This window comes from Scyliorhinus canicula, chromosome 3 (genome assembly GCF_902713615.1).
Source record: "Scyliorhinus canicula chromosome 3, sScyCan1.1, whole genome shotgun sequence".
Taxonomy (NCBI): Eukaryota; Metazoa; Chordata; class Chondrichthyes; order Carcharhiniformes; family Scyliorhinidae; genus Scyliorhinus; species Scyliorhinus canicula.
Genome location: NC_052148.1, coordinates 131,202,138 through 131,274,226, shown reverse-complemented (window position 1 = coordinate 131,274,226; position 72,089 = coordinate 131,202,138).

The window sequence follows — 72,089 nt, the reverse complement described above, 5'->3', positions numbered from 1 at the left end:
ACGGTCACACGCAGTACCATACGGACAGAGACCAAAAGCAGACTGTTAGATTTGACAAAAACATTGCAGTTAACAGTACCTGACAAAATGTGAAAAGATAAGGTAATTATGGTGGTGGCTAAGCATTTAAAGTTGCCTGAGATACAGTTTGACTCATTGGAAATAGCAAAAATTCAGTTGCAAATTAAACAAATGAAACATGAAAAAGAATTAAAGCAGCTTGAATATGAAAGAGAGAGAGAGAGGAAAAAGAAAGAGAAAGAGAGGAAAATGAGAGAGAAGAAAGGAAAACAGAAATAATATCCCGAGCAGAACAAAAAGAAAGAGAAAGGGAGATACGGATCAGGGAAAAAGATAAAGAGAGAAGGTTTGAACTTCAGAAAATGGCCATGAAACATGACAGTTAGTTAAAATTGGCAGGCGTAAAGGAAAATGTACAGTTGGATGACAGTGATGAGGATTGTGAGAAAGAGTGTCAAAGTCGAAGGCTTGGTGGGAATCTATTTAAATATGTCCAAGCATTGCCAAGGTTTGATGAGAAGGAGGTAGAAGCCTTTTTCATTTCATTTGAGAAGGTAGCTAAACAAATGAAATGGCCACAGGACATGTGGGTATTACTGATTCAAACAAAGCTAGTAGGTAGGGCTAGTGAAGTTTTGCATCACTACCGGAGGAGGTATCTGGGACGTATGAGGAGGTGAAAAAATCCATCTTAGATGCATATGAACTAGTGCTTGAAGCCCACAGATAAAGGTTTAGACATTTAAGGGAAAAACCTGGTCAAACATAAATGGAGTTTGAAAGGCTCAGACAGAGTAATTCTGATAGGTTAATAAGGGCTTTGAAAATAGACCAAACGTATGAAGCTCTCAGAGAAATTATACTTTTGGAGGAGTTTAAAAATTAAATTCCTGATGTAGTGAGAACTCATGTGGAAGAGCAGAGGGTTAAAACTGCGAGATTAGCAGCAGAAATGGCAGATGATTCTCCGCGCGCCCTTTTATCCTGTGGCTCCTCAGTTCTCCTCACGCTCTTGTATCCTGTGTCTCCTCCACTCTCCTCTTGTTCTTTTACCTTGTGACTCAGCCTCTCTCCTCGTGCTCTTTTATCCTGTTGTTATATATGTGGTATGAGTCTGAGTCTAACAGTGTTTCTTAGCATACTAGCTTGGCCAATGTTAAAGTAAAGTGTTATCATACCTTTCACTGTTATGTTCTCGATCCAACCAGGAAGGAGGCATTACTGGGTGCGATGCGAGGGAACGAAATCGGCCATGTGAACCAGGTTCCTAAGGAACATTTTGTTCAGAGTAATCAGTATATCATAAAATTGAGATTAATCTTTAATCTTTAATAATCTTTATTGTCACAAAGAGGCTTACATTAACACTGCAATGAAGTTACTGTGAAAAACTCCTCGTCGCCACATTCTGGTGCCTGTTCGGGTACACAGAGAGTAAATTTAAAATGTCCAATTCACCTAACAGCAGTCTTTCGGGACTTGTGGGAGGGAACCGGGGCACCCGGAGGAAATCCACGCAGACACAGGGAGAATGTGCAGACTCCGCACAGACAGTGACCCAAGCCGGGAATCGAACCTGGGACCCTGGAGCTGTGAAGCAACAGTGCTAACCATTGGGCTACCATGCCACCCATTAGTAATGGAGAAAGACAAGGAAAAATATCAAGTTGTACTTCTGAATTGGAAGAGGACCATTGTCAATTGGATAATAGTAGATCTAGCAAATGGGATAATAGTAGATCTAGCTGGTTTAGCTCACTTGGCTAGACAGCTGGTTTGTGCTGCAGAGTAAGGCCAGCAGTGCAGTTTCAATTCCTGTACGAGCTGAGGCTATTCATCAATGCCTCATCTTCTCAACCTCGCCTGAGGTGTGGGGATCTCTCCTTCAAAGGGGAAAGCAGCCTATGGTCACCTGGGTCTGAGGCGAGTTAACCTTTACCTCGTGGATCTAGCGCGGATCAAAACTGCAATGGGACAAATAAATCAGTGACAAATTTTTCTTAACAGTGGCCTTAACATTGAAACAAATCATGAATTGAAGAAGCCACCATGCTGCTGTGGGTCCTTGGGGATTTCAAAATGCATTTTGCATTTAAAAAAAAACTTAATATGAAAATTAAGTTATAAATGATAATTTTTTATCACAGAGATAAATCAAAGTTTTTTTTTAATGTAAGAATGATTAACTGCCTGGAAACCTGCTCTAAATCAACACTTTTGACATAATAGAGCTTCTTTTACTCAAAATGTGAAACAACTGAAATTGTTAGCATACTGGATTGTCCATTTTAGCATAATCTTGCTTTCTGTTAGGCAGAGATACAACAAATATATTTGGCAAATTTTATCACATATTGGGAAAATAATTTTGAAGTGAAATATTAAGGAAGCCAAAGAATAATCTGATTATTTGAAAAAAATATATATTTAAAACAAAATGTCTGCAAAGCTAACTGACACAGAAAATAAGGTAATCGGAAAACACACCAAGATTAATGGCTGCAAGTATAAAACAGGACAGATAGGAAACCACCGCCATATTTTATTTTATCATGATTGCTTTTATTTTTCCGTGTTATACTGGCAAGATTTTATCCAGTGAAATAAACATAGCAAACATTAATATTATTTGTTGCTTTATTTTGAATATTCTTGCAATATTTTTGTAGATATTTTGTGCCATATTCAGCTGCCAGTTGTGAACAAGCTAATATTTGTTTCTATTTTCTTCCAGTTGTAATGGGATTTGTTCAGTCCATCTGTAATAAGATGAAGATAGGTTTCAGAAAATTTAACCGACAGAAATTTTTGCATAAAAGTGCACCCTCGATTTTCTTCAGTGGAGACTGTCACTGTATCAAACTCTTCCTTACACTGAAATTCTTCTTGCATCTTTTTCCGAGCTTATGTGCTTACCTTTACGAAGGTAGTTATTTATCACTACCCGGTTCAGGGGCCGGCCGCGCAACAAAGTAGGCCCGGGGTGGGGGGGGTGAGGCTGGCCCGCCGATTGGTGGGCCCTGATTGCGGGCCAGACCCCATCGGAGCCCCCCCCCCCGAGAAGGAACGCTTTTCCCCACCCACAGGCCGCCCCCCGACCCTTCGCGCAGAGTTCCCGCCGGTAGTGACCAGGGTGAATGGTGCCGGCGGGACTCTCATTTCCGTGCGGCCGCTCGGCCCACCCGGGCCGGAGAATCGGCGGCTCGGCCGCAGACAGCGGCCCACGCCCAAATGTGCCGCCACAAATGGCGGCGATTCTCCGCACCTCGGAGAATCGCACGGCAGCGTCGGGGTGGTGCGGCGCGATTGCAGCGATTCACTGGCCACGTGGGGTTCGGAGAATCGCGCCCAAAGTCTCAGGCAAGTGATGACTCGGAAGTTAGATTTATTTCCTTATATATTTACACCTCCTACACCTCGAAGGGTCTCCCATGCCTGGTGCGCACTTGGACAGGGGCATTTATGTTGCAGCAGTCTCTGTTTTTTTTTCTTTTTTTTAAATTTAGAGAACCCAATTAATTTTTTCCAATTAGGGGGCAATTTAGCGTGGCCAATCCACCTAACCTGCACATCTTTGGGTTGTGGGGGCGAAACCCACGCAAACACGGGGAGAATGTGCAAACTCCACACGGACAGGGACCCAGAGCCGGGATCGAACCTGGGACCTCAGCGCCGTGAGGCAGCAGTGCTAACCCTCTGCCCCACCGTGCTGCCCTTGCAGTCTCTGTTTTAAGGGGGTGGCTCCGTCCTCCTCATCTGGGTAGATCATACTTTGTGAGGCCACAGGGACTCTGAGGGTTCAGATCCCTGGACCTCCTGGACGGTTATAATATCATCTTCCCCCGAATCCAATCGATCTTCCATTGGCAGAACGGGGGAAATCCTTTGCTTTCTTTGCCCGGAGTTGTCCATCTAGTGTCTGCTGTTCCAGGCCCGGAGGGGTATAACAGACATGGAAACGTTGTTTTTGGGCCAAAATTCTGGGTGGTTCAGCTGTGCTTTGCCAGAGGTCACCACCAGATCTGTTTTGACTTCTGTGGGTAAAGTCTCCATGTCTGACTCCAGATCAGATGAGCCAACCTCCTGTATCGAGGGGCTCAGCCGCCTCACTGTCTATCAACAGCGTTGTTCAGGAGGAAGAACGCTACTGGCCTTGGAGGCCTTGGCCGATCCTTGGGCACCTATACAGTCCAGCTTCGATGATGGCTGAGGTGTTGGTTACAGTTCTTTCCTTGGACCAGTAACGAATATGTGATTGGCTGGACTCTTTTATTCCAGTTCCGGGATTCACACTACTCAATCTGCAAAAGGTCGGACATAAACTTTGCCCGTGAAACATTCCCTAATGGCTCTGGTTCGTTTTGTTCTGACTTGTTCCTGTTGGACGTGGATCCTTTCTTCGATGTCCAGCGAAACGAGGCTCAATCGTGCGTGTAGCTAAAGTCCTATCAAAGGTTCTGCGGGCACTACCCTGGTGGTTGCGTGCGGTGTGATCCTATAGTAAAAAACAAAATGGGCGAGGTGGGTTTCTGGGGAACCCGAGGTCTGATTTTGCATCTCGAGTTTAAACGTCTGCACTGATTGTTCGGCCAACCCATTAGATGACAGGTGGTAAGCTGAGGTTTTGTTTTAGAAAATCGGTGGAACTCCAAACTTATAGAAGTGATAGCAATACCTTGAGAAGCCTGTGAAGGTTTGCTGGAGCCATTTGGCAGTGGCTCATGATGTCTTTCAGGTATCCATCCATTTTGAATGTGCCTCCACGATAATTAGATACATCGCTCCTTGAAAAGGCCCCATGAAATCCAAGTGGAGGTGGGATCATGGCCGGCCCGGTCATTCCAAGAGTGAAGTGGAGCTGCTGGGGGACCTATTGGTGTTCCTGGCACCGTGTACATTGCTTTGCTAACTTCTCGATATCTGAGTCTATTCCAGGCCACCACACATAGCTTTGGGTTAATATCTTCATTTTCGAGGCTCCCTTGTGTCTGCTGTGGAGGCCTTGCCAGATTGACCCTGGCCACACTCAGGAACGGCCACTCGGGAACCCCACAGTAGGATGTCATCCACCATGCTGCGTTTTACCACTTCTGTGGGAGGACGTGATGCTGGTTCCCGCACAGCACTATGTAACGGACCCTGTGTCGGGGAGGTACGGCATCTCTCGCGGGGAAAGTGTTGGCTTTGGCCCTGAATTCCTCGTGTGCATCTCCAACGGTGGGAGTCCGGAATACAGCACGGGAGAGGGGCAATGGGGCAAACTCCACACGGACAGTGACCCGGGGCCGGGATTCGAACCCGGGTCCTCGGCACCGTGAGGCAACAGTGATAACCACTGTGCCACCGTGATGTCCCCTGTTGGTTAAATGTCATAATGATTACGTTAACATTTATTTTAAAATTAAAATTAAAATTGCAGTTCCACGACAACCTGTCAGACAAACTGAAATTTTACAGTATTAGGATCTAAGGTTCAGACAGATCCATATCTTATTCAGAAATCAATACTTAAAATAGCAGTAGTGAATGATTTAAAAAAAAAACATGTAAAATTCCTATGCCTGCTTCATATCCCGTCAATACAATAATGTACCTTTGGTGCCGTGTATACTCTAATGAGCCTGAAGGTTACTTTGTGCACAACCTAGTGTACAAACCTTTGTGTGCTATCTAGTGCACAAACTTTGTATTCAATTGGCCATTACAATTTGGCTAAGGCCAGTTTTGGGGTACATAGCTAACAATGCCAGGCAATGCCCCAACCAGGAGGCCCAAGCCTCGCTCCAAGTCCTAATTTGGATAAGATACAGATTCTCATTGCCCCTTCAGAGGCAATCCTATGGGAAGGGTTTTAAATTTGGGCTGTTTGCCTTGCACATATAAGCCTTGAAATAAGTCCTGTGGGGCCAGGGAAGGACCGGGTTAGGAGGAACATGCGTTTTCTAATCAGATATAACTTTTTAATGGTTTGGAGTGCCTCAGCTGCAAAGACCACTGAAGAATCCTAAGCAGAGTAAGCCCAGAGGCTGCACCAATCACCACCAACTAATTGAGTGCAGGGCCCAGATTTTCATGTAGGTTCAGCAAAATATGACTTGTGCACTTTTGCAGCCTCCAAATTGCAAACCTTGGACGAAATTCTCCGACCCCCAGCAGGGTCGGAGAATCGCCTGGAGCCGCCAGAAATCCGGCCCCCACCGTGGCAGAGATTCTCCGCCACCCGGGAAGTGGCGGTGCCGGGAATCTCGCCACTCCGATCGACGAGGCTCCTGCGGTGATTCTCCGGCCCGGATGGGCCGAAGTCCCGCCGCTGGGAGGCCTCTCCCGCCGCCGAGGTTTAAACCACCTCTGGAACAGTGGGATCAGCGGCGCGAGCGGGCCCCGGGGTCCTGGGGGGTGCGGGGGGCGATTGGACCCCGGGGGGTGCCCCCACGGTGGCCAGGCCTGCGATTGGGGCCCCCCACTCAGACTCCGGGCCAGTGCCCTGGGTGCACTATTTCTCTTCCGCGGCCGCCACGGCCTCCGCCATGGCGGAAGCGGAAGAGAAACCCACACCGCGCGTGCGCCGGTGGTGACGTCAGCGGCAGCTGGCCGCTGACGTCACCGCCGGCGCATGCGCCGACCGGCAAAAGCCTTTCGGCCAGCCCCGCTGCCGGGGGCGCCGGTTTTTTGCGCTAGTCTTCTGGTGCCAACCGCTCCGGCGCGGGGCTGGCCCCCAAAGGTGGGGAATTCTCCCCACCTTTGGGGAGGCCCGACCCCTGAGTGGTTGGCGCCACTCCCCTATGCCGGGACCCTCCGTCACGCCGGGTAGGGGAGAATCCAGCCCCTTACCCATTAATGACTTTGCCTAGGATTGTTGTTTTATAATGCAGGATTCGAGTTCACGTTGCAGTTTGCAAGTGATGGAATGCAGGAATGTGGATACAGAGGTGAGCTTGTTAGAAGACCCATCTCTGTGCTCCAACACACCAGCCCAGCTCTCAAAATTATTTAAAGGTCCCTTACTCCCAATCCCAATACACCCCATGTTCCCATAGATCACCCATACCACCTTAACGCTCCCTCAGGCACCCATGCCACCTCCATGCCCTTCAGATACTCCATGCTACCACTATGCTCCCTTAGATCCTCTTTGCTACCCATGTATTGTCCATAACTACTTACCCAGCCTGCACTATGTATGTACAGTCATGAGGAGCCATGTAATAGCACTGAGAATTATTTTAAATGTGGGTGTAAAAAAAAATGAATCATGTGACAAGGTAATGAAATGCTGTCCAAAGCCTGTCATTGATATTGAAAGAAAACACTTCCCCATTGAAACAAAACTTTGTGTTTATTAACCTGTGTTAAACAAAAATCCATATTTTCTGAAACCACATCATAAGCTGAGTATTTCATTCCAGCCTCATAAAACTGCCTCAAAAGAACTGGGCACTCCAGCCATTTTTGCAACCTAACCAAACATTCATAATGGACACAGCTATAAAACATTATTCTAACTGCGAAATCCTAATATTTGAGGAAAAGGTGTCCTCTCCATTTCCAAGCAGATTGCCTGTCAATCAAAGGAGGGGAGTAGGAGATCAGATTTAGTTTACCTTTCAAAAGCAGTGTTTACTTTTCAAAGTCAGAGCTATCTGTACATTTAAATCTGAATGCCAAACATGACAAGGAGTGTTTATCAGCCGATTTTTCAATTTTTTTCAATGCATTATGGCAGGGTTTTTCTCAGTGCGGGTGGGTAGCAGGCAGATGTCAAGAGGGTCGCAAAGTGATTGGTCGCTGCATTCCCATGGTGGTGCTGATTGCGGGAGAAGCGCCCAACAGCTGCTGCCAGCATTTTGATTGAGAATGGTGACTGCTGCCGCCTTTTAAATGAAAAGCAAATGAGGCTGTATGCAATCTTCCAGCCTTAAGCAGCCACAGTGAGCAGGTCATATGCCCTGCACATACACTTGACATTAAGCCCCCTTCTATGCATGTGCTTTTAGCACCAAATCAGGGAGGAGAGTTCTTCCATTTTCTAATTGCTGGCAAACAAGACAAGAGAACTGTGAAGATTAATCATTTTCTTATAAGTAAGATATGGCCAGAGACTCAAATAGGTAGTGTATCTACTAGCCAGGATGGCACATCTAAATCTGTTGGAAAGAGCTGCTTAGGAGAGTCCTGGGCAGGACAAAGCAGTGCTAGTGTTAGCTCTGTACAAAGCCTCAAGGTCTCTGGTTAATAGCCGACAAAGAAGAAATTTAGTTCAGGAACAAAGCAGTATAAAAATGATTTCTGGAGGTATGGTTTTGTCAATTGTGCCAATGCAAATAGGATGCAAAACCCATGTGTGTTATATGCAGTGAAGCACTGAGACCGAGAAAAGTTTCAGATTTCAAAAGAGAATAGGTGAGTGCAAAATTCATTTTGAGGTTGAGATTCCCAGAGTCAGTTATTAATTTATAGCTGATACTAAATGAAAAAAACTACACTGCTGTAGCTGACCTGTGATAGTACATTATAACATGCCACAAGTCCATGAGGCTGTCAGCATTCTGGTGTAGCATCTCCCAGGAGTATCCAGCGCTGAGTAAAACAAGTGTTTTGTTCTTATTGACCTTCACAATGGCTTACATGTGTGAGACTTGATTTTACGTTATTACAAAGATAAAGACAGCACAAAGAAACTGGCTGAAATCTGCACCTGATGTGCGCATTGCAATCTCCTCCTGTGAACCTGATTAGAGTGAGATTGTGACGACCAAGCAGGCTCTCCTTTTGCATTAAAGGTAAATGGTGTGGTGTGTATCATGAAAGTCGGTCGGAGTGCATCCCAAAGGTTGGTCAGTTGGCAAAATTGGGTCCCGGGAAAAAAAAGTTTTAAAATACTGCATTATGGCATGTTCTCCAATGGAAAAAATAATGCAATGCATATCAATGCTTACACAATGGTGGTCAATGTAATGATTAACCTACCTTTGCAGGACAGAGTCCTAGGTTCAATCACTGCATGAAAAACATGGGATGAGAGAAGAACTAGCAAAGGTAGACTGGGAGCAAAGACTTTATGGTGGAACAATTGAGGAACAGTGGAGAACCTTCCAAGCGATTTTTCACAGTGCTAAGCAAAGGTTTATACCAACAAAAAGGAAGGACGGTAGAAAGAGGGAAAAAGCATACAAAGTGGCAAAATTAGTGGGAGACTAGAGGACTGGGAAATATTTAGGGGGCAACAGAAAGCTACTAAAAAAGCTATAAAGACGAGTAAGATTGTGGCCCAGATTGTGACTGGCAGGTATGATGTGGTAGGCATCACAGAGACGTGGTTGCAGGGGGTGCAGGACTGGCAGTTAAACATCCAGGGATTTACAACCTATCGAAAAGACAGAGAGGTGGGTAGAGGGGGCGGGGTTGCCTTGTTAATTAGAAATGAAATTAAATCAATAGCACTAAACGACATAGGGTCAGACGATGTGGAGTCTGTCTGGGTAGAGTTGAGGAACCACAAAGGCAAAAAAAACCATAATGGGAGTTATGTACAGGCCTCCTGACAGTGGTCAGGACCAGGGGCACAAATTGCACCACGAAATAGAAAGGGCATGTCAGAAAGGCAAGGTCATAGTGATCATGGGGGACTTCAATATGCAGGTGGACTGGGTAAATAATGTTGCCAGTGGACCCAAAGAAAGGGAATTCATTGAATGTTTTCAGGATGGCTTTTTGGAACAGCTTGTGATGGAGCCCACGAGGGAACAGGCTATTCTGGACTTAGTGTTATGTAATGAGCCAGAATTGATAAAAGACCTTAAAGTAAGGGAACACTTAGGAAGCAGTGATCATAATATGGTAGAATTCAGTCTGCAATTTGAAAGAAAGAAGGTAGAATCAGATGTAAAGGTTTTACAGTTAAATAAAGGTAATTACAGGCGCATGAGGGAGGAACTGACGAAAATCGACTGGAAGCAGAGCCTAGTGGGAAAGACAGTAGAACAGCAATGGCAGGAGTTTCTGGGAGTAATTGAGGACACAGTGCAGAGGTTCATCCCAAAGAAAAGAAAGGTTATCAGAGGGAGGATTAGGCAGCCATGGCTGACAAAGGAAGTCAGGGAATGCATCAAGGCAAAAGAGAGAGCCTATAATGTGGCAAAGAGTAGTGGGAAGTCAGAAGATTGGGAAGGCTACAAAAACAAACAGAGGATAACAAAGAGAGAAATAAGGAAGGAGAGGATCAAATATGAAGGTAGGCTAGCCAGTAACATTAGGAATGATAGTAAAAGTTTCTTTAAATACATTAAAAACAAACGGGAGGCAAAAGTAGACATTGGGCCGCTCCAAAATGACGCTGGTAATCTAGTGATGGGAGACAAGGAAATAGCTGAGGAACTTAATAAGTACTTTGCGTCAGTCTTCACAGTAGAAGACATGAGTAATATCCCAACAATTCAGGAAAGTCAGGGGGCAGAGTTGAATATGGTTGCCATCACAAAGGAGAAGGTGCTAGAGAAACTAAAAGGGCTGAAAATTGATAAATCTCCGGGCCCAGATGGGCTACATCCTAGAGTTCTAAAGGAGATAGCTGAAGAAATAGTGGAGGCGTTAGTTATGATCTTTCAAAAGTCACTGGAATCAGGGAAAGTCCCAGAGGATTGGAAAATCGCTGTTGTAACCCCCCTGTTCAAGAAGGGAACAAGAAAAAAGATGGAAAATTATAGGCCAATTAGCCTAACCTCGGTTGTTGGCAAAATTCTAGAATCCATCGTTAAGGATGAGATTTCTAAATTCTTGGAAGTGCAGGGTCGGATTAGGACAACTCAGCATGGATTTAGTAAGGGGAGGTCGTGCCTGACAAACCTGTTAGAGTTCTTCGAAGAGATAACAAATAGGTTAGACCAAGGAGAGCCAATGGATGTTATCTATCTTGACTTCCAAAAGGCCTTTGACAAGGTGCCTCACGGGAGACTGCTGAGTAAAATAAGGGCCCATGGTATTCGAGGCAAGGTACTAACATGGATTGACGATTGGCTGTCAGACAGAAGGCAGAGAGTTGGGATAAAAGGTTCTTTTTCGGAATGGCAACCGGTGACAAGTGGTGTCCTGCAGGGTTCAGTGTTGGGGCCACAGCTGTTCTCTTTATATATTAACGATCTAGATGACGGGACTGGGGGCATTCTGGCCAAGTTTGCCGATGATACAAAGATAGGTGGAGGGGCAGGTAGTATTGAGGAGGTGGGGAGGCTGCAGAAAGATTTAGACAGTTTAGGAGAATGGTCCAAGAAGTGGCTGATGAAATTCAACGTGGGCAAGTGCGAGGTCTTGCACTTTGGAAAAAAGAATAGAGGCATGGACTATTTTCTAAACGGTGACAAAATTCATAATGCTAAAGTGCAAAGGGACTTGGGAGTCCTAGTCCAGGATTCTCTAAAGGTAAACTTGCAGGTTGAGTCCGTAATTAAGAAAGCAAATGTAATGTTGTCATTTATCTCAAGAGGCTTGGAATATAAAAGCAGGGATGTACTTCTGAGGCTTTATAAAGCACTAGTTAGGCCCCATTTAGAATACTGTGAGCAATTTTGGGCCCCATACCTCAGGAAGGACATACTGGCACTGGAGCGGGTCCAGCGGAGATTCACACGGATGATCCCAGGAATGGTAGGCCTAACATACGATGAACGTCTGAGGATCGTGGGATTATATTCATTGGAGTTTAGGAGGTTGAGGGGAGATCTAATAGAAACGTACAAGATAATGAATGGCTTGGATAGGATAGACGTAGGGAAGTTGTTTCCATTAGCAGGGGAGACTAGGACGCGGGGGCCAGCCTTAGAATAAAAGGGAGTCACTTTAGAACAGAGATGAGGAGAAATTTCTTCAGCCAGAGAGTGGTAGGTCTGTGGAATTCATTGCCACAGAGGGCGGTGGAGGCCGGGACCATGATTGAATGGTGGAGTGGACTCGATGGGCCGAATGGCCTTACTTCCACTCCTATGTCTTATGGTCTTATGGTCTAAGATAAATTATGAGAGTAAACTTGCTCAGAATATAAAAACAGACAGTAAAAGTTTCTACGAATATATAAAACAAAAAAGAGTGGCTAAGGTAAATATTGATCCTTTAGAGGATGAGAAGGGAGTTTTAATAATGGGAGATGAGGAAATGGCTGAGGAACTGAACAGGTTTTTTGGGTCAGTTTTCACAGTGGAAGACACAAATAACATGCCAGTGACTGATAGCAATGAGGCTATGACAGGCGAGGACCTTGAGAGGATTGTTATCACTAAGGAGGTAGTGATGGGCAAGCTAATGGGGCTAAAGGTAGACAAGTCTCCTGGCCCTGATGGAATGCATCCCAGAGTGCTAAAAGAGATGACTAGGGAAATTGCAAATGCACTAGTGATAATTTACCAAAATTCACTAGACTCTGGGGTGGTCCCAGTGGATTGGAAATTAGCAAACGTGACACCACTCTTTAAAAAAGGAGGTAGGCCAGTGAGCTTAACTTCAGTAGTAGGGAAGATGCTGGAATCTATCATCAAGGAAGAAATAGCGAGGCATCTGGATAGAAATTGTCCCATTGGGCAGACGCAGAATGGGTTTATAAAGGGCAGATCGTGCCTAACTAATTTAGTGGAATTTTTTGAGGACATTACCAGTGCAGTAGATAACGGGGAGCCAATGGATGTCGTATATCTGGATTTCCAAAAAGCCTTTGGCAAGGTGCCAGACAAAAGGTTGCTGCATAAGATAAAGATGCATGGCATTAAGGGTAAAGTAGTAGCATGGATAGAGGATTGGTTAATTAATAGAAAGCAAAGAGTGGGGATTAATGGGTGTTTCTCTGGTTGGCAATCGGTAGCTAGTGGTGTCCCTCAGGGATCCGTGTTGGGCTCACAATTGTTCACAATTTACATAGATGATTTGGAGTTGGGGACCAAGGGCAATTTGTCCAAGTTTGCAGATGACACTAAAATAAGTTGTAAAGCGAAAAGTGCAGAGGATACTGGAAGTCTGCAGAGGGATTTGGATAGGTTAAATGAATGGGCTAGGGTCTGGAAGATGGAATACAATGTTGACAAATGCAAGGTTATCCATTTTGGTAGGAATAACAGCAAACTGGATTATTATTTAAATGATAAAATATTAAAGCATGCTGCTGTGCAGAGAGACCTGGGTGTGCTAGTGCATGAGTCACAGAAAGTTGGTTTACAGGTGCAACAGGTGATTAAGAAGGCAAATGGAATTTTGTCCTTCATTGCTGGAGGGATGGAGTTTAAGACTAGGGAGGTTATGCTGCAATTGTATAAGGTGTTAGTGAGGCCACACCTGGAGTATTGTGTTCAGTTTTGGTCTCCTTACTTGAGAAAGGACATACTGGCACTGGAGGGTGTGCAGAGGAGATTCACTAGGTTAATCCCAGAGCTGAAGGGGATGGATTATGAGGAGAGGTTGAGTAGACTGGGACTGTACTCGTTGGAATTTAGAAGGATGCGGGGGGATCTGATAGAAATATATAAAATTATGAAGGGAATAGAGAGGATAGATGCGGGCAGGTTGTTTCACCTGGCGGGTGAAAGCAGAACTAGGGGGCTAGCCTCAAAATAAGGGGAAGTAGATTTAGGACTGAGTTTAGGAGGAACTTCTTCACTCAAAGGGTTGTGAATCTATGGAATTCCTTGCCCAGCGAAGCAGTTGAGGCTCCTTCATTAAATGTTTTTAAGGTAAAGATAGATAGTTTTTTGAAGAATAAAGGGATTAAGGGTTATGGTTTTCGGGCCGGAAAGATGAGCTGAGTCCACAAAAGATCAGCCATGATCTCATTGAATGGTGGAGCAGGCTTGAGGGGTCAGATGGCCTACTCCTGCTCCTAGTTCTTATGTTCTTATACTGGCATTTGAAGGTGTCAATTTACACTTATCTTTCAAAATTCCCCAGACGGGATTCTCCGATCCTCCGCCGGGTCGTAGCATCGCCAGTGGGCGGCATGAATCCCGCCCCGCAGCTCCGACGCCGGCTGCCGAATTCTCCGGCGCTGGTTTTTGGGCGGGGATCACGCCGCGCCGGTCAGGGGCCTTTGGCAGCGGCCCCCCGGCAATTCTCTGGGCCCCAATGGGCCGAGCGGCCGCCTGTTTTTGGCCAGTCCTGCCGGCGTGAAATGGACATGGTCCACCCTGGTGGGACCTGGCTTGGAGGGTGGTAGAAGAGTCCTCGGGGGGGGGGGGGGGGGGTGGGGGGGTGGAGGTGCAGGGGGATCCGGCCCTGGGGGAGGGGCCCCACGGTGGCCTGGCCCGCCTTTTTCAAAAGGAGCACTAATCGGCGCCAGGGTGAGGACTTGCTGGAGCGGCCGATGAATGACTGGCGGTTGTTGGATATGGGGTCGCTTCCGTTAATTGTATGGAAATAAGTCTTATGTGGTGATAATTAGTCTCTCGCCACGCTACGGCTGTAATGAAATGAAATGAAAATTGTAATGATATGTAGATAGACATGTAACTAAAGGGTTAATCACAACACCTACCTGTGGCACTACCACTACAGGGCATTACAAGACTCACTATATAACTGAGCTCCCAGAAGCTCTAGCTCTTTCCATGCAAGAGTAATCAGATAGCAGCAGTGTAGTAGAGTAAGATCCCAGCCTCGACACCACGTGTAGCTTAGATACAGTTTGTACAGTTATTTATCCTTACTTTATTGCTTGAGTTAGTTCAATGAAGTGTCGAACACATTTATTAGTTTTATCGTTACTTAATAAATTCTTTCAGTTTACTTAGAAGACTCGAGTGTTCTTCAATATCATCGACAGTTAGCAACGACATATATTACTTAAACCAAGTAATATAACAATGGCCAGATCCCGATTTTGCCTATAGGAGTGGGACTGTTGCATCACAATTGGCGCCTGGCACGGTTCTCGGTTTTGGCCTCTCCCGCTATTCACCGGCCTAGTTTTGCTTGAGCGAGAGCGCAACGAGGCCGGGAAATTGCACACAAATAATTTTTTTTTAGAACTGGGGAACTGAACTCAGAGATCGGGCCGCCATTTTGAAAGGGTGCTCCGATCTCTAAGAGAGCCTTTGGGTCCCCTGCAACCCCACCCATGGGCAATGTCACTCCCCCACACACAAGGGCACGACCCCAACCCCCCAAAATATGGACAGCTCACTATGGAGACCCTGGGGGCCTCCTCCTATCCAGCTTACAGCACCCGCTCCCTTCCAGGACCCCCATCCCTCACCCCGCAACCTCCCAGAGGCTCCTACTTACCTCCGCTGTACACCCTCATCTTCAAAAACCCCCCTCCACCTTCCTTTCATGGGCCTGGCCTCTCTCATCCCCTGACTCTTGGCAGTGCTACCCTGACACTACACTTGGGCACCCTTGCACTGGCACCCTGGCACCAAGGCAGTGCTCCTGCCTGCTCAGCAGTGCCATTTGGGCATCTTGGCAGTGTCAGGGTGACAGTGCCAAGCTGCCAGCTGGACAGAGCCAAGATGCCCACATTTCAGGGGTTTGCCAGGGAGCCACCCTGATTGCCCCTGACCACCCAGAGTCTCTGATGGCCCAGGAGACTCCCGGGGCACTGATCCGCCTGGTCCACGTTTGTGTGGACCAGTGCTGAATGGCACCTGGCTGTGTCTTGCTAGGGAGTCCGGTGGATCCCACGTTGCCGGGAGATACCAGGTACGTTTGCCAAAGTCAGTTAAAACTGGCTTTGCCGCGTGCCATTTGGTCTCGCCCTTTGTGGGTGGGATTTGTACTCCAATGCCTCGCGAGACTTGGGTGAATCCTGCGAGGCATGAAGGCTGCTGGGAAGCCCGCGAGAGGGCTCTCCCAGCATTTACTGGCCGCACCGTGCTCAGGTGAGAGCGCAATGCGGCCGGTGGATCATGCCTTTAATCACCGGTAAATCCGACACCACAGATATTGCCAGCAGCAGACACTGGTGTAACTCCACATGGAGTATGTCTGACATGACATTAAAGAATGAAGCCCAGAAGCCTCTAAGTTTCAGGCAGGACCACAACATATACATATGGTTTGCTGGCCCAAGAAAACAGTGAGCACATCTATCCTCAACGTTCGTGAAGAACCCACTCATCCGTGTCCTAGTCAGGTGAGTTCTATGTAATACAAGACAATATAGATGGGCTGGTTAGGTGGGCAGAAGAGTGGCAAATGGAATTTAACCATGAAAAGTGAGAGTTAGTGCATTTTGGGTGGGCTACCAAGGGAATGTACAATGGATGGTTGGAGTCTGAGCAGTACAGAGGATCAAAGGAACCTTGGTGTGCATGTTCACAGAGTTCTGAAGACAGCAGGACTGGTAGATAAGGTGGTTAAGAAGGCCTATGGGATTCTTGCCTATATTAAACAAGGCATTGAATATAGGAGCAGGGAGGTTATGGCGAAGCTGCATAATACGCTTGCTAGGCCCCAGCTGGAGTACTCTGTACAGTTCTGATCACCACACTATAGGAAGGAAGTGATTGCACTGAGAGGATGCAGAAGAGATTCACCTGGATGTTGCCTGGGCTGGAGTGTTTCAGCTATCAAAAGAGACTGGATAGGCTGGGGTTGTTCTCCTTGGGGCAGAGAAGGCTGAGGGTCGGACCTGATTGAGGTGTATAAAATTATGTGGGACATAGATCGGGTGGACAGGAAGGTACTTTTCCCCTTAGTGGAGGGGTTAATAACGAGGCGGTTATTATTTAATAATTTAAGGTATTTAAGGAGGTTTAGAGGAGATGTAAGGAAAAACGTTTTCACCCAGAGGGTGGTTAGAATCTGGAGCTCACTGCCTGAAAAGCTTGTAGAGGCTGGAACCCTCACAACTTTGAAGAAGTACTTAGATGAGCACTTGACATGCCATAGCATTCAAGGGTATGAAGCAAGTGCTGGAAAATGGGATTAGAATAGATAGGTGCTGCTGGTCGGTACGGATGCGATGCGATCCAATTTCCCACTCCAACTACCCAACCATACCTCAACAACTCCCTTGAACCTCTGACCTCCTGACCACCCTATTTCCCCCGGCCAGATTCGACTACCTCTTTGACCAAACCAACTATCCCCCTCTCCACCTACCCGACAATCTCTCCGAACAGACCTGACCACTTGCCACCCGACTACCCCACTCGACCATCTGATTATTCCCCTGACATCCTGATTTCCCCTCTGACCACCGGACTACCCCCCCCTCCCCCCCCACACACACCCAACTATCCCCCCCGACCTGACCATCCCTGACCACCTGATTACTCCTGACCCACCTCACCCACCCATGCATCTCATCCACCTACCCATTCATTCACTTGCCCACTCACTCAATCACCCAATCTACTTTGTCTCATCTTGTTCTGATACTGAGCCAGAATGCTACAACCTTAAACCAAGCAGCCACAAATGTTGAATCACGAGTATTAATGTGCCACTGATGGAAATTTTAAGGCAGTGAATGATGGTTAATATAAGATGAAAAAATTGCTGCCCTTGCGTTCCAGATTGTAGAGGGGCACAGTTTGAATTATGTTGTTGAAGAAGCCTTGATGAGTTGCTGAAGTGCATCTTGTAGATGGTTCACACTGTAGCCATTGTGCACCCGGAGGTAGACACACTTCAGGATGGTGAATGGGATGCCAATTAAATGGACTGCTTTGACCTGGATTGTGTTGAGGTTCTTAGGTGTTGCTGGAGCTGTGCTTTCCAGGTAAATTGTGAGCATTCCCACTTATGATTTTTACCTTGTAGATCGTGCAGAGGCTTTGGTGGACTAGGAGGTGAGTTACTCGCTGCAGAATTCCAAGCCTTCAAGCTACTCCAGTTAAGTTTCTGCTTAGTAATAATGCCCAGGATGTTAATGGTAAGGGGATTCATGATGGTAATGCCATTAAAAGTCAAGGGAAGATCATGAGACTCTCTTGTTGAAGATAGTCTTTTCCTGACACTTGGTGCGGCGTGAATATTACTTGTCATTTATAAACTCTCAAGTCTGAACATTGCTAAAGTCTTTCTACAAGTGGGCATGGACTGTTTCATTATCTGAAGGGTTATGAATGGAACTGAAAATTATACAATCATCAGTGAACAACCCCACTTCTGACCTTATGATGGATGAAGTTCGTTGGTGAAGCAGCTGAGAATGGTTGCATCTAGGGCAACATCTTGAGAAACCTAAGCAACAATATCGTTGGGCTGACATGAATGGCTCCAGCAACCACAGCCATCTTCTTTTGTCCTAGACAGGGCTCCCACTAGTGAAGGACTTCTTTCAGATTCCAATTGACTTCAATTTTACTTAAGACTCATCTATGCCACACTCTGTCAAAAGCTGCCTTGATGTCAAGGGCAGGCATTCTCACCTGACCTCTGGAATTCTGCTGTTTTGTTCTTGTTTAGACCAAAGCTATAATGAGGTCCGGAGCTGAGTGATCCTGGTGAAACCCAAACTGAATATTGGTGAGCAGGTTATCGATGAGTAAATGCTGCTTAAAAGCGCTGTTAACAAGCCCTTACATTACTTTGCTGATGGTTGTGAATACGCTGATTTGTCCTGCATTTTGTTAATAGGACATACTGAGCAATGTTCCATATTGTTGGGTAGATGCCTGTGTTTCAGATGTACTGCAATGGCTTGGCCAGGGACACAGCTAGTTCTCGAGCACAAGTCTTCAGTACTACTGCTGGGTGCTGTCAGAGTCCATCGGCCATACTGCATCCAGTGCTCTCAGTTGTTTATCGATATCACATGGAATGAATGGAATTGGTTTAAGTGTGAATGCTGTGATGATGTGGGCCTTAGAAGAAAGTTCAGATGGATCTTGATTCAGGATTTCTGGCTGAAGGTTATTTTTTTTAATGTCTTCTGAAGTGCAGAGGTAAGAGACTTAATGGATCGACAGCCTATTTAAATATTGTGCTTTCACATACTCTTGCAAGTGTCGAAAAATCAAATGTATTGTCTTGACATCCATAGGTAGTTGGGTATGACAAGGATGCCCAGAAAATGATTTCCAAATTTCCCAATAAGTGAAGCAACTCTCAAAAATAGAACCTGTTATTTGAATCAAATATTTCTCTCGGAACACAACCTTATTAAAACTGAATAATGTTTACAATGTGAGTTCACAGGATGTTCATACATTCGAGGCAAATGTTTTTATTTTGAGTAAAATCCAAGGCCTCAACTCTCTTTTTGGAAAACAGTCAATAAGACCATGTCAATGTAGTTAATATTAAAGTATGCTGTTGATGAAGTGACAACAGATACATTTAATATGTATAAATTGTCCAAACCAAGTTTGAATATAACATGTGACATGTGGTCCTTTTGCGATGAGCCCATGAAGAAATAATCCCCCCCCTCCCATCCACAAAGCGAACAACACTCGAAAATTTATTCAGAGAATAGAACTCTGCTCTTCTAGATCAAAGAAGTCAGACTTCATAAAATAACTATGGCTTGGGATTTCAAGTATCCAATTACGTTCAACCTGCAATTGAAAAATTACTTTGGTTTATCTACTGTTATGGTGCAGAAATGCTAATGCAGGCCTTAGAGGGCAGGTATATTTCCCCTGCTCATTTGACAAAATGTGAAACCCATTCAGTGAAATCCAATAAATGCAATAATCACAGTCTGCTGACACTAAAGAAAAAGGACTTTATTTGCTGTTTCTTTTATGCAGCAATTACAGGTCCCTATAGATTTCCAAATTCGATCAGCACAGTGAATTAGACTTGCCATTACCTGTGAATGTGAGCCTTTGGATCCATATTTGTTTTAGGTTCTGCTTAAATCAGCAAGAATGATAAATCTGATGGTGTAAAATTGGAAATGTCAAGGGCATTCTGCAATGGCAGCTGTAATTTATTGTGACCCATCTTTGTACATGCATTTTATTGCAAAATATGAGACAATGTTTGTTTCAATTTAAATTAAATTATCCTTTTCATTTTTTGTCCCTGTAGCTGTCACCACTGTCAGATTTTTATATAATTTTTATTTCAGAATTCCCGATTTGTTCATTGTTTATATACCTTGTTCGAAAGCGCATGCATTATTTAACAGTTTATTCCTGCACAGGGCAAAATTTATACATTCTTTCAACGCTATTCGAGGTAATCACTGAGCAAGAATTGGATTTCATCTTAGGTAATTGTGAAAATATTTGCTCAAAATATTAAATGAACAATAGACTGCATTAATAAATAGAACACTAAATCTCAAACTTGTACATTAAAGTTTGTTCAAGTCTTAAAATTAACAATACATTTGCAGTTTCGTACCTGGGAGGGCCTCTCAAAAAATTATGTGAAATGAGATCAGACACACAAGTGATGTATGGGATAGTTCAAGAACGAAACCCTCAATGGGGAATTCAATACAGAATCAAACATGGCCAGTGCACATTAGTGATCATTAACTCAAAATATGCTGAAAAATATACAATGCTATTATGTCTGACACAACAAATACTATGACCGGGATTTGAAGACTTAAAAGGCGAGCGATTGCCAATGGCCTACTGCCCATAGTAAGAATAAATAAAAAGGCATCACATAGAAGCCCCATTCATTATGACTTGAATTCTAGTTTGCAAGAGTATTCTTCCGACCAGAGAAAGGACTCAAGAACATGGAGTAAATTCAGAACTATTATCAGTCTCTTTGATGCCCTCCTGAGAGTCTTCAAGTTTTAACTAGGTAATTCTGGATGGGATTGAAGGCAATATGGCTCCCAGGAATTGCGAGGCCTGTGTGCAAGTCAACAATTGTTCTTTATTGTGCTTAACCCTGAAATTCCACAATGGATTTATCACTTTCCTACTCCAACTTCAGTGAAAATCTCCTCGGAAAATGAAGTCAAAATGGTATTTGTACTGTTTCACTGGGATTCTGTCATAATGGACTCCATACAAAACAGCTGTTAACTAATTGTAAAATCATAATTGAGCAGAAAATAACTTTAAAAAATAGACTTGATTCTGAGTTATTAAATGGTTAAGAGATGGGATGGCTCATAAGAAACCTATTTCCATTGTTCTTATTCATTTTCATATGGCTTTGAATTTAGTATGTTATGGCCCTCATAAATCTGGAAGATCTGTGAGCATTGGGTGAATCTTAGCTTTTGTATAAGATGTGGCCTCCATTTACAAGACCTGTGTGGGGATAGATCAGATATGGTTGAGGAAGGAACAGTTTTTGCTCATTACTACCCATCCTATCCAATGTCTTCATGAATGATATGTTGGATGGCATTGTAAAGAGTGAACTCAGGGGGATGATTTTTGGGGCACTTTTGTGATAAGCATCTCCTGACAGTTGTCAAATGATTTGAACAAATGAATTTTCCACACATTAATCTCAGGGACTGTTAAATAATTGCAGTGAGCTTCAGAAACCTCAGAATTCAATTGGAGCATTCTGATATTTTGACAGAGGTGAAAGGGGCCTGAAAATACCCGCGCTGGCTGCTGTGCCGGTTTTTCGACACTGTTCCTGGCATTGGCCATTTTAGAGGAGATGGATTTGGGAACGGCAGGGCTACCCATCTCCACGCCGTGGGTCTCTGATTAGGCTTACTGAGGTTAGGCTTGTTAAGTCCATTTAAATGAGGTTGATTGTGACTTTCCAGTTGACTTCCAGTGTCACATCCTGGCAGGGGCCAGTTTAAATGGCTGGAAGTGGGCAGTGATGTGTTGGCTTGTGTAGGCTTGAGAGATGAACAGACACTTCCAACACAGATGAAGGTTCAACTCAATTTTATTAACTACTTCTAACTAACTAACACACGATGACAGTGGGTCTAAATAATGCAAACTTGAACTAGAGACCTAAGCCTTGTCCGAACCAGTTGATTCTCTCAGCACGTGGTGTGAGTCTGTGCTGGGCTGAATGTGTTCCTGTTGCACTGAGAGGCAGCACCCAGAATGAGCGGGAACCGTGGTGCCCTCTGCCTTTATAGTGTGTGTATTCTAACTGGTGATTGGCTGCGGTGTTTGTACATGTTGATTGGTCCCTGTGTGTGTGCGTCTGCACCATGATGTACTGGTGTATATTATGACAGGCAGCTGGCCAGGGAACCAGTGCTTCAGGTTGGCATTGAGGCTCCCCCTGCTTGCCGAGGTTGGGTGCAGCCACAAGCCACTCTGCAGAGGGATTCTGACCCCCTCCCCTCAATTTCCACAGTAGTGGCCTGGCTGAAGTATCTGTTTAGAAATATAAAATGGAACAAATTTGGTGAGATGGAGACTCCTTATTGAAGTGTCATGTGAATACGTGGCTTGAGGGATGGTGTAAGAGGGAGGGATTCAAATTCCTGAGACATTGCAACCAGTTCTGGGAAAGTTGGGACCAGTACAAACCGGACGGTCTGCACCTGGGCAGGACTGGAACCAATGACCTAGGGGGGAGTGTTTACTACTGCTGTTGGGGAGCGTTTATACTAATATGGTAGGGGGATGGGAACTGATGCATGAAGTCAGAAGGAAGTAAAGTTGGGACAGAAACAAAAGGCAGTAAAGGGAAAAGTGGAAGGCAGAGAAAGCAAAGACAAAAATCAAAAAGGGGTACATTACACCATAATTCTAAAAGGGCAATAAATGTAAAAACAAAGCCTGAAGGCTCTGTGTCTCAATGCGAAGTGCATTTGTAATACAATTGATGAATTAACTGGGCTGACAATCATTAACAGATATGCTGTAATTGGGATCACGGAGACTTGGCTGCAGGGTAACCAAGGATGGGAACTCAACATCCAGGGGTATACAATATTCATGAAAGATAGAAGAAAAGGAAAGGAAGGTGGGCTAGATTTGCTGGTTAAAGAGGAGATTAGCACAATAGTAAGGAAGGACGTTAGACGTGGAATCTGTATGGGTTGAGCTGCGGAACACCAAAGGGAAAAAACGTTAATGGACGTTGTGTACAGACCAAACATTAGTTGTGAGGTTGGGGATAATATTAATAATCTTAGAACGTAGAACGTTACAGCGCAGAACAGGCCCTTCGGCCCTCGGTTGCGCCGACCTGTGAAACCACTCTAAAGCCCATCTGCACTATTCCCTTATCGTCCATATCATCTTTATTGTCACAAGTAGGCTTATATTAACTGCAATGAAGTTACTGTGAAAATCCCGTAGCCACCACATTCCGGCGCCTGTTCGGGTACACGGAGGGAGAATTCAGAATGGCCAATTCACCGAACAGCACGTCTTTCGGAACTTGTGGCAGGCAACCGGAGCACCCGGAGAAAACCCACACAAACACGGGGAGAAGGTGCAAACTCCATACAGACAGTGACCCAAGCTAGGAATCGAACCTGGGACCCTGGAGCTGTGAAGCAACAGTGCTACCCACTGTGCTACTGTGCCACCCATGGCATCAAACAGGAAATTAAAGCTGCGTGCAATAAGGGTACATCAGTTATTATGGGTGACTTCAATCTGCATTTTGATTGGGCTAATTAAACTGGTAGCAATGTGATTGAGGAGGATTTCCGGAATTTATAAGGGATGTTTTTTTCGACCAATTTGTCGAGGAACCAACTAGAAAGCAGGCCTTCCTAGACTGGGTAATGAGAGAAGATGAATTAGCAATGTTGCGGTGTGAGATATTTAGGGAAGAGTCACCATAATATGGTAGAATTCTTCATTAAGATGGAGAATGACACATTTAAGTCTGAATCTAGGGTCCTGAACTTAAAGAAAGCTAACTTTGATAGTATGAGACGTGCATTGGCTAGGATAAGCTGGCAAAGGATATTTAAGGAAGGTGGATAGGCAATGGCAGACATTTTTTAAGTTCTTCTTTTTTTAAATTTAGAGTACCCAATTATTTTTTTCCAATTTGGGAGCAATTTAGTATGGCCAAACCACCTAAGCTGCACATCTGTAGGTAGTGGGGGTGAAACCCACGCAGACACTGGGATAATGTGCAAACTCCACACAGACAGTGACCCCTGGGGCCAGGATCAAATTCGGGTCCTCAGTGCCGTGAGACAGCAGTGCTTTTTAAAAAAAAAAAATTTTTTATTGAAATTTTTACAAAATACAAAATATAAACATCTTAGCTCTATTAACATACAACCGCGGTAACACCCCATGAACAATACCCCCCCAGTTTTAAGAGCAACTTCAAACAAAAAGAAAGAACAACAAAGAAAAAGAACAAAGAAAAAAAAGAACAAACAAGAGAGAGACAGCACCCTCCACAAACCCATGTGCACAGTTCTCCCTCCCCCCAATCCTTACCCCCCCCCCCCCCCCCCCCCCCCCCCCCCCCGGTTGCTGCTGCTGTCGGCCTATTTCCCTACCGTTCCGCCAGGAAGTCCAGAAACGGCTGCCACCGCCTGAAAAACCCTTGTACTGATCCCCTCAGGGCAAATTTCACCTTTTCCAATTTAATGAACCCTGCCATGTCCGAGATCCAGGCCTCCACGCTTGGGGGCCTCGCATCCTTCCATTGGAGCAAGATCCTCTGCCGGGCTACTAGGGACGCAAAGGCCAGGACCCCGGCCTCTTTCGCCTCCTGCACTCCCGGCTCCACTGCAACCCCAAAAATTGCGAGTCCCCAGCCTGGCTCAACCCTGGACCCCACCACCCTCGACATCGTCTTTGCTACCCCCTTCCAAAACTCCCCCAACGCTGGGCACGCCCAAACCATATGGGCGTGGTTCGCTGGGCTCCCCGAGCACCTAGCACACCTGTCCTCACCCCCGAAAAACCTACTCATCCTCGTCCCAGTCATGTGGGCCCTATGCAGCACCTTGAACTGTACGAGGCTAAGCCTTGCACAGGAAGAGGAGGAATTCACTCTCTCCAGGGCATCCTCCCACGTCCCCTCCACAATCTCCTCCCCCAGCTCCTCTTCCCACTTCCCCTTCAGTTCCTCCACCGAGGCCTCGTCTACCTCCTGCATTACCCGGTATATGTCCGAGATCCTCCCTCCTCCGACCCACACCCCCGAGAGCACCCTATCCCGCACCCCTCGTGGGGGCAGCAAGGGGAACCCCTCCACCTGCTGCCTTTCAAACGCCCTCACCTGGATGTACCTAAACATGTTCCCCGGGGGGAACCCAAACTTCCCCTCCAACTCCCCCAAGCTCGCAAACCTCCCCTCCACAAACAGGTCCCTCAACCTCCTAACCCCTGCCCTGTGCCAGCCCAGAAATCCGCCATCAATCCTCCCTGGGACAAACCGATGGTTCCCCCGTATCGGGGCCTCCATCGAGCCCCCCATTTCTCCCCTGTGCCGTCTCCATTACCCCCAAATTTTGAGGGTAGCCGCCGCCACCGGGCTCGTGGTATACCTCGTTGGAGGGAGCGGCAGCGGCGCCGTTACTAGCGCTTCCAGGCTCGTGCCCACACAAGACGCCGCCTCCATCCTCTTCCATGCTGCCCCCTCCTCGTCCATTACCCACTTACGCACCATCGCTGCGTTGGCCGCCCAGTAGTACCCACAGAGATTGGGCAACGGCAGCCCCCCCCACCCCTGCCTCGCTCCAGGAACACTCTTCGAACCCTCGGAGTCCCATGCGCCCACACAAATCCCGTGATACTGCTGTTGACCCTCCTGAAAAAGGCCTTCGGGATAAGGATGGAGAGGCACTGGAACAGGAACAAAAACCTCGGGAGCACCGTCATCTTGACGGACTGCACCCTCCCCGCCAGTGACAGCGGTAACATATCCCATCTCTTAAACTCCTCCTCCATCTGCTCCACCAATCTTGTGAGGTTGAGCTTGTGCAGGGCCCCGCCACCTGGACCCCTAGGTACCTGAAACTCGTCCCTGCCTGCTTCAATGGGAGCCTACCAATCCCCTCCTCTTGATCCCCCGGATGCACCACAAACACCTCACTCTTGTCCAGGTTCAGCTTGTACCCCGAGAAACCCCCGAATTCCCCAAGAATCCTCATCACCTCCGGCATCCCCCCCACCGGGTCCGCCACATACAGCAACAGGTCATCCGCGTACAGCGACACTCGATGCTCCTCCCCACCCCGCACCAGGCCCCTCCAGTTCCCTGACTCCCTCAGTGCCATGGCCAGGGGCTCAATCGCCAATGCGAAGAGCAAGGGGGACAGGGGGCACCCCTGCCTCGTCCCCCGATACAGCCGAAAGTACTCCGACCTCCTCCTATTCGTGGCTACACTTGCCATCGGGGCCTCGTAGAGCAGCATCACCCACCAGATAAACCCCTCCCCAAACCCAAACCTCTCCAACACCTCCCACAAATACTCCCACTCAACACTATCGAAGGCCTTCTCCGCGTCCAACGCCACCACTATCTCCGCCTCCCCTTCCACCGCCGGCATCATAATGACATTGAGGAATCTTCGCACGTTTGTGTTCAGCTGCCTTCCCTTCACAAACCCCGTCTGGTCCTCATGTATGACCCCCGACACACAATCCTCTATTCTAGTGGCCAGGATCTTTGCCAGCAGCTTAGCATCGGCGTTCAGCAGCGAAATCGGCCTATATGATCCACACTGCAGCGGGTCCTTGCCCCACTTCAGGATCAAGGAAATCAGCGCCCATGACATAGTTGGGGGCAGAGCCCCCCCTCCCTTGCCTCGTTAAAGGTCCGGACCAACAGAGGGCCCAACAGGTCCAAATACTTTTTATAGAATTCAGCCGGAAACCCGTCCGGCCCCGGCGCCTTCCCCGACTGCATGCTCCCTATCCCTTTGACCACCTCCTCCAACTCGATCGGCGCCCCTAGTCCCTCCACCTGCTCCTCTTCCACCCTCGGGAATCGCAACTTGTCCAGGAAGCGCCCCATTCCACCCCCCTCCACCGGGGGTTCAGACCGGTACAGTTCCCCATAGAAGTCCCTGAAGACCCCATTGACCTCTACCCCCCACCGCACCACCTTCCCAGCTGTATCCGTCACTCCCCCAATCTCCCTGGCCGCGTCTCGCTTCCGGAGCTGGTGCAGCAGCATCCTGCTCGCCTTCTCCCCGTGTTCATACACTGCCCCCTGTGCTTTCCTCCACTGGGCTTCCGCCTTTCTGGTCGTCAGTAGGTCAAATCTGGCCTGAAGGCTACTCCTCTCCCCCAGCAATCCCTCCTCTGGGGCCTCCGCATATCTCCTATCCACCTGCACCATCTCCCCTATCAGTCTTTCCCTTTACCTCTGCTCCCCCCTCTCCCTATGGGTTCGGATGGAGATCAATTCCCCCCTCATCACCCCCTTCAATGCCTCCCAGACCGTCCCCACCCGAACTTCCCCGTTATCATTGGCCTCGAGGTATCTCTCAATACACCCCCGGACCCTCCCAGCCACCTCCTCATCTGCCAGCAGCCCCACCTCCATGCGCCAGAGCGGACGTTGGTCCCTCTCTTCCCCCAGCCCGAGGTCCATCCAGTGCGGGGCATGATCTGAAATGGCAATGGCGGAGTATTCCACATCCTCCACCCTCGAAACCAGCCCCCTGCTCAGGACAAAAAAATCAATCCTCGAGTAGGCCTTAAGTACGTGTGAGAAAAACGAGTATTCCCCGGCCCTTGGCCTCGCAAACCTCCAAGGGTCCACCCCCCCCCATCTGGTCCATAAATCCCCTCAACACCTTAGCCACCGCCGACCTCCTGCCCGTCCGGGACTTGGATCGATCCAATGGGGGATCCAGTACTGTGTTAAAGTCTCCCCCCATGATCAGGCCCCCCACCTCCAGGTCCGGAATGCGGCCCAACATACGCGGCATGAACCCCGCATCGTCCCAATTTGGGGCATAAACATTCACCAACACTACCCGCTCCCCCTGCAGCTTGCCACTCACCATCACATACCTCCCGCCACTGTCAGCCACCACCTTCAACGCCTCAAACGACACCTTCTTCCCCACCAGGATCTCCACCCCCCTACTCTTCTCATCCAGCCCTGAGTGGAATACTTGGCCCACCCACCCCTTTCTCAGCCGGACCTGGTCCACCACTCTCAGGTGTGTCTCCTGGAGCATGGCCACATCCGCCTTCAGTCCCTTCAGGTGCGCAACTACTCGGGCCCTTTTGACCGGCCCATTCAGCCCCCTCACATTCCAGGTTATCAGCCGGATCCGAGGGCTCCCTGCCCCCTTCCCCTTACCGATTAGCCATACCCCATCCCTTGCCCACCCCCGGCCAGCGTCCCCCGCTCTGCCAGTTCCCCACGGCGGAAACTCCCCCCCTCCAGCACCCCCTGTGTCCTCCAGCTCCTTCCTGACCGTTTCAGCAGCAACCCGGTATCCCCCCCCTCCCCTCCCCCCCCCCAGGCTAGGACCCCTCCTAACCGCGCCCCTCCCCTCTACAGCACTCCCGTGAGCCAGCTATCTTCTGCTGACCCCGGCGGCTCCCGCCCTACTTTCGGCTCCTCCCAACGTGGGACTGCCCCTCCTCCATTGTGCCCATCAACCAGTCCACCATCCCCCGCTCCTGCGCGGGAAAAGAAAAACCCGCCCCCTCCCTCTCCCAGCGCGGGAACCCCGCCGAAAGCCCGCGCTTTTGCCCTGCCGGGCCCCGCCTCCTCCAGGGTCACTCCCATTGTCAGTCCCCCCCACCAGCTCCCTGAACACCCCGTTTACCCCTCAGTCCGAACCCGTCCACCCAACTCCTGCTTGAAAACCCATAAAAAAAAAATTTTAAAACGCCCGTACGACCTCACCCCACCCACCCTAAGGCTACCGCACATCTTACCCTAAACCCCGCAAATACACATACAGTATAAATAAATACAGTATTCTACAGCATCCCCTATCCGGGGGACCCTCAGTCTGAGTCCAGTTTCTCGGCTTGCACAAAGGTCCACGCCTCCTCCGGGGACTCAAAGTAGTGGTGTCGATCCTTATAGGTGACCCACAGACGTGCCGACTGCAGCATCCCAAACTTCACCTTCTGTCTGTGGAGCACCGCCTTCGTCCGGTTAAACCCGGCCCTCCACCTCGCCACTTCCGCACTCCAGTCCTGGAAGATCCGCACCTCCGTGTTCTCCCACTTGCTGCTCCGCTCCTTCTTGGCCCACCGGAGCACACACTCACGATCCGCGAACCGATGGAACCTCACCAACACCGCCCGCAGCGGCTCGTTCGGCTTGGGCCTCCTAGCCAGAATTCAGTGGGCCCCCTCCAACTCCAGGGGCCCCTGGAAGGACCCAGCCCCCATCAGCGAGTTCAGCATCACCACCATATAGGCCGCTAGGTCCGACCCCTCCAGCCCCTCCGTGAGGCCCAGGATCCGTAAATTCTTCCTCCTCGACCGGTTGTCCAACTCCTCGAACCGCTCCTGCCATCTTTTATGGAGCGCCCCGTGCACCTCCACCTTCCCCACCACGGCCACGACCTCGTCCTCCCTCTCGGCGGCTTGCTGCTGCAGCTCCCGGATCGCAGCCCCCTGGGCTGTCTGGGTCTCCATCAGTTCCCTGTTGGTTACCTTCAGCGACTCCAGCAGCTCCACTTTCAAATCCTGGAAGCAGCGCAGCAGAGTCGTCTGCTGCTCTTGGACCCACTTCTTCAGCTCCTCGAAACTTTCGCCGGCCGCCATTTTGTTTTTTGGGTCCCGATTTTTTCCAAGTGTTTTTTCTCCCGAATCTCACCCTGCCCCGCTCCTGCTCCGCACCATGGGACCACTGGGGCGACTCCTGGCCACTTCCCCCGTCGGGATTTGCCTCCTCAGCTCCGTTGGGGGCCTTTAAAAGAGCCCCGAAGTCCGTTGATCTCGGGAGCCGTCGAACGTGCGGCTCAGCTGTTCATTGCCGCCACCGGAAGTCTCGAGACAGCAGTGCTAACCACTGTGCCACCGTGCTGCCCTAGCAATGGCAAGCATTTAAAGAATACATGGATGAACTTCAACAATTGTATATCCCTGCCTGGCGCAAGATTAAGATGGGGAAATTAGCTCAGCCATGGCTAGCTAACAAGGGAAATCAGGGATAGTGTTAAAGCCAAAGAGGAGGGATATAAATTGGCCAGAAAAAGCAGCAAGCCTGGGAGAAATTAAAAATTCAGTAGAAGAGGACAAAGGGTTAAATTCTGAAGGAGAAAATAGAATACGAGCGTAAGCTTGCAGAAAACATAAAAATGACTGCAAAAGCTTGTCTAGATATGTGAAGAGAAAAAGACTGGTGAAGAAAAATAAGGTCCTTTACAATTAGAATCAGGTGAATTCATAATGGGCAACAAAGAGATGGCAGGCCAGTTGAACAAATACTTTTGATCTGTCTTCACTAAGGAGAACACAAATAACATTCCGGAAATATCAGGGGACAGAGGGTCTAGAATGAAGGAGGAACTGAAGGAAATCCTTATTCATCAGGAAATTGTATTGGAGAAATTTGTGGGATTAAAGCCCGGTAAGTCTCCAGGGCCTGATGCTCTGTATCCCAGAGTACTTAAGCAAGTGCCCTAGATATAATGGACGCATTGTTGATCATTTCCTACCATTTTAGAGACTCGGAAAGAGTTCCAATGGATTGGAGGGTAACTAATGTAACCACACTTTTTAAAAAAGGAGGGAGAGAGAAAACAGGGAATTATAGACCAATTACCCTGACATTGCTGATGGGGAAATGCTGGAGTCAATTATTAAGGATGAAATAACTGAGCACTTGGAAAGCGGGGACAAGATTAGTCCAAGTCAGCATGGATTCACTAAAGGGAAATCATGCTTGACAAAACTCCTGGAATCTTTTGAGTATGTGACCAGTAGAGGACAAGGGTGAGCCAGTAGATGTTGTGTATCTGGACTTTCAAAAGGCTTTGATAAGGTCCCACACAAGAGATTAGTGAGCAAAATAAAAGCCCATGCTATTGGAGGTAATGTTTGACATGGATAGAGAACTCGGCGGCAGACAGGAAGCAGAGAGTTGGAATAAATGGGTCCTTTTCAGAGTGGCAGGCAGTGACTAGTGGGGTCCCGCAGGCTTCAGTGCTGGGACCCCAACTGTTCACAATATACATTAATGATTTGGACTAAGGAATTGCATGCAATATCTCCAAATTTGCAGACAACACTAAGCTGGGTGGCAGCGTGTACTGTGAGGATGATGCAAAGAGGCTGCAAGGTGACTTGGGCAGGCTGGCTGAGTGGGAAAATACTTGGCAAATGCAATATAATGTGGGTTAATGTGAGGTTATCCACTTTGGTGGCAAAAACAGGGAGGCAGGTTATTATCTGAATGGTGGTGGTTTAGACGAAGGGAAGTGCAATGAGACCTGGGTGTCGTTGGCATGCAGTTACAGCAGGTGGTGAGGAAAGCTAATGGCATACTGGCCTTCATAGCAAGAGGATTTGAGTATAGGAGTAGGGATGTCTTGCTGCAGTCATACAGAGCTTTGGTGAGGCCACACCTTGAGTACTGTGTGCAGTTTTGGTCTCCTAGTTTGGAAATTCTTGCTATTGAGGGTGTCCAGCGAAGGTTCGTCAGGCTAATTCCCGGGATGGCAGGACTGATATATGAAGAAAGATTGGATCGACTGGGCTTTTACTCACTGGAGTTTAGAAGAATGAGAGGGTAGCTCATAGAAACATATAAAATCCTGATGGGGCTGGACAGGCTAGATGTGGGAAGAATGTTCCTGATGTTGGGACGTCCATAACTAGGGGTTACAGCCGAACAATAAGGGGTAAGCAATTCAGGACTGAGATTAGGAAGAACTTCTTCTCTCAGAGAGTTGTGAAGTTGTGGAATTCTCTACCACAGAAAGCTGTTGGACCAGTTCGTTGGATATATTCAAGAGGGAGCTGGACATGGTCAATGTGGCTAAAGGGATCAAGGGGTATGCAGAAAAAGCGGGAGTGGGATACTGAAGTGGGTGGCACGGTAACACAGTGGTTAGCACAGTTGTTTCACAGCTCCAGGATCCCAGGTTCAATTCTTGGCTTGGATCACTGTCTGTGCAGAGTCTGCATGTTCTCCCGATGTCTGCGTGGGTTTCCTCCGGGTGCTCCGGTTTCCTCCCACAATCCAAAGATGTGCAGGTTAGGTGAACTGGCCATGGTAAATTGCCCTTAGTGTCCAAAAAATGTAGGTGGGGTTACTGGGTTACGGGGATAGGGTGGAGGTGTGGGCTTAGATAGGGTGCTCTTCCGAAGGGCCAGTGCAGACTCGATGGGCCAAATGACCTCCTTCTGCACTTTAAATTCTATGATTAGACTCTATGAATTTGCATGATCAGCCATGATCATACTGAATGGCGGTGCAGGCTCGAAGAGCCAAATGCCTACTCCTGCACCTATTTTCTATGTTTCTAATTGCCCTTAAGAAGGTGATGGTGAGGTGTCTCTTGAACCACTGAAGTCTCTGTGGTGTAGGTACACCCACAGTGCTGTTAGGGAGGAGTTCCAGGTTTTTAACTCAGCATCAGTGAAGGAACAGAGAGATACTTCCAAGTCAGAATGGTGAGTGGCTTGGCGGGGAACTTGCAGCTGGTGGTATTCCCCATGTCTCTGCTGCCCTTGTCCTTCTACATGGTTGTGGTCAAGGATTTGGAAGGTGCTGTCTAAGGAACTTTGGTGAGTTCCTGCAGTGCATCTTGTAGATGGTACACTCTGCGGCCACTGTACTTCAGTGGTGTAGGGATTGAATGTTTGTGGATGGGGCAGCAACTAAGCGGGCAGCTTTGTCCTGGATGGTGTTGAGCTTCTTGAATGTTCTTCAGCCAGAGGGTGGTGAATCTGTGGAACTCTTTGCCGCAGAAGGCTGTGGAGGCCAAATCACTGAGTGTCTTTAAGACAGAGATAGATAGGTTGTTGATTAATAAGGGGATCAGGGGTTATGGGGAGAAGGCAGGAGAATGGGGATGAGAAACTATCAGCCATGATTAAATGGCGGGACGGACCCAATTGGCCAAGTGGCCTAATTCTGTTCCTATGTCTTATGGTCTTATGGTTCCATTACACTCGTGTGCTATGCCTTGTAGATTACAGACAGGTTTTGGGAGTCAGGAGGTGAGTTACTTGCTGCAGGATTCCTAACCTCTGGCCTGCTCTTGCAGCACAGCATTTATGCAGGTAGTCCAGTTCAGTTTCTGGTCGATGGTAACACCCATGATGTTGATAGTGGGGTATTCAGTAAATAATGCCACTGAATGTCAACAGGCAATGGATAGAGTCGCTCTTGGTGGAGATGGTCATTTCTTAGCACTTGTGAGGAGGCCTAAAAGATAATAAAAAGAGAGAAAACAAACTACGAGGGCAAACCCGTGAGAAATGTAAAAGCTGACAATAAAGGCTTCTTTAAATATATAAGAAGGAAGAGAGAGATCAAAGTGAACAGAGGCCCTTTAGAAAATGAATCTGGGGAGATACTTATAGGAAACAAAGAAATGGTGAGAAGTTAAACAGATTTTTGGCATCAGTCTTTACGGTGGAAGATATTTTGAACATCCCATAACACTAAAGAATACGGGGGGAGGAATTAAATATCATCACTGTCACTAGAGAAGTAGCATTAAACAAATTAATGGGGCAAAAGGCTGATGAGTCCCCTGACCCTGATGGCTTGCATCCTCGGATCCTAATAGAAGTAGCTGCAGGGATTGTGGATGCATTTGTTGTAATTTAACAAAAAGCCTTGGATTCTGCAGAAGTACTGGAGGATTGGAAAACTGCCAATGTGACACCCCTATACAAAAAGGGAGGGGGCAAAAAGCGGTAACTATAGTCCAATTAGCCCAACATCTATTGTTGGAAAAAGTGTTGGAAGCAATTATTGAGGAAGTAATAGCAGCACATCTGGAAAATCATAATCTAATGAAGCAGAGTGAGCATGGCTTCATGAAAGGAAAATTGTGTCTGACTAATTTATTAGAGCTTTTCGAGGAAGTTTCAACCAGAGTGGATAGAGGGGAACCAGTAGATATATTAGGCGCGATTTTCCCAAAAAATTGATAAGTTCATTTGTGGCGGGTTTTTCAGGGAGTTTCCTGCCGGCTCTGCCTACGGGTTCCCCCACCTTATTCAATGACTCTTAGGGCTGGATTTCTCCACTTTGCCCGGTGCAAGATCGCCACGGGTGGGACCCAGACCATATAAAGGTCCATTGACCTCGGGCGAGAATTTCCGGTCGCCGGGCAGGCATAACTGGAGAATCCCGCCCTAGTCACTTTTTTGGGGCTTGGGGAGTTTCCCACCGGTTTAGCGCACATCACTGGGGAGCTGAACTCAGAGATCGGGCTGTCATTTTGAAAGTGTGCCCCAAAATCTGTGAGTTTGTGGGTTCCCCACACCCCCCACCCATGGGCAATGTCACCCCCACACACATGGGCACTACCTACACCTCCTGAGTGAGGACACGCCACTATGGGGTTGCTACGGCCCCCCTCTTCAGGCCCCCCAAGCACCCTTACAGAAACCCCTCCCAGAACCACCACACATCACCTCCCAATCTCCTAGAGGCCCCTACTTACCTGCCCTGAAACCCCCACTCTTCAAACCCCCCTCCACCTTCCTTTCATGGGTATGTTCCCTTGGCGCCTGACCCTTGGCAGTGTCACTCTGGCACTTGGGCACCCTTGCACTGGCACCCAGGAAGTGCTCCTGCCAGCTTGGCAGTGTCAGTGTGGCAGTGCCAAGGTGTCAGCTGGGCAGTGCCAAGGTGCCCACGTTCCAGGAGGAGGGCCAAGGGGCCACCCTGCACTGATCCTGACCACACAAGGGTCTCCAATGGCCCAGGAAAACCCTGGGTGCTGGTCCACCTGGTCCACGTCTGTGTGGGCCAGTGCTGAACGGCGCCTGGTTGAAGTCTCACTGGGGAGGCCAGTGGATCCAGTGGATACCGGGTAAGCTTGCCGAAGCCGCTTTAAAACTCTGACGCCTCTCGGGAATTAGGTGAATCCCGCGAAGTGCGAAAACTTCCTGGAAGTCCGTCAGGGGGCTTTCCCGGCATTCACTGGCCGCACCGCACTCAAGCAAGATTGCAACATGGCTGGTGAATCGCGCCCATGGAGATCAAACCTGAATTTTCCTACTGATCCATTTTTTCACGATGGAAATTCCCTAATTGGTTCTGCAGCTTGTGTATCTCTTGTGCATCCTGTTCACTTCAGTGAACTTTGTTGCCTCTGCTTTATTTGAACCTTTTGTGGTTCAGTTGAGCTGTCTATATGTAAAGTAGATCTGCAAAGTCCTCTGGACTAACTTCTGGGGTTTTGTGTTAAAATCGGGAGATCTTTCCCACAGACACCTCAAATACAAGCCTGACATAGTCATACTTACTGAAGCATACCTTGCAGCCAATGTACCAAGACTCCGCCATCACCTTCCTTGGGATGTCCTGTCCCACCATCAGAATTGGAGGCACAGTGATATACTGTTAGGAAGGAGTTGCACTGGACCTCCTTAACTCCAGACCACATGGCATCAGGTCAAACATGGGCAAGGAAACCTCCTGCTGTTTACCACCCCCAACATTACCTCTGTTAATGAATCAGTAATCCTCCTGTTGACCACCACTTGGAACAAACACCGAGGGGGCGCAATTCTCTTGCCGCTTTGCGCTCAAGCGAGAGCACAACACTGCCGGAGAATCACGGGAGAGGCCTCCAGCGAACCTCTCGACAGACCCCGTGCCTCGCGAGATTCACCGAATGTGGTGAATGTATTGCTACTACAATTCACCACTGTATTGTATTGTATTATGTTGATGCCCTTGTGGGCTCCGCCTGTGGCTCTGCCCCCTCGAGGGTGGTATATAAATCTGCAGCCTGTAGGCGGCACTCAGGACAGAGCAGTCGCAGGCAGGCACAGATCTAGCTTATTAAAACTACTGTTCACTTCTACTAATCATCTCGTGTGAATTGATGGTCGGAGTCGGAGTTTCATCCCAAACGGGCGTGTCTAATGCTGCTTCCGGAAGTAGGTGGTAAACCTACTTACGACCTACTTGCTCGGGATCCACCAGCCTTCCTTGATTCTCCAGCCTTTCCAGGGAGGCTGCCGTTGGGCCCCAATCAGTGCTGGTCCACACAAACATGGACCAGGCAGAATGGCACCTGGGGGAGGTGTGTCTCCCGGGCCATCGGAGACCCTTGGGTGGTCAAGGTAAGTGCAGGGTGATCCCCTGAACCTCCCCCTGGAATGTGAGCACCTTAGCAATGCCACCCTGGCACTGCCAAACCAGGAGCACTGCCTGGATGCCAGAGTGGCAGTGCAAGGCTGTCCAAGTGCCAGGGTGGCACTGCCAAGGGTCAGGGGGCGAGGAGGGCCATGCCAATGAAATGAGGGTGGAGGGAAGGTTTGAATGGTGGGGAAGTGCAGGACAGGTAAGTAGGGGCCTCTAGGAGGTTGGAGGGGTGATGGGTGTGGGTCCATGAAGGGAGGGGGTTCTGTAAGGGGGTTTCAGGGGGCCTGAAGAAGGGGGACCCCCAGGGACCCCATAGCGGGATGTCCTCACTTGGGGGTGGTTGGGTAGTGTCCATGTTGGGGGGTGATATTGCCCATGGATAGGGTGTGTGGGGGACCCACAAGCCCACTTAGAGCACCCTTTCAAAATGGAGGCCCCTACTCTGAGTTCAGCTCCCTAGTGCTGGAAACAAAATTCTAAGGGCACAATTCTCCGGCTCCCCCTCAAATGTATCGAGGCCAGTGAATAGCGCGAGAATCCAAAAATGAGATCCCGCCAGGCACCAAACAGTTTGCAATGCAAACCGCCCACCCCCAATCGGCGAAATCGGGATCTCGCTGTAGCATTGCGAGAAACCAATTATCACCACTTAAGCCCTATTTCCATACAATTAACAGGAGGCACCCCTCGCCCAATGGCCTCCCCAGCAAATGGTCACACTGGAGGCGATTTGTGCTCCTTTTGAAAAATGTGAACCTAGCGGAAGGGTTTCTATGGGATGCTGAGGAGATGAGTAGCCATCGTTCCTCACAGGGAAAGAGCCTGGGGTTGCCACCTCAGCGCTTGTTGTGGGGGTGCGGTACCCTCGTCTGGGGGTAGGGGACCCTCCGCAGGGATGGACCGCCATAGCAGGAGGTAGGGGGGTGGGCTGGCGGGAGCATGGCTCGTAGCCTCACCATGCCAACCACTGGATCTTTATCCATTCCAGTGCAACCCTAGTCCCTGTCCGTTTGCCCCAACGACCACCCATAACTCCAACCAAGGCATCTGGCTGCTTGGCTGTGGACTATTGCGAATCAGGAATTGGCAATTGTGGTTAAGTGAGCACTTCACACAACCCAAGTGGGTTCCATGGGTGGGAAGGTCATGCAGCATGTGGGAATCATTGCCTAGCATCCCAATCACACCTTGATGCCTGGACACTGTGCTTGAACACTGCGGGAGGCAATACCACTCACGCAACACCTGGACACCCCGGGTATGGGACACAGCTCCAGCAACATGTCCACGGCTGGAGGGTGGGTGAGGCCATGTGGAGAGGAGGGGGTGATGCATGAAGTGATGGGTAAAGAGTTTGGGGGTCAGCCCGCATTGCGGAAGAAAGTGACAGAAGCATCATAATGGTTTTGCAAAAAGGTATTTAACGTGTTGTACCAACCCCACTCCCTACAGTTCCACCCCCCCTCAACCGCCCAACCGTCACTCCTTCCCCACCCTCGACTTAGACACCCCCTTTGCCCCTATTCCAGTGCCCTCAGGTGATCCTCCAACAACCTTGGTGTCATCCGCGAACTTACTAATCAGACCGGCTACATTTTCTTCCAAATCGTTTATATACACTACAATCAACAGAAGACCAAGCACAGATCCCTGTGGAACCTTCCATTCAGAAAAAAAACCTTCTGCTGCCTTCTGTGTCCGAGCCAGTTCTCTATCCATCTTACCACCTCACCTCTGTTCCCGTGTGGCTTCACCTTTTGTACCACTCTGCCATGAGGCACCTTGTCAAAGGCTTTACTGAAGTCTATGTAAATAACATCCACCACCCTCCCCTCATCAATCATCCTCGATCAATTTAGAAAGGCACGACCTCCCCTTCACAAAACCCTGCTGCCTATCACTCATGAGTCCGTTTGTTTCCAAATGGGTATAAATCCTGTCCCTGAGAATTCTCTCCAATAATTTACTCACTACAGACTTGAGGCTCACTCTCCTGCAGTTTCCAGGATTATCCCTGCTACCTTTCTGAAACAATGGTCCCACATTAGCTATTCTCCAGTCCTCTGGGATCTCACCTGTAGCCAATGAGAATACAAAGATGTCAGCCAAGGCCTCAGCAATTTCCTCCCTTGCTTCCCTCAGAATTCTGGGGTAAATCCCATCCGGCCCTTAATATCTTTTAAAAGACCCAATAGCTCCTCCTTTTCAATGTTAACATGACCCAGACTGTCCACACACCCTACCCAGGAATCATCTTCTACAAAGTCCCTTTCTTTGGTGAACACTGATGCAAAGTACTCATTTAGTACCTCGCCCATTTCCTCTGGTTCAACATAGATTCCCGCCACTGTCCTTAAATGGTCCAATCCTTTCCCTAACCACCCTCTTGCTTTTTACATATGAATGGTAGGAGTGTGAAGGAGGGGTTTGGGGGGGGGGGGGGGGGGGGGGGAAGGGCTGGGGGTCACATGGGGAATTGGAGGGTGGATTACCCTGGGGTGGGGGGTGCACTCACTCGTGTTGCCTGGTATGGGTCATTGACATTGGGCGCGATTCTCCGCCCCCCACGTCGGGTGGGAGAATAGCGGGAGGGCCTCCCAACATTTTTCACGCCCTCCCGCTATTCTCCCCCCCACGCCACGAATCGCCGCTCGCCGTTTTTTACGGCGAGCGGCGATTCTCCGAGGCCAATGGGCCGAGCGGCCGGGTCTTCACGCCCGTTTCACCACGGCAGCAAACACACCTGCTCGCTGCCGTCGTGAAACGGGTGGCAGATGCCCGTTTGGGGCATCTAGAGGCCCAATTGGCACGGGAGCACCACGACTGTGCTCGGGAGGGGACAGGCCCGCGATCGGTGCCCACCGATCGTCGGGCCAGCGTCCAAAACAGATGCACTCTTTCCCCTCCGCCGCCCGGCAAGATCAAGTCGCCACGTCTTGCCGGGCGGCTGAGGAGAAAGACGCCAACTGCACATGCGCGGGTTGGCGTTGCCCAACCTGCGCATGCGCGGCTGACGTCATCGGCCACGTCAGCCGCTGTGATGCTTGACGTGCGGCCTTGACGAACGTCGTCAAGGCCGCGCCGCCGTGACGCACTGGGCCGCGCTCCTAGCCCGCCCAGGGTGGGAGAATCGGCCCCGGAAGTGGCCGTGAAGGCTGCCATGGGGCACGGCCTGTCGCATGGCAGCCTTTACGATTCTCCGCATTTGTGGAGAATCTCGCCCATTACTCCTGCACGGAAGGCCAGTTAGAAATTTTTCCAGAGAATTGAACCCTATTTGGGGGCTAAACCGGTGAGAAACTCCCCAGGGCCCAAAAAAGGTGACTCAGTGCCATTGAATAGCGGTGGGGAACTCGTCGGCAGATCTGGCGGGAAACTCCCAGAATGCGCCACAAATTAACTTTGAAATGTTACGGGAGAATCACGCCCTGAGAGTCGCAAAGGCACAGAATGTATCCTGGGTGGAATTCTTCAATACCCATCGCCAAGAGCAGAATTTAATATAGACGATGAGGTCCTTGCACCCCAGCAGGTAATCCGGCATGAGACCTGTGTTGCCTGCCTTTGGGAAGGCTCGCTGAATTAAGTGGTAATCAGGGACTTAAACTGGGCAGCAGTGGGCCTTCCGCAGGATCATGGACTCCGGTGGCAGAATCCCACCCCACCCCCCTCACCCCCTGGCCCCCTGCCTCCAAATCCGTTTTGGGGGAGGACATTAAATTGCATTCAAATCGTGACTCGATAGTACTATTACTGACCGAGTTGGCTGAGTCCTGAACGACAATTCCACCAGACATGGTCGCTGCTAGCTGGTGAGGGAAGAAACAAAAGGGAAAAACCTACTTGACCTCATCCTCACCAATGTACCTGGAGCAGATACATCCATGCATGACAATATCTGTATCGTTGTTGCGGAGACAAAGTCCCATCTTCACATTGAGGATGTTGTCCATTGTGTTGTGTTACTCCACCACTGTGCTAAATGGGTTAGATTCAGACAGATTTAGCAACTCAAATATAGACATCCAGGAGGCAATGTGGGCCATCAGCAGCAGAATTGTATGCAACCACAATCTATAACCTCATGGCCCAGCATATCCCCATCTCTACCATTACCATCAAGCCAGGGTATCAATCCCGGTTAAATGAAGAGTGCAGGAAGTCATGCCATGGGCAGCACTATCCATACTTAAAACTGGGGTGCAAACCTGGTGAAGCTACAATACAAAATTGCATAAATGTTAAAACAGCAGAAACATGTGATGCACAGAACCATGTGATCTTACAACTAATGGATCAGATTAAAGTTCTGCAGTCCTGCCACATCCAGTCATGAATGGTGGTGGACAATTAAACAACTAACCGGAGGAGGCAAAATATCCACAGATATCCGCATCCTTAATGAGCCCAGCACATCAGTACAGAAGACAAGATTGAAGCATATGGAACCATCTTCAGCCAGAAGTCGTAAATGGATAATCCATCATGGCGTCCTCCTATGTTCCCTCACAGATTCTGAGGGCTATGAGAATACACCCTCACCCACTATCTTGTAAACCATGCCCAAAAAATATTCAGTCGGGGTGCAGCCCTCCTCCCCTCCGGCAACACCACAATGTGAATGTTCTGCCTCCTGGATCTATTTTCCAGGTCACTCTGTTTGGCCTTCAATTACTCATTTCTTCCAACTACCGAAGTAAGATCGGCCTCCAGAGACGTTATCTGATCACTGTGGCCTGTTAAGGCTGCCTTGAAGCCTTTAATTGCAGTTCCATGAGCTTCGACTGTCTTATTCATGATTTCCAAGGCCAAACGAATGGGGGCAAGGCCTCTTCAATCGATCTTTAAACATCTACTGCCAAACATTGATGCTGTTCCTTTAGCCAAAATGCGAGCGAGATCCTCAGCCATTTGTGGAGTGGTCGGTAAGGGAAAACCCACCCCGTCATCATCATTCCAGAAGTATCCTGCGAGGTTTCAGAATCTGCCGACGGATTTCGGCTTGAATTCCTCTTAGCTTTGTCTCTTCTGGGCATCTCAGAATGGTTAAAAACGTTTGTCCAATAAATTAGAAGGGTTTTTGAAATGTAAATGGCATAGGGCGGCAGAAAAATGGGCAAAAAGATCATCTTTCCAGCGGGAGCCATGTTGTGCACATCCTCCCCTTACATCACACCACCAGAAGTCTCCTGTGCTGTAAATTCCTACAGCTCCCACATGGAAATTGGATATCATCTCAGGAATACTACTGCCAATTAAATCTATTACTTCCTAACATGCTGAGTAATGAAGGATTTTTTATCTGCACCCTCAACTATCTATTCCCTGCCATATTATCCAAGTTGGGAAGCCTAAAGAGGTCATAGTCCTGGTGCTGAGATTGTATAATGTGGCCACTGTCTTAATTCATGCCTGTTTGCGCTAACACAAAGGAAGAAAGGACATTAAGCGAAAAGCTGAATATGTTGTTCTTCCGGTGGGAATGCAGACCTAAATTTGACAGTGCTACAGTGAGGAATTTTTCTGTCCAATACGCCACATCCTACTGCGGTGGTGGTTGCCCCTTGAACACTTCCAGTAGCCAAGTGCATCACAATGCCAGTAGACACCTCCCTGACTGGAGTCTGCTGTCAGGATTGGCTCACTGTTGAAGGAGCCTGGATACAAACAGGTCACACATACACAAACACACACATGGTAGATGAAGGAGGGGGTGGGGGTGTGAAGGAGGGAGACAGGGGCGGCTGAAGGAGGTGGAATGAGGGATGAAAGAAGGGGATTGGGTGAAGGAAGAGGGATGGGTGTGTGAAGGATTGGGAATTAGGGTTAAGGAGGGGTATGGTGAGTGAAGGAGGGGAGATTGAGCAGAAGGAGGGGAATGGGGAGATGATGGAGGAGGGGATGAGGAGTGAAGGAGGGGAGATGAGGTAGAAGGGGTTAAACGTCTGCAAGCCTGGTTCCTGCTGATGTGTTAGGCACGTTGGTTCGACGTTGACTGCAACTGGATGCAGTGAAGCTAGAAACAGGCGTCTGACACAGGAGATGATCCAACATTGTTTTATTTAACTAGTGGACTGCTGTACATGTTCAGCTGTCGGTTGACACTCTACTAATCTAACTGATGACCTCTTACTGGCTTGACCAGACTTACTAGCTACCGCATGGTAATAGTGCTTACTAGCTTGTGCACTCTGACTCTCTCAGTAACTGGGTCCTGAGAGAGGGAGAGTCTTAATGCCCTGTGGGCTTTATAGTGGTGGTGTCCTGTCTGGTGATTGGTTGTTCTGTGTTGGGTGTTCATTGGTCATCCTGTGTGTCAATCACTGCCTGTCTGCATCTCATTATTTACATGAGTGGATATTATGACACCTGCCACCATGGGCTGGGATTTACAGGTGTGCACCACAAATTCCAGCCCCTCCTACATGCCAGCTGTCCCCGCTCGCACGCTCTCAGATTTGATTTCCCGAACGCTGGACACCAACCACTGCTGTGCTCCTATCAGGCACCATGGACTGGGTGACACTGACTCCATACTGACACTCCTCACTGTGGAGAAGCTTGGCCACATGCAGCATGGGTAATGTAGTTCTGAATGTGGGAATGTCTCCATAATGTCTGTGCACAACTGAGAGCTGCAAAGTATCTGATAAGTTCCACCCCCTCACCTGTGCTTGGTTGAGAATAACGATTGGCTTTTCAGTTGTGGACAGGTTTGGCTGTGAGCACCATGAATAAGAGAACCTGCATCCCCCCCCCCCCCCCACCCACACCGGCCTTTGGTGCCCCCCGTGTTTTATTGTAAATCTGCCCCTGCTCTTTATCTTTCCTTGACACCTCTCCAGCTGATAATGGTCACTATTTGGTGAGTTAGCAAGAGAATGGCATGTCTGATCACTTCTTGCTAGTACAACGACAGGATACAGCAGGAGGACACCTCTTGCTTGGAGGTTTTTAAGTTTTCCTTCCTGCTGTAGTTCCTTACCTCACTCACAATGACCCCTTGGGATCATAATGTTATACAAGCAGTAATAAGCTCTTTTTATTGCTGTGGCAACACCGAGAAAAGGAAAAAACTTGCATTTTTATAGCATCATTCGCAACCTCAGGGTGTCCCAAAATTCTTCACTGTTAATTAAATACATTTGAAGTGTAGCCACTGTTTTGATGGAGGAAACATGGCAACCAATTTACACACAGCGAAGTCCCACTAAAAGCAATGTGATGATAAAGAGGAAAAGAAAGACTTGGATTTGTATGGTGCATTTCACATCATCGCAATTAACTTTACAGCTAATGAATTTGTTCTGAAGTGTAGTTGCTGTTCCAATGTAGGAAATGCAGCTGACAAATTTTACACAGCAAAATCCCACAATAACAATATGATAATGACTAGTTAATCTATTTTTTTATTGTTGTTGATTGAGATATTGGCTAAGGCACCAGCGATGGCTCTCCTGCTCTTCTTCAAAATAGCGGCATGAGATTTTTCACTTCCACCTGAGAGAGCAGACAAAGGTTTTGTTTAACATCTCATCTGAAAGACAGCACCCCCTCCGGTGAAGTACTCCTTCATTCTGTCAGGATAGATTTCAATGCTCAGGTCTCTGGAGTGGGATATGAGCCCACAATCGTACGACTCAGATCACGTCTTCATGTTGGCCAAGGGATTGGGCAGCACGGTGGTGCAGTGGTTAGCATTGTTGCCTCATGGTGCCGAGGTCCCAGGTTCGATCCCGGTTTTGGGTCACTGACCGTGTGGAGTTTGCACATTCTCCCCGTGTTTGTGTGGGTTTCACCCCCGCAACCCAAAGATGTGCAGGGCAGGTGGATTGGCCATGCTAAATTGCCCCTTAATTGGAAAAAAATGAATGTTGGTCAAGGGATAAATATTGGCCTGAATACCAAGGTGAAAGCCTGAGTTTGTCTTCAAAGCTGTGTGATAGAGTCTTTTATGTCCACCTGAGAGGACAGATGATGTGTCATCCAAAAGCAAGCATATCTGACAGTGTAGCATTTCCTCTGTACTGTGAACCTATGAAAAAGCATGGGGCTGGATTCTCTGTTTGGGAAACTTATTCCCCACACCGGTGTGAAAACGGTGGTCTTTTACGCCAGGAAAACTGGCGCAAAAGGACCACCGATTCCCCGTTTTGCTGGGGCTAGCAGGGAGGCAGCGTAGACCTTGCAGCTTTAGCTGCCGATGCGGCCTTGAGCATGTCCGTTCTGTGGCCACGCATGCGCATGGTGGCGGCCTGCAGCGGCTTGCACCGTGTCAGCCTCAGCCTGCGGACCAGGAGGCCTTTGCGCCCCGGCCTGCCTGCTAACAGTGCCCCCAGCCCCGAATAAAGCCCCCCTACCCACGGATCGGCCCTCCTCCGACTGGCGGCACCAGACTGAGTCAGCAGCCGCCATGCTAAGTTCACGATGTGTAAGACCATGAGAGTTCCACACAGTCGGGAACTCGGCCGGTCGTGGACAGAGCATCACGGGGCAGGCCTCAGGCAATGGCCTGAGGCCTTGGATACGTGGATACGTGGCGCGGTGTACTCCTAGAGTATGCCGCTTTTCAGGGGGCGGAGAATCTGAAAACCGGCACCGCCTCCGATATTGGCGTCAAAACGGATTCTCTGCCCCATTGCCAGACACGATTTCGGCATCGGGGAGCGGAGAATCTCGCCCCTTAATTCCACAATTTCAATAAACATCTGCTGCTGTCATTCTGCCTCACCAGTAAGTATTGGGGGTTGAATGTGATGCAGTTTGATGAGCAAGTTGTCACCATTTTGAGTGATTGGATGCAGGCTCTTCTCAGTCATTAAGGACAATGTTGTCATCTTCAAGGACAGCTTCAGAGTGTACTTGCAGCGTTTTCTTTGACTGCTCCCGGAACATTGGCCACTTGACTGTTCCCGTTTCAGTATTTAATAGTTAGAAACAGCTGCTAGAGACATTTCTTCAAAATCTGCAGAACTCCAATATATTCATCCACAGCTGTTTATGAAAAGAATATCCTTTCATTTAAATATACTTGAAAACTTGAAAAATAATTGAAGTAAATATTTAAGTGCTCTCACAGTTCAACTACCTCAACTATTTCTCCTGCCTGATCATCGCTTGTAATGAGAACAAGAACCGACTGTTTCTGCAGCTTCTTTCCATGAAGTAACAAAAATTTTGCAAATCTTCTATTAAAACAAATATTGAGTAATATTACAAATTACTAAAGTAATTAAAGAAAACGCTATTGGAAAAATATATTTTCCATAAAAATGAATGGTCATCTTTCATGGTAGAAGGTTACTGAATGGAGGAGCTATTTTCTAACATGCTGCCTCGGTGAGTTTAGTGCTTTGTTTTTCATATTCACATGCACTCTCTCATTGGAGTTTAGAAGAATGAGAGGTGACCTTATTGAGACATAAAGAATTCTCAGGGGGCTTGACAGAGTAGATGCGGGGGGTTGTTTTCCCTTGCGAGCAAGTATAGGAACAGATGGCATAATCTCAGAGTAAAGCCCTGATGCGACCATCAATTCATTCAGACTCACGAGTTGAAGTAAACTGTGCCTTTAATCGGCTTACAACTGAGCCTGCCTGCGACTATGCTGAACTGAAGACGGACTCGCAGGACCGCAGCACTTATACTTCCTGAAGGGGGTGGAGCCGAGGGCGGAGCCCTGTACATGCTCCTCATCTCCCCCTGTGGGCAGAGCCGTGCAACGGCTCGCAGATGGAGCCCACAGGGACACAGTAATGTACAGTGTGAATTCTAGTGGTTTCATATTCACCACAATTAATCAAGCCCCCAATTAAGACAGAGATGAGGAGGATTTTTTTCTTTCAGAAGGTAGTGAATCCGTGGAATTCTTTACTGCAAAGAGTTGTAGCGGCTGGGTCATTAAGTATATTCAAGGCTGAGATAGACAGATTTTTAATCAGTAAGGGAATCATGGGTTATGGGAATAAGGCAGGAAAGTGGAGTTGAGGATTATCATAGCAAATCAGTCATGGCCTTATTAAACGTCGGAGCAGAACCAATGGGCCTAATGCCCCCTTCTGCTCCTACGTTTTATGGTCTTATGGTCTTTTCCCAGGAGTGAATGTTGAGAGAAGATTTTATAGAGGTATTCAAAATTATGAAGGGTCTGGGCAGCGTAGAGAGAGAAAAACTGTTCCCAGTGGTGGAAGAATCAAGAATGAGACAGGACAGATTTAAGGTAATTGGTAATGGAAACACGAGGAGCAAACCTTTCACACAAGTGGTTAGGATCTGGAATGCATTCCTTTAGAGTGTGATGGAGGCAGGTTCAATTGAGACACTCAAGAGGGAGTTAGATTGTAATCTGAAAAGGAAAGATGTACCAAGGGAGAAGGCAGAGGACTGTTGCAGACACAATAGGCCAAATGCCTCCTCCTGTGCTGTAATAATTCTGTGATTCTGTGAAAACTCTCCACTGGTTCGAATAAGAACACAAAGGAAGATGGTTATGGTTGCTGGAGGCCAAGGACATCAATGCAGGAGTTCCTCAGGACAATCTCCTGGGCTGCATGATCTTCTGCTGCATCATCATTGACCTCTCCTCCATCAACAGTACAGGACAATATGCAGCAAAACCTACAGCATTCAGCCATGGTCTGATAAGTGGCAAGTAATGGTCGCGCCACACAAATGTCAGGCAGTGACCTTTCCACCAAGAATCTAATCATCTTCCCTTTACATTCAATGGCATTACCATTGCTGAAATCCCCACCATCAAAATCCTGGAAGCTACTATTGACCAAAAACTACTGGCACAGCCATGGATAAACTATGGCTACAAGACCACTTTTTGAAATGAATTCATGATTGTGGGCATCACTGGCTAATCCATTCCTAATTGCCCTTAAGAAGGTGGTGGTGAGCTGCCTTTTTGAACCACTGCAGTTCATGTGGTGTAGGTACACCCATGGTGCTGTTAGGAAGGAAGGGACCACTGCAGGGCAGCACATTAGCATGGTGGTTAGCATAAATGCTTCACAGCTCCAGGGTCCCAGGTTTGATTCCCGGCTGGGTCACTGTCTGTGCGGAGTCTGCACGTCCTCCCCGTGTGTGCGTGGGTTTTCTCCGGGTGCTCCGGTTTCCTCCCACAGTCCAAAGATGTGCGGGTTAGGTGGATTGGCCATGATAAATTGCCCGTAGTGTCCTAAAAAGTAAGGTTGGGGGGGGTTGTTGGGTTACGGGTATAGGGTGGATACGTGGGTTTGAGTAGGGTGATCATTGCTCGGCACAACATCGAGGGCCGAAGGGCCTGTTCTGTGCTGTACTATTCTATGTTCTATGTTCTATGCGTGAGTAGCTTAACTCCTGACTCCCCAAAGTTCGTCCATCATCTACAAGCCACAAGTCAGGGGTATGATGGAATACTCTCCACTTGCTTGGATGGTGCAGCTCCAAAAACACACAGGGAGCTCAATACTGTCCAGGACAAAGCGGCCCGCTTGATTTGCATCCCATTCACCACCTTAAGCATTCACTCCCATCACTAAAATCCCATGAAAAACTGTTTAAATATTAATTTGGCCATGAGGATGACTTTATTTTCAATTACATTATTAAGAATATTATTTAAAATTACTGATGGGGAATACTTTATTTTCAATGACTTTATGTTAAATGAGATATTATTGGCTTTAAGATTACACTATGGAACAATAGACATCAATGTTTAACAAGCTGATCTGAAATTCCTTTCTTTGGCATTTTAGCAGAGGCTTTAACCACTCAAAATAAATTGGTTAATGTCTCCATTAAAAGCACCGAATTTCAGAGAATGTGTTAAGCACTCATGCCTTTATACTGTGGCATAATTTCAAAACATTGATTTTAACTATAGATTTTTCTTATTCCCGTTAACAAAAGAGTGGGACTGTTGCATTTCAGCACATATGTGGTAATTGAGGAATAGAGTCGAGCCAGAACACTTAAGGATTCTGCTAAGAGTGAGGAATGTCCAGAGGGACTGTTGTAAGTGAAGGTCAGACAGCGAGCAAAGATAGTGATATTTTGGAGAGATAGTGTGGATCAGATAGGGTGTTAATCATAAGGTGAACTAATGGAGTGTTATCCAGCTTGTTTTAATGTGAAAATGGAAAGTTTTAGCACTGCTGACATGATATGCCCTTCCAGAGCTTTGTAGATGGTGCTGGAACTGCTTGTGTTAACATTCGGGCTCAGCTAACCTTAGGCGACCTGTAACAATCATGCTGATTGAGAAAGTCGAGATGCGGAATTGGGATCATCAAATTGGTTGTTACTTTTTAAAAAATTAATTTAAGGCAATAATATATTGTATAACTCATGATATGAGCTATTTCATTTTGTCAGAAAAAAATGAATGGTTTCATTTATCTGAACAAGAAGCGCGCTCGGGTTGTCAATGTTTTCAACTACATTTCAATTTGTGTTTCAGCATTGTTTTATTTACTCCAAAGGCATGGGAAGGTAATGGTTAATGTGTACAAGAAGCCTTGGAATTGACACTGAATCCTGATTTTCCAGCGCTGAAACCCAGTTTAGAGCAAAGAAACAAAGATGCCCAGATAAAACAGAGAGTGCTGGAAAAGCTCAGCAGGTCTGGCAGCATCTGTGGACAGGGAAACAAACAGAGTTAACATTTGGAGCCCAATTTGACTTTTCATCAGTTCTGAAGTTCTCGGGGGCTGGGATATGGGGGTGATGACGGTTCATGGAACATGTGAGGAAACATGGAAGAGAGAAGCACCAGAGCTTGTGGGGAGCATCATCAGGAAGTGGAAGTCATGAGCAGATGGAGACTTATGGAGGAATGCCAAATCTGGGTGTCCTGAAAAAAATGGAGGATGATATCCTGATCTGCTCCCTTAAGAGGGAGCAGATCAGTTGGATGAGGTGAAGCCGGAGTTAATTCCATAATCTGAAGGAGCCTTTTAGTTTTTTTTTAATTAAGAGTACCCAATTCATTTTTTGCAATTAAGGGGCAATTTAGCATGATCAATCCACCTACCCTGCACATCTTTGGGTTGTGGGGGTGAAACACATGCGGACATGACATGGGGAGAATGTGCAAACTCCACACGGACAGTAACCCAGAGCTGGGATTGAACCTGGGACCTCGGCGCCGTGAGGTAATAGTGCTAACCACTGCGCTGCCCATGAAGGAGCATTTATGAGCCCTGGAGAGCGATGGGATTTGTCTGAGATTGGGGTTAAAATGGGTGACTGGAGACAAACCCCCTCAGTGTCAATTGTGGAACAACTCTCTCCGTCATGCAGCGACATTTACAAATTGGTCATTTGCAGTCTTGAGTGTTACTCAACATTGTACTCTTTTCAAAAGATCAGTCATTGGCATCAGCGAAGATCTAGTGGAGCTTCCAGAGGATATGCACACCATGGCAAGAACATTGGAAGAATCCATCTAGGCCATGAGCTCTGCGATCAGCCTCTTATCTTCCTGTGTGGCCTCCTCCATTGAAGGATTGATGACTCTCACGGAGTTCCAGAATGAGCAGCACCTATAGGACACATTGTGTGTTTGCATACTTGCAAACCATTGGGTTGACACTGATCTTAATCATGCAGTGCCAATATGCGAGGTGGGTGGTGGAGGTGAGTGGGGAGTGGGGTTGAACGACAGGGGAGGTGGTTGAATCTCACAATGTCAGACGAGCAACAGCGGTCTCTATCTGGGGTGTCCTCTCAGGAAATTCCTGATGGTGACAGCATCTCCTTCACCCCTCTGCCAGTGTCACCAGTGCCTCAGGATGCTGCAACAACAGAGGAAGCTTCTGCGCCAGGTAGCCTCTCTCAAAATGCTGGAGCCGTCATGACCTCTGATCACCAGAGGATGCCCGCCAAGGTGAGCCAGGCCAATTGGGCATAAAGGTCAGCAGTCTGCCTTCAGGGGAAGCACCATGGCACATTGCTTGTAAATGTTGGAATAATTCACTATACACTCACATGGGTCAATTCAGCTACATTCATTGTGTCAGGCTGAGTGTTACATTACACAGAAACATACACAATAGCGGTAGGAGTATGGCAATTTGGCCCTTACAATCTGTTCTGTCATTCAATGAGAATATGGAATCTTTTACCTCAATGACATTTTCCCACACTATCCTCATGTCCCCTGGTGTCTTTACTATCTGGAAATCTATCGATCTCTGCCTTGAACATACTGACTGAGCCAGCATAGCCCTATGGGATAGATACTGCCAAGGAATTTCCATTCTCTGAGTGAATATCGCAGCTGTGCTGAAGGAGGGCACTATGGAGGACTCGAGCAGTGAGACAATATGGGCAGAAATAGGAAGGGTGCGGTAACAATGTTGGGGCTGTACTACAGACCCCACAACAGCGAGCGTGAGATGGAGGTACAAATATGCAAACAGATGATGGAAAGATGTAGGAGCAACAGGGCAGTGGTGATTGGAGATTTTAATTTTCCCAACATTGACTGGGATACACTTAGTGTCAGAGGTCTAGATGGAGCAGAATTTATAATGAGCATCCAGGAGGGTTTTCTAGAGCAGTATGTAAATAGTCCAACTTGGGAAGGGGCCATACTGGACCTGGTGTTGGGGAATGAGCCCGGCTAGGTGGTTGAAGTTTCAGTCGGGGATTACTTTGGGAATAGTGATCATAATTCCATAAGTTTTAGAATCCTCATGGACAAAGACAAGAGTGGGCCGAAAGGAAGAGTGCTAAATTGGGGGAAGGCCAACTATACCAAAATTCGGCAGAAGCTAGAGAATGTTGATTGGGAGCAGATGTTTGAAGGTAAATCCACATTTGGTATGTGGGAGGCTTTTAAAGAGAGGTTGATTAGAGTGCAGGACAGACATGTCCCTGTGAAAATGAGGGATAGAAACAGCAAGATTAGGGAACCATGAATGACAGGTGAAATTGTGAAACTAGCTAAGAGGAAAAAGGAAGCATACATAAGGTCTAGGCAACTGAAGACAGACAAAGCTTTGGAAGAATATTGGGAAAGTAGGACCAATCTGAAACGAGGAATCAAGAGAGCTAAAAGGGGTCATGAAATATCTTTAGCAAACAGGGCTAAGGAAAATCCCAAAGCCTTTTATTCATATATGAGGAGCAAGAGGGTAACTAGAGAAAGGGTTGACCCACTCAAGGAAAAAGGAGGAAAGTTATGAGTGGAGTCAGAGAAAATAGCTGAGATTCTTAACGAGTACTTTGCATCAGTATTCACCGAGGAGAGGGACATGACGGATGTTGAGGTTAGGGATAGATGTTTAAATACTCTAGGTCAAGTCGGCATAAGGAGGGAGGATGTGTTGGGTATTCTAAAAGGCATTAAGATGGACAAGTCCCCAGGTCCGGATGGGATCTATCCCAGGTTACTGAGGGAAGTGAGAGAGGAAATAGCTGGGGCCTTAACAGATATCTTTGCAGCATCCTTGATCACAGGTGAGGTACCGGAGGACTGGAGAATTGCTAATGTTGTCCCCTTGTTTAAGAAGGGTAGCAGGGATAATCCAGGTAATTATAGACCGGTGAGCCTGACATCAGTGGTAGGGAAGCTGGTGGAGAAGATACTGAGGGATAGGATCTATTCCCATTTGGAAGAAAATGGGGTTATCTGTGATAGGCAACATGGTTTTGTGCAGAGAAGGTCATGTCTTACCAACTTAATAGAATTCTTTGAGGAAGTGACAAAGTTGATTGATGAGGGAAGGGCTGTAGATGTCATATACATGGACTTTAGTAAGGCATTTGATAAGGTTCCCCATGGTAGGCTGATGGAGAAAGTGAAGTCCCATGGGGTCCAGGGTGTACTAGCTAGATGGATAAAGAGCTGGCTGGGCAACAAGAGACAGAGTAGTAGTGGAAGGGAATTTCTCAAAATGGAGAACTGTGACCAGTGGTGTTCCACAGGGATCTGTGCTGGGACCACTGTTGTTTGTGATATGCATAAATGATCTGGAGGAAGGTATAGGTGGTCTGATTAGCAAGTTTGCAGATGACACTAAGATTGGTGGAGTAGCAGATAGTGAAGGGGACTGTCAGAGAATACAGCAGAATATAGATAGATTGGAGAGTTGGGCGGAGAAATGGCAGATGGAGTTCAATCCGGGCAAATGCGAGGTGATGCATTTTGGAAGATCCAATTCAAGAGCAAACTATACGGTAAATGAAAAAGCCCTGGGGAAAATTGATGTACAGAGATCTGGGTGTTCAGGTCCATCGTACCCTGAAGGTGGCTGCGCAGGTCGATAGAATGGTCAAGAAGGAATACGGCATGCTTTCCTTCATCGGAAGGGGTATTGAGTACAAGAGTTGGCAGGTCATGTTACAGTTGTATAAGACTTTGGTTCGGCTACATTTGGAATACTGCGTACAGTTCTGGTCGACACATTACCAAAAGGGTGTGGATGCTTTGGAGAGGGTGCAGAAGAGGTTCACCAGGATGTTTCCTGGTATGGAGGATGCTAGCTATGAAGAGAGGTTGAGTAGATTAGGATAATTTTCATTAGACAGATGGAGGTTGAGGGGGACCTCATTGAGGTCTACAAAATCATGAGCGGTATGGACAGGTTGGGTAGCAAAAAGCTTGTTCCCAGAGTGGGGGACTCAATTACTAGGGGTCACGAGTTCAAGGTGAGAGGGAAAAACTTTAAGGGAGATATGCGTGGAAAGTTCTTTACGCAGAGGGTGGTGGGTGCCTGGAACGCATTGCCGGCGGAGGTGGTAGAGGCGGGCATGATAGCGTCATTTAAGATGTATCAAGACAGATATATGAATGGGCAGGGAGCAGAGGGATACAGATCCTTAGAAAATAGGCAACAGTTTTAGATAGAGGATCTGGATCAGGGTTGGAGGGCCGAAGTGCCTATTCCTGTGCTGTAATTTTTCTTTGTTCTTTGTTCTTCTTTGAAGAAATTCTTCCTCATTCCGAAATGGCCTATCCCTTATTCTGGGACTGTGGCCCTTTGCTCTAGACCCCTCCAGCTAGGGGAAACATCCATCCTGCATCTACCCTGTCGAACCTTGCAATCATTTTGTATGTTTCAGCGAAATCAGCTCTCATATAGGCCCAGTTTCCTCAATCTCTCCTCACAGCACAATCTGACCATCCCAGGAATCAGCCTGCTGAATCTTTATTGGACTTCCTCTGTGGCAAGTATATCCTATCTTAGGTAAGGAAACCAAAACTGTATGCAATACTTCAGGTACGGTCTCACCAAGGCTCTCTTGCAGCAAGAGATATTTATTCCTGCACTCAAATCCTCTTGCAATGAAGATCAACATGCTACTTGACTTCCTAATTGCTTGCTGAACCTGTGTGTTAGCCTTCAGCAACTCGTGAACAAGGAAACCCCTTTGGGCATCAACACTTTTCAGTCTCTCACCACTTAGAAAATACTCTGCAATTCTGTTTTTCCCACTAAAAGTTCATACTTCTTTACATTATTTTCCATCTGCCATGTTCTTGCACATTCAGACTGTCTAAATGTCCTTGAAATCCCTTTGCATCGTCAGTACAACTCACATTTCCACCTAGTTTTGTGTCAACAGTAACATTGGAAATATTATATTTGGCTTCCACATCCAAATCATTGATATGGATTGTGAACAGTTGGGTTCCAAGCACTGCTCCCCACTGTCTCCATTAGTCACAGCCTACCAACCTGAGAATGACCCAATTATTCCTATTCTCTGTTTTCTGTTTGATAACAAATTCTCAATCCATGCCAGTACATTATCCTCAATCACCTCCTGTGTGGGGCCTTATTGAAGGCCTTCTGAAAATCCAAATAAACACATGCACTGGTCGCCCCTTATCTATTCTGCTAGTTGTTTTCTCAAAAAGCTCCAACAAGTTTGTCGCACATGGTTTCCTTTCCATAAATCTATGTTGACTCTGCCAAAACCTACCTTTATTTTCACTTATCACACCCTTTAGAATAGATTTTCCCCTCTAGTTCCCTGTTTTTGCTTGCCCTCCTTTCTTAACCAGCAAGGCCACATTTGCCACTTTCCAATCTGCAGGAACCATTCCAGAATCTATAAAAATTTGGAAAAGTCACACTATATCTCTATCCACCTCTTTCAAAACTGGGATGTGGATCATCAGGTCCAGGGGAGTTATCAAATTTCAGTCCCATGAATTTCTCTAGCACAGTACTACTTTTTACTGGTCCTCTGCATCAGAACATGGATGACTGATTAATTTCAGAAGTCACCTCTTTAATGAATACCCTGCTAGGAAAACAAATATAGTTTTACGGGATTTATATTTGTATTGGTAAACATTATAAATAAGGTACAATTTTACATGTGTTTAATTTTATGCTTCTGTGCCTGGAAAGGTAAAACCTAAATTTAGACTCTTGCTGGACAAAAGTGTTTGTAGTGGAGGGGTTGGTTAAGTTCCAACTGTGTTTCTATTGCGCTTAGAGAGGGCTATGGCATGAAGAATAATTAAAAGGCATAAGCGTATGGCTGTTGCTTAGCAACTCGGGGCTCTTTAAAGGGCAAAAAGCTTCTTCAGTTTTAGTTTTAGCTGGAATAATTGTAGTTGGAGACAGTACCCTGGGGAGTGAGCCTCTCTCAACTCTGCCAGTAGAGGCTGGACAGGACAAGAAAGTTGCAAAAATGCAGGCTTCATAAGAAAGAAGATACAATCCAGATAACCATTGAATTGCGACAGAAAGAATGTCATAAGACTGAAGTTAAGAGAACAGAAACCAAGGTATTGTTCAGAAGAATTCAAGGAAGAGTGAACAAAGTATTCTGAGTTAAAGAGACAATTGCAGGAACTAGATTTAAAGCGGGAAAGCAAACTTCTGAGGTACATGAAATGTTCAATGCCATTTTAATACAGTCTGGGAATTGAGAGTTAACGTAATTGTGAAGAGCTTGTATAGCAGTCAAGTCAAAGAAATCCTAAGGGACTGGTGTAAAATCGTGGACTGGATTTACTGTTAAAAATGGAGCGGCAACTTTGTTTAAAAGTGTCATTTGGAAAACCTGGCCTGAAGTTTGGAATACACACTGCTAATGGAAAACATTACTTTGAACAAAGATTTTAAAGCATTTTTTTTGAGTGGAGTTTGGAATCTCTCAATGTGACAATCATCTGAGGGGATTCTGAGGAGAAATCCACAGACATTCACTTGAGGTTCTGAGTGAAAAGTGTATTTGACCACAGCCATGTTATGTGTGTAAAGGGATATTGTGTCACTGAGATCATTGTATCTTAAGATATACTTTGTAATCCGTGTTCATCTTAAAATCTATGTGTATTTGTAAAACTAAGGGAGGACTAAAGAAGTATTGCATCATAATCCAATTTTTCCATGTTTAAAAAATGTTTTTTTTTCTTGTTAAAACTAATTAGCGGTCCTATGACTGTTCCTCCATGTTTTATAAAAGAAAAGTATAAGTTATGATCTTTTGAGCGAAGGTTCCATTCTGGCATCTTCCTGTTCAGAAGTAACATCAGCTTGGATCGCAGGAGGGTACACACCTGCAGCATCCTAAGGAGGCAGTTACATATGACCTGTGCATTAAAGGAATGACAAACATCCCTGACTGACCCACAGGTACCTTGATGGACCTTCTTGCAATCAATTGCCCCTTGAACTTTAGAGAATCCTGCCCCAAAGCCTCTTCATCCTGTTCAGCCTGTTCATCAGTGGTAAAGCTGATGAAGTTGTCCACCCTCCCGAGCAATGCATCAATTTCAAGTCTGGTACAATGTTGGGCTGCTGTTTGTGATATTCCGCAGAGATCTCTGGCTGATCTTTGAAAGGATCCCAAGGCAAAGACATTCAGTGCAGCCATGACCTTCAAGGCCACAGGTTTTGAATGGTCATCCACACAATTTGAGCTTAATTCTCCTGCAAGCATGTTTAATAAATTAGATATGACTGCCTCCCTGGAGAGATGCAACTGGCATGACACTGGAGGTAATCTGAGTGCTGCCTGTACACCTTTCCTTCAGGGTAATGTCTCCTCATTGGGCAGTGCTGCCCACTTTCCACTCTGTGTCCTTCTGGATCTGCTGCATCACCATGCTGCACAATCAATTGGCCAACAAGTTGCTGCTTCCCCCGGCCCGCTACATTTCTCTCCCTCCTTCTTTCCTTCTCCTTTGAGGATTCCCCCACCAGAGTGAGCTATCCGCATGACCCTTTCCCTGTTATTCCTTCCTTACAGGCTGGCCTGTAAGGGTGCCTCAGTCACTGCAGCCCCTTCTCTAAATCAGTTCCTCCAGATGAACCCTTTATTGGGTCCCCTTCAGAATTCACAAAGAGAATTTGGACCAATTCCTTCACTCCTCATAAAGTTCCAACCATAGCTTCACACCTTAATAAAACAGCCAAGATAATGATGATGGGTTCAAGTCTGGAAACCCTAAGAGGTAACATTTGTCTGAGGGGCTGGGCGGAGCTTAGAGAGAGAGGGAGAGAAAGAATCCTGATTTGAAAAGGTACAGGGAGAAGGCTTTGGAAAGCAATCGAAAGAGGTCATGAAAGTTGCCATGGAGGCAGGTTTTGGAAAAAGGTTCTGAAAGAATGTCCCTAACAGGCTGGCCCACTTTTATAATGTTTTGGCATCGTGACCCGTTTTCGTGGTCCTCCACCTTCCTCTTCGGGTTTCAGCCTTCAGGGTGATGATTTGGTCACGCTGGTCCATGTTGTTGAGGGTGAGGGGATGTTTTAGTCCGGTCATTGCAGGATAATTTTGATTAAAAGTTCAATTTTCTTGTCCTTTGAAGGAGAGCCATCTTGTTTGTGAAAGCTCCGCACATCCCGTCACCAGAAGACAATTTCCCTAATGGAAGAAATATTGCTTTTTAAATGCACGTATCGCCTTTGCCTACCTCTGTAAGTGGAATGAGAGTTCATGTTCATTTAAAATTCTGTTTAATGGGAACTAGTGTATTCAGGTTAAGAAACTACATATAATCTGTTATTGTTAGGGTTGAAGATTAAAAGTTTCAATATTTTTTATTTTGTTGTTATAAAGGTACAAGTAATAAAGTATTATCACTCCTGGAATGAATCAATCATTCAGTATCGCCATAAAACTTTAAAAAAATGCAGTTCTTTCCAATCTCTTAGCCACTGTTGAGAGTTGACTAGGGTCCATAACAGAGAGAGGGAGGGAGGGAGATTAGGAGGGAAAAGGGTTTAGACATATCAATTGTTAATTTTACAAGCTCAAAGTGCGAACGTAGCAGCTGCTGAAGCTTGGTATCCTGGCACACATCACCTCTGACATCATTTCAAGATGTTCTTTGCCCATGCACTCTAAGGGTGAGTAAACTGATTTGCTTCCTCACCAGGTGAAGATGTAGCCTGACTCTTCTCTCATGATCTCTGCACCTACAAAGTCTCCAAATAAGTTCAAGGATTTTAACAAGCCAAGTTATAAGTGTGATGCTCCAGCAGAGGCGGAGCATGACTACAGATTTCGAATCTTCACTGGATTCTGCAATACCCGTCAGAGAAATTGTTCACATTAGCTTGCACATATCAGTTAAGACATTAAACTTTGTTGAAGCATTTGAAGTAATAACTGAGGCTTAAAGGGATGAACATTACATCAGGGATACTCTTAAATAACCCATCTTAAAATACATTGCAACATCCAAATGTACTTTAGCTCTGAATCACCTGGGAGGACAGGAGTGCTAACATTAGTCTCCCTGAACGAGTCAATAGCACCAGTATTGAGGCCATGATCATCCAAATTCAACTCCGCTGGGCGGCCCATTTGCTTAGGATGTCTGGGTTCCGACTGTCAAATCAAATCTTCTTCACCCAGCTCAAGGTAGGATCCCGAACACATGGAGGTCAAAGGAAGCTTTTCAAAGACACCTTGGATGCTTACTTCAAGAAATGAAACATAGACATCAACGCCTGGGACACCCTTGCTCAGAAGAGACCTACTTGGAGGAACCTCCTGATTGAAGGGTCACAACTTCGATGACAAGAGGAGGCCCGGAAAAGGAGCCTGAGAAAGGAATACTTGTGACCTAGAGTCCAAGGACCCATCACACCTTTTGCAGACTTCTGTCAAGTGAGTGATTGAAGATACGGCTCTAGAATCGGGTTCATCAGCCCTGCAAAGACCCACAGAACCGGTGGCCAGTAATACTGAGTATCTTAGGTGGGCAATCATAGAATTTACAGTGCAGCTCATCGAGTCTGCACTGGTCCTTGGAAAGAGCATCCCACTTAAGCCCACACCTCCACCCTATCCCCGTAACCCAGTAACCCCACCTACCCTTTTTGGACACTACGGGCAATTTAGCATGCCAATCCACATAACCTGCACATCATTGGACTGTAGGAGGAAGCCGGAGCACCCAGAGGAAACCCACGCAGACACAGGGAGAACGTGCAGACTCCGCACAGACAGTGACCCAAGCCAGGAATCAAACCCGGGTCCCTGGAGCTGTGAAGCAAAAATGCTAACCACTGTGCTACCATGCCGACAATCATACTCGTTAGTAAGTGATCACGAAAGATTACATGCATTACAAACTCATTCCGTCCATTATTGTTCCTTCAATGGAATAACATCCTCATGGCAAACCAAAATTTAAAAAAAATCTTTCTCACACTTTTGTGACTCAAATCTCACTTTATACAGTAAAGTACCTTTTAAATGGAATTAACAGCCTCATGACAAAAGAAAGTTTTAGAAAAAGAAAAGATCTATCTTCCTTTCACTTTATTTGCATTTTAAACATATTTATAAATGCTGAACTAATAATATAAAATATTATACTTCCTAAAAAAAGCCTTTATATCTTTATATCGCCAAAATCGGAAAACGCGATTGGGCAGAGAATAGGTTCAAATACCAAAATCGTGGCAGATGTCGATTTGACGGCAAATCTCAAATCCGTCACCTCGACAACGACGTCAATGTGGTCCGGAACGCATGCACAGTAAACACTGTTTGCAGATTAGTGGGCCTGACCCAGTATTCTCCGGGGCCTCCGCGATTCTCTGGCTTCGATGGACCGAGTTCCCGATGGCGCGGTTTACTTGTATTTTTAAAAATCGTGAAACCGCCATGTCATCTGCTGAGGGAAAGAGAGGGGGTATGGAAAGGTCTAACATCGCCAGTTTGCTAACAGGCTGGGGGCTTCTGCCAGGGCTGGGGGGAATAGAGTGGATAGCCAGGAGGTGGACTGTGGAGTCAGGGTGGACGGGCACGGAACATCATTGCCGGAGACGGAAAGGCAGGTATGCAGTTGCACACTGTGAACTTAAGGCCACGGATCGTAAAGGTCACACATCTAGGTGCCCTCTGGCCCCAGCTGCCCCATCAGCTGTATGGGCATGCTGGGATAAAGAACAAAGAACAAAGAAAAGTACAGCACAGGAACAGGCCCTTTGGCCCTCTAAGCCTGCGCCGACCATGCTGCCCGTCTAACTAAAATCTTCTGTACTTCTGGGGTCCGTATCCCTCTATTCCCATCCTATTCATGTATTTGTCAAGATGCCCCTTAAACATCACTATCGCCCCTGCTTCCACTACCTCCTCCGGCAGCGAGTTCCAGGCACCCACTACCCTCTGTGTAAAAAAACTTGCCTCGTACATGTCACCTAAACCTTGCCCCTCGCACCTTAAACCTATGCCCCCTGGTAATTGACCCCTCTATCCTGGGAAAAAGTCTCTGACTATCCACTCTGTCTATGCCCCTCATAATTTTGTAGACCTCTATCAGGTCGCCCCTCAACCTCCGACGTTCCAGTGAGAACAAACCAAGTTCATTCAACCTCTCCTCATAGCTAATGCCCTCCATACCAGGCAACACCCTGGTAAATCTCTTCTGCACCCTCTCTGAAGCCTCTACATCCTTCTGGTAGTGTGGCAACCAGAACACTATACTCCAAGTGTGGCCTAACTAAGGTTCTATACAGTTGCAACATGATTTGCAATTTTGATACTCAATGTCCCGGCCAATGAAGGCAAGCATGCCGTATGCCTTCTTGACTACCTTCTCCACCTGTGTTGCCCCTTTCAGTGACCTGTGGACCTGTACACCTAGATCTCTCTGAATGTCAATACTCTTGAGGGTTCGACCATTCACTGCATATATTCCCTACCTGTATTAGACCTTCCAAAATGCATTACCTCACATTTGTCCGGAATAAACTCCATCTGCCATCTCTCCGCCCAACTCTCCAAACGATCTAAATCGTTTGACAGTCCTCATCGCTATCTGCAATTCCACCAACTTTTGTGTCGTCTGCAAACTTACTAATCAGACCAGTTACATTTTCCTCCAAATCATTTATATATACTACAAACAGCAAAGGTCCCAGCACTGAACCCTGCGGAACACCACTAGTCACAGCCTTCCAATCAGAAAAGCACCCTTCCATTGCTACTCTCTGCCTTCTATAACCTAGCCAGTTCTGTATCCATCTTGCCAGCTCACCTCTGACCCCATGTGACTTCACCTTTTGTACCAGTCTGCCATGAGGGACCTTGTCAAAGGCCTTACTGAAGTCTATATAGACAACATCACTGCCCTACCTGCATCAATCATTTAGTGACCTCCTTGAAAAACTCTATCAAGTTAGTGAGACACGATCTCCCCTTCACAAAACCGTGCTGCCTCTCACTAATACGTCCACTTGCTTTCAAATGTCAGGAGATCCTGTCTCCAAGAATTCTCTCCAGTAATTTCCCTACCACTGACGTAAGGCTCACCGACCTGTAGTTCCCTGGATTATCCTGGGATAATCCAGGGAACTCACGGACTCACAGACTTGGCGAATCCCACACTGTTTCTCATTAAAATTGATTATGATTATGTTCCATGTGGCGCCGGCGCTAGCCCCTTCATAGTTGCTGAATCGGTCCAGGTTCATGGCAGTTTTCCTGTCTTGAAAGTCCACAAATCCTGCTGCAGTGTCAACACCTGTAGGACAGAACGTTAGAACAGTGGGTAGCACTGTTGCTTCACAGGTCCAGAGTCCCAGGTTCGATTCCCGGCTTCGATGCCAAGGATAAAGGGTTGTAGTGGGGGTGACCAGAGGATACACTGTGGCGCCGGGGTAACCTCCAGGACCGGGGCAGTGTCCAGGCATGGCCTGCCATTGCAGTGGCCTGCAAGGCAGCCATCTTGCTGCACACCCCACTGACCGCCCACTGTGACCTGTGGTTGTGCAGTGACACCGGCTGTATGGGTGCTACCCCCTGTGTGCCCCCACCTCTCCACCATGGTTAGCGCCAGCCACCTGTACCCCTGCTGGCAGGGATGGGTGCTGAGGCCAGAGGCTGCAATGTAGGCCGGGGCCACCATGAAGTCCAGTGGACCTGGTTGAGCACAGGGGTATGCACCATGCTTACACTTTCACCCCCTGCAGACAATGGACTTTGTAATCCAACCAGGAATGATGGCCTTCATCCTGGCCACTGCACCCTTGGGGGATGCATTGAGGCTGTCCCAGCAGGAGCTGCTTGAGTAGGGTCCTGCAGCGGCGAAGCCTGTTCCAGGGGAACAGGAGTCAGCTGGGGAGGATGGAGAGGTGGCCGCCCAACAGGATGAGGTGGAGGTGGATGAACAGCAATAGTGGCCAATTGAGAGGAAGTTGGCAGTTTGTGAGGGGTTGGGGTGGAAGCTGAAGACAGTTTTCTCCAGTGATGGAAGGTATTACTTAGAAGGGTTGGAACTGAATCAAGGAACGTGAATGTTGCTGGAAATTTTTAAAAAAGGACTTGCATTTATGTATCACCTTTTTCAACTGCAGAATATCCCAAATTCTTCATTGTCAATGAAGTCATTTTGATTTGTAGTCACTGTTGAAAAGTAGGAAATGCAACAGCCAATTTGCACACAGCAAACCCCTACAAATGTGATACTGATTTTTACAATGATGTGTTAGGGGTAAATATGAGCCAGAATATTGTGGATAATTGCCATAATCTTGTCAAAATTGTGCCGTAGGATATTTTATATCCAAGGAAGAGAGCAGCAGCCATTGGATAACCTCTGAGGATTGCTACATTAAAGTTACATTTATTAGGGTTCGATAAAATCATTGTGTCAGTGAACCTGGGCTCACACCAGTTGGTAAGTTTAGCATTAACACTGCTGGAGTTGTGGGTCGCATGATTTGAATTGACCAAATAGGTGCTTATACATTAGAAGTGGATCTTGGGCGTTTACCTTGTGCAGCAGGTAGCATATTGTGGTGTAGGTGCCTAGGCCGGGGATGGTGGCAGATGACAGACTCCCCCTCGAAACTTTGTGTCTTCAGTTCTAAACAAAAAGCAATTTTGCTCCTCTTCAGGAATCTAGGTCACAATCACAGGGCTTGATTTTCTCCAAGGCTAGGGCCACAGAAACTATCTGACATAGGAAATCCCCAGCTCGGGACCCACCTCCTGCGATGTCCATGATCTTGTAAGGAGCAGATGGAACCTCTTAAGAGTCCTGTGGAATCCCCAGAAACTGTCCTAGGAGCCAGCTTATTTTCAGGCTCTGCCACTATATTCTTGCCAAAGCTACAGCAAAGGTAAGCTGGAAGGACTGACATTTCTCAGCACCAGGCAATGTCAGTAGATCAGGGGAAAACAAAATCCTTTGCATAGGACTTTATCACATCTCATAGCTCTTCACATCAAAGGAATTCTTCTTCTGCAGTCTCCTGATCGAAGGCAACTCCAACCCAGAGCACCATGTGATCATAGAGACGGGTCCTGAATCCATCCACCCCAGGAACCCCATCCAATCCATGAACCCCATGCTGTTGGCACAAACCTGATCCACATCAGCTGTCCAGCCAAAAGTTTCAGGGGTAATCTCAGAATGAAGAGCTGCTGTACCTAGTTCAATTCAAATTTCCTGCATCTTGCAGTCATATGTTTTACGATAGCATTGTTCTGCACGTCCAAAACAGAAACGGTGTCCAACTGAGAATACCTAATGCCATCTTGTGGCCGCACTAAATAATATTGACGGGGACTTATTATTCAAAACACTGCCCTCTGCTGGTAAAAGAAAAATGCTCATACATAAAATTTGAGACTTGCAAACCATGCATCGATTGTTTGGAATATATGGTTTGCCCTATTAAGCTCGCGGAGCTTCAATCTGTTTGTCAGAGCCACAAACATATATTCCAACATGTTTATAATTTGCATGCTCATCTGGCATAATTTGGCAACTCCTCTTATAGAAAGGATATAAATCAATTGAAAAGATAGAGCATTAATTCACTAGGATCAACAGTGAAGAAACAAAATCAGCACAGACTTGATAATATTAATGACTCTTTCTGTATGTTCAATGAATCTGTGATATTCTGCTTGCATTAGTGGGGGAAAGGGGGTCAATGATATAGTCCAGGATGGGAACTAAACATTGAGGGCTTTCCAGTTTTTAGGAAGGACAGACAGAAAGGAAAATGTGGTAGAGTTGCATTGTTGATTAAAGAAAATATTGAGGAAAGATATTATCACAGATCATGTGGAATCTATATGGGTCGAGTTAAGAAACACCACAGAACAAAAAACATTTGTAGGGCGGTATACACAGCACCAAACTGCAGTGGTAATGTTGGGAATAGCATTAGACAGGAAATTAGAGATACATGTGATAAAGGAACATCTGTGATTATGGGTGACTTTAATCTGCATATAGATTGGGTGAATCAAATTAATCACAGTATAATAGAGGAGGGAATTCTGGAGTGCATATGGGATGGTTTTCTGGACCAATACGTTGAGGAAACAACTAGAGAACATAGAACATACAGTGCAGAAGGAGGCCATTCGGCCCATTGAGTCTGCACCGACACAATTAGCCCTCACTTCCACCCTTTCCCTGTAACCCAATAACCCCATCTAACTTTTTTGATCACTAAGGGCAACTTATCGTGGCCAATCCACCTAACCTGCACGTCTTTGGACTGTGTGAGGAAACCGGAGCACCCGGAGGAAACCCACGCAGACAGAGGGAGAACGTGCAGACTTCACACGGACAGTGACCCAGCGGGGAATCGAACCTGGGACCCTGGCCCTGTGAAGCCACAGTGCTATCCACTTGTGCTACTGTGCTGCCCTTGTGCTACCGTGCTGCCCTAAGAACAGGCTGTCTTGGTCTGGGTGTTTTACAATGAGAAAAAATTAGTTGTCAATCTAGTTGTGAGAGAGCCATTGGGGATCAGTGACCATGATATGATAGAATTCTCTATCATGGGACTTCCGGAGGAGTAGGTCGCACATTTGATAGTTCCCGCCTGTGAAGGACTTTTCGACCTTTTTCTCCTGTTTTTTCCCGGATTTGATTGGATAAATCGGTGAAGAGTGAGACAGTGAGGAGAAATTTCCCTCCAGTGTGTGGAGAATTGGACCAGAAATGGCTGTGTGAGAAGACAAAGTTCTACAAGGGAGACGCGAGCAGAGCTGGCAATGCAGGAAAGCATGGCGGAGAAGCAGGGCCGTGGGGAGATGGCACAGTGGTCGACGGAGCAGCTGGTGAGGTTTTTTGAAGATTGCTTCGCCAAACTTAAGAAGGACACGCTGGACCCGATCAAGGCTTCGATTGATCAGGTGGTGCAGAATCAAGAAACCCAAGGATGTGCGATCCAGGAGATGGAGAAAAAGGTGTCCGAGCACGAGGAATACGTAACCGTGTTGGCGACCTAGGTGAAGATAATGAATGACTGTCAGAAAAGAATGCAGGAGAAGCTGGAGGACCTGGAGAACAGGTCCAGGAGGCAAAATCTGAGAATCGTCGGCCTCCCTGAAGTCAGTGAGGGATCGGATTCGAGGGCCTATGTGACAAACATGCTGGAGAGGTTGATGAGGGCTGAGGCGTACCCTCGGCCCCTGGAAGTGGATAGAGCACACAGAGCCCTCGCGAAGAAGCCCCGAAAGAATGAGCCGCTGAGGGCGATGGTGGTACGTTTACACCGATTCCTGGACAAGGAACGCGTACTGCGGTGGGCCAAGAAAGAACGGAGCAGCAAGTGGGAGAACTGTGAGCTGCACATTCATCAGGACCTGGGCACGGATTTGGCCAAGAGGCGAGCTGTGTTTAATTGGGCAAAAACGGCCCTCTTTAAGAAGGGGTGAAGTTCAGGATGTTGTACCCAGCCCATCTGTGGGTCACATATGAGGAACGGGATTTTTACTTCAAAACACTAGACGATGTATAGACTTTCATCAAGGAAAAAGACTGGACGTGAACTAAGACACTGAATCCTTGGAGAGTATTGTAGTGGTGATTTGTTGAAAATCATTTTTGTGCAGGTATGAATAAGTAGTGTTATGTGCAATAAGGGGCTGTTTTGATGGCTAAAGTTAACTTTGACTTACTGGGAGCTGGTTGGAGGAGGGGGTGGTTTCTGTGGTTGTTTTTTCTGTGGCTGTTTTTCCACTGTTTTTTCTGGTGTTTGTTTACTGGGGAATGTGATGCTTTGAATATGTTTGTCCAAGTGGGAGGAGAGGGGAGAGAACAATGGGGAGACAGACTGTTTGGTGCCGTGGGTGGGAGCTATCAAGTCAGCTTGGTCAGCTGACTCACAGAAGCACTGTGGGGGGTGAGCAGGTGTTAAGCTGGAGCTTGATATGGTGGGTTGGGTTTCTGGTGCTGTTACTGGGGGGGAGGGAGCGGGAAGGGGGAGCTGCTTTGCTGACAGGGGAGGAAATGTTACTAGGTTACTGTTACTGGTGGGGCAGGCAATAAACAAAGAAATAACTGATGCATGTAGAAATGGTACAGCAGTTATCATGGGGGATTTTAATCTACATGTCGATTGGTTTAACCAGGTCGGTCAAGGCAGCCTTGAGGAGGAGTTTATAGAATGTATCCGTGATAGTTTCCTGGAACAGTATGTAATGGAACCTACGAGGGAACAAGTGGTCCTAGATCTGGTCCTGTGTAATGAGACAGGATTGATTAATGATCTCATAGTTAGGGATCCTCTCAGAAGGAGCGATCACAATATGGTGGAATTTAAAATACAGATGGAGGGTGAGAAGGTAAAATCAAATACTAGTATTTTGTCCTTAAACAAAGGAGATTACAATGGGATGAGAGAAGAGCTGGCTAAGGTAGACTGGGAGCAAAGACTTTATGGTGAAACAGTTGAGGAACAGTGGAGAACCTTCCAAGATATTTTTCACAGTGCTTAGCAAAGGTTTATACCAACAAAAAGGAAGGACGGTAGAAAGAGGGAAAATCGACCGTGGATATCTAAGGAAATAAGGGAGAGTATCAAATTGAAGGAAAACGCATACAAAGTGGCAAAGATTAGTGGGAGACTAGAGGACTGGGAAATATTTCGGGGGCAACAGAAAGCTACTAAACAAGCTATAAAGAAGAGTAAGATAGATTATGAGAGTAAACTTGCTCAGAATATAAAAACAGATAGTAAAAGTTTCGACAAATATATAAAACAAAAAAGAGTGGCTAAGGTAAATATTGGGCCTTTAGAGGATGAAAAGGGAGATTTAATAATGGGAGATGAGGAAATGGCTGAGGAACTAAACAGGTTTTTTGGGTCAGTTTTCACAGTGGAAGACACAAATAACATGCCAGTGACTGAAATGAGGCGATGACAGGTGAGGACCTTGAGATGATTGTTATCACTAAGGAGGTAGTGATGGGCAAGCTAATGGGGCTAAAGGTAGACAAGTCTCCTGGCCCTGATGGAATGCATCCCAGAGTGCTAAAAGAGATGGCTAGGGAAATTGCAAATGCACTAGTGATAATTTACCAAAATTCACTCAACTCTGGGGTGGTCCCGGTGGATTGGAAATTAGCAAACATGATACCACTGTTTAAAAAAGGAGGCAGGCAGAAAGCGGGTAATTATAGGCCAGTGAGCTTAATTTCAGTAGTAGGGAAGATGCTGGAATCTATCATCAAAGAAGAAATAGCGAGGCATCTGGATAGAAATTGTCCCATTGCGCAGACGCAGCATGGGTTCATAAAGGGCAGGTCATGCCAAACAAATTTAGTGGAATTTTTTGAGGACATTACCAGAGCGGTAGATAACGGGGAGCCAATGGATGTGGTATATCTGGATTTGATGAAAGCCTTTGACAAGGTGCCACACAAAAGGTTGCTGCATAAGATAAAGATGCATGGCATCAAGGGTAAAGTAGTAGTCTGGCTGGCCAACCCACCCCTTTCTCAAACTAGTCTGGTCTATAGCCTTTAGGTGTGTTTCTTGTAACATTGCCACGTCCGCCTTCAGCCCCCTTAAATGCGCAAACACGCGAGCCCTCTTGACTGGCCCATTCAACCCTCTAACGCTCCATGTAATCAGCTTCATCAGCTTTGTGCTATCCGTGAGGGCAGCCATCTTCCAGCCCTCACAGCACGTGCAACTCACAGGGACCGCCATCTTGGCCATCCTCCCCCACGCTGCCGGCCACGTGCGATCTATGGGGGCCACCATCTTGGATGACATCTTCCTCACCGCCCGCCATGCTCGATCAACGGGGGCCGCCATCTTGGCCGCCATCTGCTACTCCACTCAACGCGTACAATCAACAAGGGCATCGCGGAGCCGCCCCCAGCACCTCCGACCATGCCGACTACCTGCAACTCAGCACGGTCACCCTGAACCAGTCGCGACAGAAGCACCTCCGGAGCTCTATGATGACCGTCCGGGTAAACAGGCACGAGACGCCTTGCCTTTTCGACTCCGGGGGCACAGAGAGCTTCATTCACCCGGACATGGAAAGACGCATCTCGTTCACAATTTTCCCGGCGCATCAAACCATCTCCCTCGCCTCTGGGTCGCACTCAGTGCAAATCCAAGGGTGCACTACCGCAACCCAAGCAATACAGGGGGCCGAGTACACCAATTTTAAATTATATGTGCTCCCAGACCTCTGCGCTCCTCTCCTATTGGGACTAGATTTCCAATGCAACCTCAGAAGCCTAACCCTGAAGTTCGGGGGGCCCTACCCCCACTCAGCCTATGCAGCCTCTCGATCCTAAAAGCCGGCCCTCCCCCACTCTTCGCAAACCTGACCGCTGACTGCAAACCAGTCGCTACCAGAAGCAGGCGGTATAGCATACAGGACAGGACTTTTATCAGATCCGAGGTCCAGCGACTCTTACGGGAGGGTGTCATCGAGGCCAGCAGTAGCCCCTGGAGAGCTCAGGTGGTGGCCGTCAAAACCGGGGAAAAGAACCAGATGGTTGTAGATTACAGCCAGACCATAAACCGGTACACGCAACTCGATGCGTGCCCCCTTTCCCGGATCGCAGACATGGTTAATCAGATCGCGCACTACCAGGTGTTCTCCACGGTGGATCTGAAGTCTGCATACCACCAGCTCCCAATCCGCCCGGAGGACCCCCACTACACGGCTTTTGAGGCAGACGGCCGCCTTTTCCACTTCCTCCCGGTCCCCTTTGGCGTCACGAACGGGGTTTTGGGGTTCCAAAGAACAATGGACCGAATGGTGGACCAGTACGGGCTGCGGGCCACATTTCTGTACTTGGAAAATGTCACCATCTGCGGCAATGATCAACAGGACCACGACACCAACCTCCACATATTTCTGCAAACCGCCCAAACCCTAAACCTCACGTACAACAAGGAGAAATGCGTTTTCCGCACAACCGGACTAGCCATCCTGGGCTAGGTCTTGGAAAACGGGGTTCTAGGACCCGACCCTGACTGTATGCGCCCCCTCCTGCAACTTCCCCTCCCCCACTGCCCAAGGCCCTGAAGAGGTGCCTCGGGTTCTTTTCATATTATGCCCAGTGATCCCCAACTATGCGGACAAAGCCCGCCCACTAATCAAGGCCACCATCTTCCCACTGGCAACTGAGGCCCGCCAGGCCTTCAGGTGCATCAAGACGGACATCGCCAAAGCCGCTATGCACGCTGTGGATGAATCCGTCCCCTTCCAGGTGGAGAGCGACGCATCAGAGGTCGCTCTCGCCGCTACCCTCAATCAAGCAGGCAGACCGGTAGCGTTTTTTTTGTGCACCCTCACCACCTCCGAAATTCGGCACTCCTCAGTTGAGAAGGAGGCCCAAGCCATCGTGGAAGCCATACGGCACTGGAGGCACTATCTCGCTGGTGATGTGCTGGGTCTGCAAGGACTGCGTTTACCAGAGCAGTGAGTTGACAGACTTCCAACACTTGGAACTGTTAAACATACTTGGACTGTGGGTTGACACTATGCTGAGTTGACTGGAGACCTGAGGCTAACCTGACAAGACTATCCTGCTACCACATGGTGGATGTTTGTGTTGTTACTACACGGGCTGTAGCTGTCTCAGAGGCTGCATCCCAAGAGAGCGGGAAAACTAGTGCCCTTTGGCTTTATAGTGGCCGTATCCTGTCTGGTGATTGGTCATCCTGTGTGTCAATCAATGTCTGTCCGTGCACCATCATATATTGTGTGTATATTATGACAGCTAGTAGGAGGTTTACCCTCGTCACCAACCAATGATCGGTAGCCTTCATGTTCGACAATACGCAGCGGGGCAAAATCAAGAACGATAAGATCTTGAGATGGAGGATCGAACTCTCCACCTGTAATTATGATATAGTATATCGTCCTGGGAAGCTCATCGAGCCCCCAGATTCCCTGTCCCGCGGCACATGCACCAGCGTGCAAGATGACCGACTACGGGCTATCCACGATGACCTCTGTCACCCGGGGGTCACCCAGCTTATCCACTATATCAAGGCCCGCAACCTGCCCTACTCCGAGGAGGTCAGAGCCATGACCAGGGACTGCCAGATCCGTGCAGAGTGTAAACCGCACTTCTATCGACCAGATAAGGCCCACCTGGTAAAGGCATCCCGGCCCTTTGAGCGCCTCAGTATAGATTTCAAAGGGCCCCTCCACTCCAATAACCGCAATACATATTTCCTCAATATTATTGATGAGTTCTCCCGCTTCCCCTTTGCAATCCCTTGCCCGGACATGACCACATCCACCGTCATTAAAGCCCTACATAGTGTCTTCACCCTGTTTGGTTTCCCCAATTATGTCCACAGTGACCGGGGCTCGTCGTTCATGAGCGACGCATTGCGTCAGTACCTGCTCAGTAAGGGCCTCGCCTCGAGCAGGACTACCAGTTATAACCCCAGGGGAAACGGGCAGGTGGAGAGAGAGAACGCGACGGTCTGGAAGACCGTCCTACTGACCCTGCGGTCCAGGAATCCCCAGTTTCTCACTTTCAGGAGGTCCTCCCCGACGCACTCCACTCTATTAGGTCCCTACTTTGCACGGCCATAAACGAGACCCCTCATGACCGCCTATTTGTTTTCCCTAGGAGATCCACCTCAGGGGCCTCGCTTCCGTCCTGGCTGAAGACACCGGGGCCAGTCCTACTCAGAAAGCACGTCAGAAGCCATAAATCCGATCGTCTGTTAGAGAGGGTCCAGCTCCTACACTCCAACCCCCAGTACGCTTATATCGAACACCCCGATGGCCGACAGGACACGGTCTCCCTCCACCATATCCCGCCCAACCTACCATGACCAGCGCCCCCGCCCCTATATGGCTCTCACGCTCCCTCCGGCCCGCCATCCCCCCTTCACCGACCCACAGGAATGAAGCTCCAGAAGAGACGCTCCCGGAGTCCACGTCTGTACCCTCACTACCGATGCCAGCACGGACGAGTTCAACACCAGGGCCAGCAACAACGCCAGAGCTTCAGCGATCATAGCGCACAATCCGAGCGCCGGACCGGCTGAACGTATGAACCCGTCACCCCCACCAGACTTCATTTTTTTAACAGGGGGTGAATGTGGTGAATGTATTATACCAATAATCCACCTGTGTATTTGTATCTGTGCTGTTGTCCTTGTATTTGTATCTGTGCTATGCTGTTGCCCTTGTGGGCTTCTCCTATGGGCCATTGTATGGCATTATCCATAGGGGAACATGTTGGGTCATGTATGGGCTCCGCCCATGGCTCCTCCCCTTGAAATGACGTATAAAGAGCATTCGACCTGTAGATGGTTCTCAGTATTGGTTCAGTTGCAGGCAGGCACTGTTCTAAGTTGATTAAAGCCACGGTTTACTTCTACACATGTCTCGAGTGAATTGATGGCCGTATCAGGGGGCGATTTATGAGTATGGGGAAAAGGCTAGCAGAATGTTAGCCCACCAGCTCAGAAACAGGGAGGCGGCCAGGGAGTTAGGGAGAGTAAAGAGTAGAGGTGGGATTACGGTCCTGAATGAGGTGTTTAAGGACTTTTACTGCAAATTATATGAATTGGAACCCCCAGCTGGGGTGGAGGGGATGAGGCAATTTTGAAGTTCCCGAGCATGGATGAGGATCTGGTGGAAGGGCTGCGAGCCCCAATTGAAATTGAGGAGATAATTAAAGGTCTGGAGGGTATGCAGTCGGGCAAGGCCCCGGGGCCGGATGGCTACCCGGTGGAATTCTATAAGAGATTTTCAAAGATATCGAACCCACTGCTGGTGAGGACATTTAATGAAGCAAGAGAGAAGGCAGTCCATCCCCGCAACAATGCCACAGGCCTTGATTTTGTTGATCTGAAAGGGGAGAAGGATCCGGAGCAATGAGGGTCATACAGGGCACTTTCTCTACTGAACGTGGACGCCAAACTGCTGGCTAAGATATTGGCCACAAGAATAGAGGATTGTAAAGGGCAAGCAACTCAAGGCCAATGTTCGAAGACTTTTAAATGTTATTATGATGCTCTCAGAAGTAGGGGAGCTGGAGGTGGTGGTAGCGATGGATGCGGAGAAGGCTTTTGATCGGGTGGACTGGGATTACCTGTGGGAAGTGCTGGGAAGGTTTGGGTTTGGTGAGGGCTTCATTGAGTGGGTGTGGTTGCTCTATCATGCACCAGTAGTGAGTGTGCGTACGAACCGGCTGATGTCGGGGTATTTTAAACTACACCAAGGGACGAGGCAAGGGTGCCGCCTCTCCCCGTTACTGTTTGCTCTGGCCATAGAGCCATTGTCCATGGCGTTAAGTGCCTCTAGGAACTGGAAAGGGCTGGTTCGGGGGTGAGGGGGGGGGGGGGGGGGGGGGGGGGGGTGGTGGT